This window comes from Triturus cristatus, chromosome 11 (genome assembly GCF_964204655.1).
Source record: "Triturus cristatus chromosome 11, aTriCri1.1, whole genome shotgun sequence".
Lineage (NCBI taxonomy): Eukaryota > Metazoa > Chordata > Amphibia > Caudata > Salamandridae > Triturus > Triturus cristatus.
Window position 1 is genome coordinate 607,092,489 of NC_140594.1, and position 72,089 is coordinate 607,164,577.

A 72,089-nucleotide genomic window follows, 5' to 3' on the forward strand; every position below is an offset into this window, starting at 1 on the left:
CTGACAAAACAGAGATACTCATCTTCAGGAGCAACACATTCCCGTGGGATGACTTCGTGGTGTCCAGCAGAACTTGGGCCCACAGAACAGGAAGGGAACCTCTGCACCATACCAGACAGCAGACTCACCATGAAAAAATGGATCAACGCAGTATCCTCAGCCTGCTTCCTCACTCTCCGCATGCTCCGGAAGGTCTTCAAGTGGCTCCCAGCCAGCAACCAGATGCACTGTCTCCCAGGATCTCGTCACCAGCCGCTTGGACAACGGCAACACTCTCTATGTAGTAATCACCTCACAACTGCTAAAGAGACTACCAGCCATTCTCGAGCTCTGCAGCCGGGCCCACATCACCCCACACCTCAGGAAACTCCACTGGCTCCCCAGCCATAAAAGGTGCCAGTTGAAGATGCTAGCCCATGTCTACAAGGCCCTGCATAATCAGGGACCAACCTACATCAACCACTGTGTCAGCTTCAACCAGCCCTCCAGACAACTGCGCTCTGCCTCCCTCTCCCTCACCCAGATCTCCTGTATCCTCTGAAGCAAGAGCGGTGGCCGTTCAATCTCCTCCCTGGCCGCAAAGACCTGGAACAGCCTCCCCCTCCACAGGACCTCCCCTCCCTCAATGAATTCAGAAAAGGTCTGAAAACCTGGCTGTTCAAGTAACTCCACCTAGCAGCAGAAACACAGTGCCTGGATAACCTTGCGGGCGATAAGCACCGCTCTACAAATCTATTGTGATTGATTAATAGGGTGCAGGGTTGTAGAGCGCAGTGGCGTACATTGCAGTGCAGTAGAGTGCCGTGGCATCAGGGGCAGTGCGGTAGAGTGCAGTGACGCAGAGTGCTGTTATGTACAGTGCATTGGCCTATAGTGCAGTGGTGTAGAATGCAGTGGCGTACAGTGCATTGGTGTGCAGTGCTATTATGTAGAGTGGTGTGACATACAATGCAGTGGCATAGAGTACAGTTGCATACAGTGCAGTGGATTAGATTGGAGTCCTATGTTGTGCAGTGTCATTTGAGTCAAGTGGCGTGTTATCCGGTGTTGTTTGTCATATTTATTTATTGTCTTTAAATTCCATAGGTACCGCGGTACTATCTCAATAGGCTTGAGGTAGTACTGCAGTACTCCGTAATGTTTTTTGAAATGTTTTTTAAAGTGCTTTAATAGTTTGTATACATTATTAAAGCAATAACAACTAATATTGCCTACCTCAATCCCACAACACATACACAGTGTGACAAAAACAACATGGCTGCTTTTCTGTTTTGAAAAGGCTATCATTAGCCAATGATATTGTGTTTTGTCATCGTCATGTACAGTAGAATAGTGTGAAATTACATTGCTATACCGAGGCCCAATTTACTACTACATTTTTGTCCCTTGTTAGTGCAAATCTGCTGACCTAATTCATGAAATAGCTAAAAGGATCCCTTACACACCATAATCTATATTCCTGCCAAATGACATGGAGATTTGTTCAGCCATTTTGTCGCTACACCTGATACAAAAGTCTATGGAAAATGCCTTGTGGGAAAAATGTGATTTGGGACCCCCTTTTTTCTTTGCGTTCCCTTAAGGAATCACCACAAAACTTTGCATAATCAACCAATGTACAAAAAGAAATAGGGTCTGCAAGGTTTTGTGGAGATTTGTCAAACGGTGGCAAAGTTATTACCAAGCAAAAATACGCTACCATGTAATGCATACACTCTACTATATAATACATATATACACACACACACATTTAGTTTTTCAATTATCTCCTACTTTCAATTACAAAGCTTCAGAAAGGTGCACGTTTTCAAAAACTTTCCATTTGTTCTTCAGTGCAGCTTCCTCCTGCCAAGTGAACCTTTTGCACTGTAGTGCTTAAAAATATCTTTCAGTTCATGACCCATTTTTACAGACGCAAATGAAGCCCAAAGCACATTATTATAATTACAGCTCGCAGTACCTGCTAGTTTGAAATAAAAAATAACTAGCATGTGCTATTTCAAATTCATTACAGTTTATGAGAATCTTGACAATTTGGCAACTGCAGCGAGATGGAGACCGTATCAGTCTCGTAAAAAGTTCATAAAAGGGCCCATTAATCTAAATCTTACATCTGCAGCCAATAGGCGCAATAGCACGAAGTAACTAGCTCGCACAGCTTTAGAAGGAAAATCTTGGCATGATATGCCTTGGGGATTTCTCCCCTTTTTTTGGAGTGAATATTTCACGCTCATTACTCTCAGCGAATTGGCAGCAATGGAAATAGTTCCTTGTTTAAAGTGTTTCTTTTTCAGAAATAATGGCTGTCTGGCTTCACGCACTTTCCAAAAGATTTGGATGCCTGACAAGGGGACTTGGAGAAGGTCAAAGAGGAGGAACCAAAGTTCCAGTTTTGAGGGGTCAAAAGGTCACGCAGTTCCAACATGTCACTACTCGTAGCAGAGCAGAAGTTTAAGAGCACAAAACATGATGTAATTATTTTTGAAGTGTCTCCCTTTTAAACTCTGGCTTGATTTGCAGGGCACTCTGATTGAAAGGACCATTGTTGATGGGATCAGAGTCTGGGCTTAATTTTGTCAGATGCCAGACATAGCCAGAGATTGTGATAGCTTTTAATCGTTCGCAGAGGGTCTAAGCTGCAGGTAACACTTTCGACTCTTGATAGGGTTTTCAGCAATTCATGCTTCCCGGGTCAAAAAAACGAGCACCTTCAGTTTAGGAAACTCCATCTGTTAGTGCACTTCCTGGATTATCCAGCGCTGTTAAAGCCATGTATTGAAGTGTGTGTTATCATTGATTGCCTGGAATGCTACAGGTTGATATGTGTCAGAAAAAATAGCTAGTGATGTAGAGGCTTTTCCCATCATTACGAATATGTTGGAATAGGGTGGAGCATTCAAAACACCTGGTAAATTGCATCACAGTCCTTGTTTTTTAATGGGAAATGGGGAAATAACATTTAGAATTGTTTTTAACATTTTTGCCTTTTTTTTCCAGGTCTTGTCCCCCATTAATTTGAGCGGTTTTGTCCGGCCAGAATTTATCAGGAGAAAACTGCGAGGGTGTGATAATTATCACACAACTCTAATTCGGATTCTTGTGCAAACACAGTGGCTTATTTATGAGAGGCTTGCGCCACCGGAGTGTCACTTTTTTTGATGCTCCGGTGGCGCCACTTTTTTTGATGCTCCGGTGGCATAAGCCTCTCAATCATGTCTATGAGGCCCCTTCCTGCACAAAAACAATCCTGCCTACAATGCAGGCACCCTTGTGCAAGGGTGCCTACATTGAAGCTAGGCAGCAAATTATGTGCCAGCTCAGGGGGAAAGAACAGAAATGCTTCGTATTTCATAAATACGGTGCATTCCTGCCCGTTCCCATTGGTGTAGGGCAGAGCAGCAAGAAGACTTGTGGTGCTGCCCAATGCCAGTTCCTCATATATGAGGTCCTTAGTTTTGAACAGGGATCGCAATGTAACTCTTAACTAGAGGGCGTTGAGGTCTGATTTACAAAGGTAAGTAGGAAATCTACATCAATACATGTATTTCCAAGCGCACATTTAAATTTAAGGTTTTTACTTGGAATGTCATGTGATAACCTGCTATTTTCTCAGTGCTGAGTTGTACACACAGTACAGCTCTGAATCATAGAAAGGCAGCCCGCAGTATAAGTGCATATTTTTTTGGTTTTCTGTCCAAAAGTCTTTCATCTACAGACCTAGGAGGTTTCAGGGTATTCCATTGTCATTCCCACCGAGAAGACCGTCAATGCCCAGCTCACAAAAATCATCGAAGAAAACTCCATCCTCGACCCATCCCAATCTGGATTCCGCAGCAACCACAGAACCGAGACTGCTCTACTCGCTGCCACAGACGACATCTGCACACTCCTCAACCAAGGACACACCACGGCCCTGATCCTACTCGACCTCTCTGCAGCGTTCGACACCGTCTCCCACTGCACACTCACTGCCAGACTCCACAACGCTGGCTTACGGGAAACCGCACTTGACTGGATCTGCTACTTCCTCACCGGCAGAACCCAAAGAGTCAGACTTCCACCCTTCCTCTCCGAACCTTCGTAAATCAATGGTGGAGTCCCCCAAGGATCATTGCTCAGCCCTACACACTTCAACATCTTCATGGCCCCCCTCGGCGCCATCGTCAGACCGCATGGACTCAGCTTATTATCCTACGCCGACGACTCCCAGCTCATACTCTCCCTCACCAAGGACCCCATCAACACCAGGTTCACCTTGCAGGAAGGAATGAAGTACTTTGCATCCTGGATGAGCAGCAGCTGCCTGAAGCTCAACTCGGAGAAGACCGAGGTCCTCGTGCTTGGACCCACCCCCTCTGCATGGGACAACATCTGGTAGCCCACCGCCCTCGGCAGCCCTCCCACCCCCACGGACCACGCCTGAAACCTTAGAATCGTACTCAACTCCTGCCTCTCCATGACCCGCCAGGTCAATGCCGTCGACTCCAGCTGCTTCAACACCCTCTGCATCCTCCAAAAGACCTTCAAATGGATCCCCGCAAATCAAGGAAGGCCGTCACCCACGCACTCATAACCAGCAGACTGGACTACAGGAACGCCCTCTATGCCGGGATCAACAAGTCTCTGCTCCACAAACTCTAGACTATACAGAACACCGCAGTCAGACTCGTCCTCGGCATACCTCGACACAAACACATCACCCAACAGCTGTGGAACCTCCACTGGCTCCCCGTTGAGAAGAGAGTCACTTTCAAGATACTCACCCACGCCTACAAATGCCTCCACAACACCAGCCACCAATATCTCAATGAGAGAATCTCCTTCCACGTACCCAAAAGAAACCTCCGATCCGCCGACCTCGCCGAAACCCCCCGCTTACTTAGAGCCATAACAGGTGGAAGAGCCTTCTTCTACATCGCAGCCAAGCCCTGGAATGAGCTCTCCATCGACATCAAACGCGCCCCCACCCTGAACATCTTCAGGAAGGCACTCAAGACCTGGCTTTTTGACTGAATGGCGCTGCACCCCCTCCCCCCCCCCCCCAGCGCCTTGGGACCCTCATGGGTGAGTAGCGCGCTTATAATTCCCCTGAATGATTAATTGACCCTGAAAGGAGATTTAATTATGTCCTTTGCTGCAGCAGGTTCACAACCATTTCCATGGAGGGAGGGTTTGCACAAGGTCACAGGTAAAATCTCGCATGGCAAACCATAATTGTATATACTTGTGACATACATTTAGGGCGTTGTAAATGCATTTATGGCTGCTAGGTGACTTTTTTTGCATGGAGCCATTTTCAAGAGTGACTGCATGATTACTACAGAAAAGTGTTTTGTGAATCATGTCCTTTTTAGGTCTCACCTAGTCAGTGCAAGTGCTGTCCCTTCAAGACCTTTTGTTTTCTATCAGTGGGCTTAGACACTGCACATTGCTACCTTTGCTTGGCTTCATTGTCACTCTCATCTGCTTGCTTCTTACTGGACAGCTGCCATAGGCTTCCTTTCACTTCATATATTTACCCATCCCCTGGAGCATGGATTTATTACTAGTGTCCTTCCACCACTCATTTTTGTAGGTGCTACTTATTTCTTTAAGTTTAAGCACTCTACTAGATTGTGTCTTTTTCCACAGGGTTCCTCATGAACTTCTCCCCTCTCCTTTGTCCATCTTCTTGCCCCTACCTCAGGGCCAGCTCGAGGGCGGTGTGGAATATGAAGCCACACACAGCGCTGGCCTCGGGGGGTGCGGTGTTTAAAAATAACTTGTTGGTTTAGTGCAGCAGAAGTCTCTGTGTGTCTTGCAGTTTTCAGGCAACAATAAAAATGTCAATATAAGTCTGGTGATTAATGTGCTGTTGGAGAGAGTGGAGTTTTGTCTAGTTGCAATTTTGACTTATCATAAAGTAGCGTAGAGGGTTAATGTGCCTGCTGCAAAGAACGTGTACCATGCAGATCACAGAACTGAGCTTGAGTGAACTGAGAGTAGTGCTATAAAAATGAATAGCATGTGAGAGAGAGCTGTGGAGAGATGGATAGTGAGGGAAATTTGTGAAGAAGTTCATGGGCGGGCACAAAAAAAGACTGTTGCAATGGGCGCTAACAGTCCTAAAGCTGGCCCTGCCCTTCCTGCCCTCCCTCCCTCTCTCCATTTTGGCTAGCAATCCCACTTGCCCTCCATGGATGTCAATTCAACAAAATGCGAGGGGTAGCGGAAGTGACATCGCATGCCTTGTGACCCCAGCCTGATGTCACAGGAAGTGACATCACATGAACTTTGACCTGGTGACATCACAGGAAGTGACATCACCTGCCCTTTGGACCTCCATGAAGTAAAAGCAAGCAACATTGCATGACCTTTGACTTGGTGCTATCACAGGAAGTGATGCATCTAAATTTTGGTTACTTCCATCACACACAGAGACTGGAAAATCTCTACGGTTACTAAAGAAGTATCCTAATAATGTCCATGTTCATACACACATGTTCATACATCCCCACAGACCACACTCTCACTGACACACATGGCAGTCCTGTTATAGTGACATAGTCAAAGTATTTTGTTCAAACTCTAATATCTGACTCTATGAACATTAGGCATAAAGTCAATGAAGCTGGGTGTTGAGATGTCCAGTAACATTGCGCAAGTGGTATGGCCTTCAGTAACTCACTATGATTTTTACTGCTCAGAAGTAGCTCTCACTACAGAAAAGGTTGGAGACCATTGATGTAGGCAGTCACAGTATAACCCCACTAGTGGGTGAGATGGCAGAGTGTCTTTCAAATGCAAGCATCTCAATGCGAATTGGCTAACCATAACACAGCTGTGATATGGACTGCCTTGATAAAGTGCGGCAGGTGCTGCCCCACAAGTGCCACCAGTGGGGATAATCCTGATGCTGTTCTCTTATCAGGTTTTCACCCCTTGAAGGGTTATGTGAGGGTCATGAAAATCCACAACACTTCATGTGAAACCCACATCCTATACCCAGGTTTTAGTGACCACAGAACAAAATGGAGTATTTTCACTTGTGTACACTACTAAACTAGAGTAAAAGATAATCACACAAATCAATAAAACATAAGCAACAATTTAGGAGGTAACTAAGTAAACCAACTAAAGCGCAACCGCATTCCACTCATACTTACTTTTAGAAATATCAAAAGACGTGCAAATTAAGTTTACCTTAGTTTCCTAAATTAAAATGGAATTAAGCCAGTCATAAGAGCACATTTCAAATTTTGCAACATGCTTATAAAGTCATCAGATTTTATGTCCATGCACTGATTGGTCCCATTGCTAAGAAACAGGGAACAAGCTTAATGCACATTTGAGTAGAAATATATTTATTTCCTGACTGGTATTCATTGCTAGATTGTGTTCAAGGGTGATTGCTACAATGTTTTGTTTTTGCATCCTTATCTGTGTGTGTGTATCTAAACTAATTGCACACAGCATGCACAAACATGTACGAGGGAAAGCGACATGGAGAAACCCATTTCAAAGCACATTTCTCTATAGAGATGTGGTTACAGTGTGTGTATGTGGGGTATACATGAGACCTTCTGAAACCTAGCACAATATATTACGTCGTTAAATGTTGTAACAAATCTGACCTTTACCTAATTCAAAATAGACTACAATATCACATTATTAATAAACACTTCATAGAGAAGGCAAATAAACATCACATTATGCTGTCTTTTGATCAGTGTGTCACAAATATGAGTTTCACATGAATATACACTGACACGTGACCTGTACTTATCATACAGAGCACTATTTTGACTTAGAATTATTTCAGCCATGTTCAATATTTAATTTTAATGTCTGTTGAAAGTGTCCTAATATGATCAGGGAGGATACAAGACAAGGACAGCTTCACTTCACAGCTATTAAAATATACCTTGCTTGATTACGCGAAGGCAGAGGAACACAGTGCTGCTATTGGGACCTGCGTGAGCTTACTTAGGCGACTAAGAAGACTCTCTTCCATCCTCTCCTTCTCATCAATGAGAACTGTTGTGTCTGCCCTGATCCTGGCCAGGCTTGACTACGGTAACGCACTGTATATCGGCCTACCAACTTCACTATTGCACAGACTACAGGTGATCATGAACGATGCAGCCAGATTGATCTTTAAACTACCCAGACACAATCGAGCTTCGCCCCTACTTCAACAACTACACTGGCTACCCATTAAGCAGAGGGTCAAATTCAAAGGCCTCTGCATTACACACAAAGCCCTGTTTGGGCAAGCCCCCAAATATATCAAGGAACGCCTGACAACCTACACCCCCTGTCGTACTCTTAGGTCTTCCATGGAGGGCCTTCTAAAATGTCCCCGCTTCCATTACTCCACGAAAGGGGGCCGAGCCTTTTCCACTCTCATGCCTCAAATCTGGAACAAACTGCCAAGTGAATTGCGCTCTGAAAGCGGTCTCCTAGCCTTCAGGAGAAAACTAAAAACTCTCTTATTCACGGAAGCCTGGGCCTAAATGCTTACTCGTGATACTCTCGCCCCCTGGTATTCCGTAGTTCTGCTCGCAGCGCTTAGAGACCTGATGGTATTAAGCGCTTTACAAATTCAAATTAACATTAACATTAACATTAACATTGGGAGCTAGACAGAGCAGAATTAGATCAGACATGGAGAAAAAGTTTAATATTCGCGACTAAAACAAAAATTAGCATTAGAAAGTTGTTATGAGGAAAGCTGCATGGCTTGGAGTGGAAGAAAATAATTAAGACAGGAGAGTAGGGAACTGAGGTTTGGTGTTCATAAGGGCGGCACTCACAAAAGGAACCTACTCACCAGCCAGCCACTCCAGTGTAAGTACAGAATTACACAGCTGCTGTGTAGTGACCCACTGGAAAGGGTACTCTGAGGGCTAAAGTGTGGGAGTGAGGAGATTTGTGTACACCATGGGGGACATATTATTGTACAGACCCATGTTCGAACCATAGTCGGGCAAGACAGGGACCTGGCTGTGATTGTGGAGCAGCATAATACATGTGGGATGCTGGCCTCACAAGAGGAAGGCGAAAATCCTACATTGAGAGGGAGTTCACAAACAAACATCACATTTTATTTCCGCTCAGGGCGCACAGTCCCTGTGAAATTGATTAGGGCCCGGCCAGCCCTGTTGGAGTCAGACTGACAGTTTTCAGGGCAGGAGCCGGCACGGAGCAGACAGCAGAGGCGAATGAGCCACTTAAGACCATGCACTGGCGACTGTCCTCAGAGACAATCAAAATGATGCACTTGCCACTAACTAGGAACTTATGGGGTATGGAATTAAAAGAAGGTAAAGTATATCTACTTGTTGCTTGCTTCTTTAGAGCAGCAGAGGTTTCCCGCGGGCCTGTGGCTCACACAATAACAACAGCCACCGGGCCGGCACCAAGAGGGAAGTCGGTGAGAGTAGTGACGATGACTCAATCAATGAGTCTACTGTCAGTCTCACTTTCTCACATGACCCACCCTGCCCAAGGACTGAGTGACTCATTCTCTAGTGAGGCACACGCGGACAGTGAATTTACGGCCACTGTCTGCTGTGCCACCATTATTGGCTATTGTGGTCACTCCACACTCAAGTCAGAGACACGAGTGACGACCCCACTCCATCAGTCACCCGGACGTGCCGCATCACTGCGGCCTTATAAAGAGCGCCGCAGGGGCTGGGCAATAAATATTACCAGGGCCGTCATTGGTAGTTCTTTCGGGTGCTACTAGATTGATGACCCTGTGACCCATACACGGTACACACATACCGCACCACCTCAGCTAGGGTGCAGCACGTATAGTAGTTACTACTAGTCTCTGACTCTGACTAAGTATCAGTGGCGTAGTAATGGTTTCATTTGCCTTAATGCCGGCAAAAAATGCGTATTTGTACCTATCACTTGGCAGCCATATTATGCATAATAACGGTGTATTAATAGTGAGCCTCTCAAACTCCTGGGCCCCACCCCCTCTCATACCACTGCAGTTTTGATAGATGGCTTTGCTGCCCCACATAACATGCCACATTTCTTCTCAGGACATACTCTGCTTCCAGAGTAACATGTACCTATTTATTGAGAAGATGTAGCGCTATCACCAAAGCGCTTAGGCTTTACATAAGGAAACCTGAAATTACACACAGCTGAGACAACACATCACATTTTATATATTGGGAAAATGGATAAAAATTGTATGCCCAGCAATGTGTCAGGAAAGTTGTCAGAGAGAAGATTTTTTAAAACAAGGTTAAACAAAGGATGCCAATGTAGGGGCAGGATGAACAGAAGCATCTGCATCTGTGTGGCATGTATGCATCAGTGATATGTAACAGATTTGCACCTAGGGGTACTGCACACTGTCTTTTGTAAGCACTAAGCTTAGAAGCTAGGGTTCTTAATGCCTCACAGTAGCCTGAACTCTTCCTGCCCTTGTGGTGTGCACTGCACGGTGTGGTAACACGTGTAGGCCTGTGTCTAAACAGATAGCAACACAGCAGACCCATGGGCCCAGCAGAATGTCGCGCCTTACTATTACACAAATAGTTGCTTAATAATAACTGTGGTGCATTGCACCTGTCTAGTCCACCAGCATGTCACTGAGAGCCCCAGGACCGCCAGCCATGCAGAAACATGCAATGTATCTAGAAATCAAGGACTGCCTCGGCCGGCCCGGGGTGAGGATCACCATAGCAATGACTCTGTCTCGTTCTTTCCCCCAGGCCCATCTTGCAGGCCACCACTATGCAGAGCTTCAACAGCACACTGCGCTGCTCATGCTGATTTTATGCCACCAAAGCTGGACTGCTTGCTCAAGGCTGACAACAAACAGTCAGGGATCACAAGCAAGGTGACAGGGGTCGCAATGGGTGGCTTAGGGGGGTCACAGTTTTGACCCCTGGTGGTCCCTAATTGACGTTCATGCTACCTTCCCTTTCTCCTTTTCTGCTTAAATACATCCACCCTCCCTCTCTTTGTTGTTGCTTGCTCCCCACGCACAATCCCTTAATCGTTGCTTGCCCCCCATCTGCCCTCCACCACTCGGTTGTTGCTTGACTCCCTACCTGCCATCCCTCCCTCTGTTGTTGCCTGAACCCCTATACCACCCTCCCTGCCTTCATTGTCGCTTGCTCCTCCAACCACCTGTCTTTCTTTCCTCTGTTGTTGCTTGCCCCCACCTGACCTCCCTTCTTCCATAGTTGCTTGCCCCACCCACACTCCATACTTCCATCTGCTGTTGCTTGCCCCCACTCATTGTTTCTTGGGCCCCAGCCTCCCTCCCTCCCTCTCTCCTTCCCTCCGCTGTTGCTTGACCCCCATCATAACAAAAAAAGGGCTGTGATGCAAACACCGCAACTCTCAGCATAGAGCTTTTTTTCCGCAGCCACCCTCTGGGTAGCCTCCCACCCCACCTTCCCTCTCTCCGGCAATAGAAAAAGTGCTATAATGCAGCCAGTGTAGCACTGCTGTACAACTTACCTAAAGCATTGAACATTTTTTTACCTTGCGTAGGTGTGACCTATAGGCTTTGCCAATGCTCGTTTGTTATGGATGAAAAAACACACTGAATTCTGTCTAGGACAAATCTAGAGGAATGTGCTGATTTGCTAAGAGTCCCACAAATATATGAAGCCGTATGTGAAATGACAAAGACTGTACTGTACAAATGGGAAGGTTGGCAACTGTTATGAGAAATGTATTTTTTTTTTTAAATCTGTTTATTATTTGAAATATAGTACATTTCGCTGTCATCTGTGAGCAGCGTACAGAAGAACAAAACGTTTTAAACAACATTACAGTTCCGGACAGATTCACAAGTCACAAAGTGCACATCGGAAACACAGCGAGTGCCCTGCAGCGGACACGTCGCAATTAACTGTTATGAGAAATGTATGTGCAACCTTTTACCGGTCATAATGAAATCAATGTCACAGACACTGTTGACAGTGTTGTGGCTCACATTTTGAAAGTCGATGGGGTAGTACCCTTGTTTTATAATTGCTTAATAACAGGCACATTGCATGATTACTTTGTACCACACCTGAGGTGACAACAAACCTTTGCAAAGTGGACATTGCCCAGGGTGGACTCCACACATTTTGTCACTCGAGGAGGCTGCTTTAGTGGTGTGGGTCGTTGACTTCCAGGAACCACTTCCTGCTCCCCATATGCACCCTCACACTGTCTGCTACTCGAAGGACATCGAAAGGTGAATTCATCAATGGAGGGTTTGCTATTTTACGCATGTTACCCTTCATGAAGCAGAAGGCATGCACACCACCTACCACAGGTGTGGCCCACATCATGAATAATCATGCTCAATGATCGTTTGCACCTGCAACTAATGCGTATCTGGACAAACAAAGGAGCTCATTACAATTCTAATCTGCTCTAATAAAGTGTTGCGGTGCAAGCACACCAAGTTTTATACTTGATATAATGTCAGATATTGGTGCATAACAGCCAGGGCTGCTGAAAATTATTTCCATGATTAGCTAAGCATGGATCAATAATTTCTACTGATTTTGTTTTTTCAGGGACTATCTGTTGTTAAAATACCATATCAACAGATAGGGCTCAAGATAAATTGTTAAGGGCCTGATCTTGCCGCTTCTACCACTGTCCTACCGTGGCGGCAGTCCCAAGTACTCCACCAAGTCAATGGTATTTTGCCTGCCATATTTAGATGCACCCAGGCTGACTCAACGTCTGCGTCATCAGAGTGTTTTGTGCCGCGGTTGCAGCACACCGCTGCCGACGTGGTGGACTCCGATGCTGGTGAATGGTACACTGTTGCCGTTAGGCAGAGGTTTCCTGCCGAACAGGTTTCGATTTCACAGTTGATCGGGCAGTCTCCTAGCGGCAGTTCCCTGATGGAGGAAGTCCATCACAGTATGCGCTCAACAATGCACCATCACTGTGGCCCCTTTGCAAATGTGCAGGACATTTTGCATATCTGTCAACTCAACAAAGTGTGGCGGATGACTCCTTTTGTTTTTTAACTGGTACTCAGTGGCTTAACAAACAAAATGCTTGTATAGACTTTAATGAAGTCACCCATTTTTAAAAACTTAAAAACTCTCCTAAAATGCTCGTACTCTATTCGCCTTAATGGGATTATTGTCTTAAACATCTTTATAAAACACTATTTTATGAGTTAAAAAGTTGACAGGTATGCGGTGGCCCCTGCATGAAAATTGACTTTGAACTATATCTGTGAATTGCTTCACTTCCTTTTCTTGCTATCGAATCACCCTCACCTTACCCTCTATCCTCTGCATACCTCACTTTCTGAGTATAGCCTACTCTATCGCATGCCTATCTGTGTCACTCTACACTACATTTCTGCAAACTGATCATACTACACGCCACCAATCACAAACTCTCCTGTGTAGCCATTTCCTACATTATAACAATTTTTAATCTCTGCTTGCCTAACTTCGCATCCCTCTTTCCATTCACATGAGATCACTCTAATTACCTTACCTGACTCCTTTTAACTTAGTATACCACAAAAAAACTGGAGGAAAAGAATGGAAAAGTTTCCTGAAAACACAAGACTAACCCGAATACCAACAACAGATAATAAGCATTGGAATAATCATTAACCCTGTGTTTCTAGATCAGAGTGCTACTCGCCACAAAGCGTTTCAATGTCAGAATTACAGGTAGTAAGTGCTTCATAAATGCAATTACAATACAATACAACTTTAGAGACATGTTTATATTCACACTGTGAACTGAAGCATGTCTGTGTCTGTCACTCTCACATAGTACATTAATGTGTAATCACTCAAAATCTACAAGGAAGTGCTACAATAAGATATACACACCTTCTAAATCCCATCTTGAAATACAATTTGTCTACAGCAGTGTATGACAACCACTTAACTTGGGCATATGCCTAGACATTAACAGGTGGATAATCTATTGTGAATAGAAGCTCTGGCTTTTCTCACAGATTTTTGCCCAGAGGCTTGTCCCTTAAGACAGGAAACTATGTTGAAACCGGCCCCATCACTTTACACCAGGTGCATCTAACCATTAACTTGTTTAATAAAGACTTGCCGCTTGCACACAAACCTTTACCAGTAAGTAAACTGTGCACTATATACCTTTCACCATACATAGGTACACTTGATGCCACGGAGTATCCTATGTCCATTCTTTGCACCAACATGTGTGCACACAGAAATGTTATGCTGCATATCACTGTAGACTCTGTGCTGCAATTATTTCATGGTTTATGGAGTAATGTGAATAAGAGTATTCAGGATTATGTCATCAGTGATTTCATTTGAGATGTCATCAATGATATCATTTAACATGTTGTGTGATGTAATATGTGAGGTCACAAGCAGTGCATGACAGCGGTGCCAGTTAAAATTAGTTCACTGAACTATAACTGGTGAATTTCTGTGGTTTATTAGGTTTTGTTTTGTGAGCATAGCTGCATTTTAACTGTGTTTCTTGTGAATATCTGTTTTTTTAGTGTATGTTTTAATGTTATTGCTAATCCTAACTATAACATCACTTTAACCTTTGTTTTTTCAGTGAATTCTGTCTGTTAAAAAAATATATATTTTAAACTAATATTTTTTTTGACCTGACCTCCGTTTATGGTAACTTTCTGGCCATGCCCTACACCCAATCCTCCACAAGCAGCTAACCCATGCTTTCCAGTGCTTTCAGTTGTGCGTGGTGGGAGTTGGTGGCAGACGCCTAACCCTCCATGGGCAGCCCACTGTGCACAGACTTCAGCCATGATCACAGGGCCTGAGCTATGGCCAGTACCTGCAACCAACCCACAGCAGTTATTGACTACTGAGCCTAGCCAGAGACCAAGCCCAGCACTAAACCCTCCATGAGTGGCCAACCCCTTTGGTGCACAACTGAAGGCAGTGCACAGTGGGGGATGGTTGCAGGGCAGGGCGCTGCCCCAACCATTTGTGTGTGGGCAACCAAGCAGGGGTTAGCCGCAGGGCCTGGCATCTGCAGTCCACTGTCTGCCAATCCCTGCTGCGCAAAGTGGAGGTTGGATGCAGGATCTGGTTTTTGTCAAGGCCCTGAGCTTAACCCTCTGTGGATGGCCATATTCTGCTGCCCACAGGAAAAGGCCAACTCTCTGTGGCAATGAATCCCACTTTTGGGACCTCCCCCTTTTGTCTTTGCCCCCAATTTCTTTGCAGCTAATGTATTTCCATGATGGTTAGAGGAACACTACCACATTCTATGCAATATTTGCTAATACCAATCCAAGTAAAAACCGTTCTTTCAGTTCCCAAATATCACCTGCCACAAACTCACTCTTGATGCTATTTATACAAAAACATGCAATGTACCAGTGTGCCAGTATCATGCATTCTACAGACTCATCCAATGTGCCCATAAAGACAATCTGTGTTTTCATCTTCTCTTTGATCGGTAAGTCATATAAAAAACCATGCTCCACCTGGCATTTTGGTTCCTCGCCCTCACACTGCCCTTGGTATCAGGCATGTGATTCTGAGGCTGTGTCATTTTCCACATAATTATTTATTTACCACATTTGTCACCGAATCCATCACCTGCAGCATAATTTTCAGTTTTTAACAAAAAAAATGTTCTCACTCGCACAGATCAAAAGTTATTAAACAACCCATGTTGCCTCACAGTAGAAGGCCCTTTGCAAATACTGATTGGACACCTTCCATCTTATTGATGTAGTTAGGTGTAAAATGGTACTAATGAGGTGAAACATTTGCCCAGACAATGTTACCATATGTAAAATGGACAACATAATGAAGCAACACTATCACAAAATGAGCCTCATTATTTCCCACAATTTCTTGCCACATAATTTAGTCACCCCAGCAGCATAATTTGGTCCTCTCCTCTTGCATGATTCCAGTGACTCTGCTTTTTGGTCATTGAAAATGCTCTAAAAGACCAGAAAGTAAATAAGGATCAGTGGCATAAAGGCAGAATAGGGGTATCCTTCCTTTCAGAATAAATCAAGGTGGCATCCATTAATTGTTAAACATGCGCTTCTTTATTTAAAGTAAATAATTCCATGTTCAGGTGAGAATGAGGTGTGCCGTTTAATTTACAGTACAACATTTGAGAGCAGCTGACACGTTTCGCCTCCTATGGCTGATATGCCTATGGCTTTCTCAAGGCTCAGAAAACAACAAATCCATTCACGTCTTAGCACATCTTGGTCCATGGGATAAATCCCTCATGAGCGATTGTGTTGGTGTGGTGTTAAGGCGCCAGGGATTAGTGGCATAGTGAGGGTGCCATGGCCATAATGCGCCAAAAGGACCCTCGTCCACCAATAAGGTAGTAAAAAGCAGCCATAATTGGAGACCAGTGGTCCCCTCGCATAGTCGGCCATGTGCCCCTGCTGCACTTATAAAAGCTAAAGCTATACCCCATAACAGAACTCTAAAAGGCCTGTTTACTTTTGGTAGTTTCCACTCCAACTCCATATCCTAATCCTTCGCAGTAGGTAGAAGGCTGCTAAGGGCCATCTGATGTAACGAGGGGCTGAATAGTCAATATAATCAGTTGCGAAAGAAACTCATTGTTAGGTCAAAGCCTACCAGACAGTCCCGCTGTCAGTTTTGCTAAAGACATCTTGGGGATATTCAGAAAGCTGACCTAGGAATACATTCTGTCCGTTGCTTACCATTGGGTTTGTGGTTTGTAACTCACATTTTCCAGCTTTCTATTTGCTGGCTTAATTTGATTTAGGCTGTGTAGCTTGAATTCGTCCCTCTCATTGCCCAAATCTTGTGTACTGTATCCTTCCACAAACTTGCTTTCTGTAAACACGCCTTTGAATCTTGTTCTTATCTTGTCACATTTGTTGTGCATTCAAAGACAGAGGTCCAATGTTAAGCTCTTTCTTGGTGTTTACTTTCCTTTCTCTGGCTTCAATTGAGAGAATTTCTGTGACAATCCTGCTGAGTAAACTAGTAAGAGGAGAGGATGTAGTATAATTTTTTTCTAGCACACACAAAAAAGAAAAAGAACTGTGCTGACATTTCAGGAGATATCAGAATTAGTACAAATGAAGCACTTTTTTGTAATTCTGAAGTGAGGTGGAAACAAATATTTGAATATGATCAAAACACATCAATACATTAGTTGATGACATTTGCACACATTATCGTTTGTGTGCAGCAAAACTGTATTTCGGTGCATATGTAATTTTCATTTTAATTGAAAATGTTTGTCTTTAATGGCAGTGCCTTACCACATCAGGCATACTCCAATCTACACAACTCCACTCCACTCCACTCTATGCCCTTGCAGTCTGTGCCATGCCACTCCATTCTACAACACTCTACTCCACTCTATGACATGCCACACCACTTTATGCCCCTCCACTCTAAGACATTCTAAAACACGCCAGGCCACCCGACTTCTTGCAACTTCAATCTACTCCACTCATTTCACAACACAATATGCCATTCCACTCTATGCCGCTCCACCCCACACCACTTACCCCATTCCACTTTAACCCACTCCACTCCAATATATCCCATCCACTTCAATGTACCCCAATCTACCGACCCCACTCCACTTCTGTACAATCTGCCCCAATCTCCTCCACTCCAATGTACCCCACTCCACTCTATCCCACTCCAATCTACCCCAAGTTACCCACCCTATCCCAGTCTATCCCATCCTACTCCAATCTACCCCACTTAAATTGAACCCACCCCACCTCACCCCAATCTAACCCACTCGACTCCAATCTACCCCAATCCATTCCACTATGATCCAATCTACCTCACTCCACTACAATCTACCCCACTACACTCTGCCCCAATCTACCCCATTCAACTACAATCAATCACACTGAACTTCTCTCTAATCTACTTCACTCCCTTCCAAACTATCCCACTCCACTCAATCTAACCCAATCAACCCCAGCCCACTCAAATCTACACCACTCTACTCCAATCTACCCTAGTCTACCTCATTTTACTCCAATCCACTTCAATATACCCCACTCAGGGGTGTAACACAGGCCCCCACATCCCCCGCAGTGCAGGGGGGCCCCCAAGCTCCGGGGGCCCCCCTCAGCATTGCACTTCGGCCGGGGAGCTCCTGATAGAGTCCGGAGGGGGCCCCTCCACATATCTTGCAGGGGGCCCCTCAATTATTGTTACGCCACTGACCCCATTCCAATCTACCCCACTCCAATGTACCCCAATTCAACCCACTCCACTTCAATCTACCCGATTCCATTCTAATCTGCCCACTCCACTCCAATCTACCCCAGTCCAATTACCAACTCCATTCCAATGTACCCCACTCCACTCCAAAGTCCACTTCAATCTATCCAACTCCTCTCCAATCTACCTCACTCCACCACAATCTGCCCCACTCCACTCTACCACAATCTAACCCACTCCAATCTACAATTTCTTGCAATATAACAATATTTAATCTCTGCTTGCCTATTTTCAAGCTCACTCCAATCTACGAAAATCGAACCCACTCCACTACAATCGACCAAATTCCAATCCACCCAATCTATCCCACTCCACTCTAACTCTACCCAAATTTACCCCACTCCACTTTATCCAATCTACCCCACTCCGATCTACTCTACTCCACTCAAATCTACCCCACTCCACTCTAACCCACCCCACTCCATCCCAATCCACCCCACTTTAATCTTCCCATATCTACTCCACTCAAAACTACTTCACTCCACACCAATCTACCCAAATCTACCCCACTCCACCTCACTGCAATCTACCCCACCCACTCTATCCCACTCCAATCCCACCCACTCCAATCTACCCCATTCCACTTTAATATAGCCCACTCCAAACTACCAAACTCCAATCATCCTGCTTCAGTCTACCCCACTCCAATCTACCCCACACCACACTACACTACACCACTCCATTCCAATCTACTCTACTTTAATCCACCTAATCTACATCACTCCACTCCACCATAATCTACACCACAACACTCCATTGCAATCTACTCCACTCCACTCTACTCTTTCCCAATCTATCAAAACTCCACTCTAATCTATCCAACTCCACTCCACTGCACTCAATTCCAATCTACCCATTCCAAACTATCCAATCCACACCACTCCACTTTACCCCAATCTACCATTCTTCATTCCACTCTACCCAACCTACTTCACTCCACTTCACTCCAATCTACCACAGTCCACCTAAATTTAGCCCACTCCATAACTATCTATTCAATTCTACCCTAATCCACCCCACTCATCCAAATGTAATCGACCCTACCCCACTCCACCCCAAATTACCCAATTCCAATTTATGCCATCCAATCTGCCCCACTCCAATCTACCGCACTCCAATCTACCCTAATCTACTCCACTCCAATCTACCCCACCTGAACCAAATCTACCCCACTACAATTTACCCCACCCCATCCCAAGCTACCCCACGCCACTCTAACCAAATCCACTCCAATCTGCCTGCTCCACTCCAATGTGACCCAAACCACCCCACTCCTATTTATCTCATTTCAATCTACAGCTCTCCAATCTACCCCACCTCACTCCATTCTACTCAACCATAATCCACCCAATCTATCCCACCCCAATCTTCCCCACTCCACTCCAATCTACTCCTCTCCACTCCTATCTATCCCACTCCAATGTACTCCATTCCACTTTACTCAATTTTTCCCACTGCAATCCAATCTACCCTAATATGTCTGACTCCACTCTCCCTCATTCTGCCCCAATCCAATGTACCCCAATCCCCCACCTCAATCTACTCCTCTTGAATCTACTACACTCTACTCCAAAGTACCCCCCTCTATACCAATTTACCCCACTCTACCTCAATCTACCCCACTCCACCAAACTGCTATCTACCCCACCTCAATATGCCACAGACCACTTCAATCTGCCCCATTCCCCCAATCTACCCCACTGCACTCCACTCTACCCCATCTATGTCAATCCAAACTACCCCAATCTACTCCCACTCCATTCAATGCTACCCTACTTTAATCTACCCAATCTACTACACTCTAATCTACCCCACTCCACTCTATTCTAGTCCAATCTACCCCAATCCAACCCCACACCAGGCATGCCCAATCTACACCAATATATCTTACTCCACTATACCCCGGTCTACCCTTCTCCTATTTACCCCACTCAACTCTAGCCCAATCTACTCCACTCCAATCCACCCTGTTCCACCCCAGTCCACCCCACTCCACCCCACTCCACCCCAATCTACTCCAATTCAATATACCCCACTTCAATCTACCATGTTAATCTACCCAACACTCCCACTCCAATCTACCCCTCACCAATCTACTCCACACCAATCTACTCCACACCAATCTACCCCACTCCACCCCTCCAATTTACCCCACTCTACTCCACTCCAATCTACCCCAATTAGCCCCACTCCATCTATCCCATCCTACCTCTACTCCATTCTATGCCAATCTACCTCACTCCACTCTACCCCAATCTACCCCCTTCCACTCTAACCCAATCTACCCCATCCCAGCCTACCCCACCCAACCCCACCTCACTCCACTCCACATCACTAACTTTGAGTCATGCTGACTAGCATCCAACCTGTTGTGCATAATGGCTAAAACCACACATTGCCAAATCCAAAAGTTCTCGTGGAGCTAGACCTATTGGCTTTGCCAATGCGTGTTCCTTCTTCTACCCCTGGCATTCTGGTGAATTCACTTGCATACTTGCTATCTGCACATTTCTAAGAACGTTTCATCTCCTTTCAATTGTATTAAATAATTCTTAGGATTTAGTTTAAGTATTAGCCTCAGCAGAAGTAACTGATTTAAACAACTTCTCAACATGGACTAGATATCATACTCTCCTAGAACAAATGTTCATTTTCGCTGGTGCTGTAAGGAAAGAATGTGAGTGCGTCTAGAAAAACGAATTAAACTAATTATGAAGGGGGTCGAGCATTATCTATAATTTACTTTCAGCAACATGAGCCTGAGCCGCAGGTCAGCGGTAGAATTTTTTTCCACATTATAGGCCAATTATTTTAATCATAAACTTTGTTTATGTCTTCGGAGAAAAAGTTAATTATTTTTTGGAGTGATAAATTAGTTTTCTTTATATTAAGTCCGTAAGTCATGGCGAGTGATGTTCTAGCTTTTGAAACGTTTTTCAAATTAAAGGTCTGCATTTCATTCACTGTGGAGCCAAGTAGTGAACACTTAAATTGTCTCATTTGTTGACTTTGCATTAAATAAAATTAAATCTCCAGACTAAATGCTCAAGTTTGTCCTATTTCGAACGGTCGTTTTTCTAGCTTCTTTGTCCAGACTTCTTGTTTAAGTAAACATTCAGTACAACGTATCAAGTGTATTTTTTTAGGCCTGTACTTACACTTACACCTTTGCAGTAGGGTGGATCTGTTAATATTTTCTTTATGTGTTAAATTAAGTCGAATAATTGTTTTGGTTCCCATAATAATTCAGCAATGTTGCCTGACTGCAGGCAATACCGGCTATTTACTGCCCTCCCCGAATTATGGGGCTGAGCTAAAAGAAATTCCTTTGAGGAGGACAAGCACAATTTACACCTGTTATTGCTAAGCAGTAGGAGGTGCAATAGGGTTAGTAGCAGCTTTGTGCTGATAATCTGTTGCCCTCTAGCCGCCAAGAGCCATGTATTCATACCCAAGGTTGATACCCCATGTATTGATACCCAAGGTTGATACCCCATGTATTCATACCCAAGGTTGATACCCCATGTATTGATACCCAAGGTTGATACCCCATGTATTCATACCGAAGGTTGATACCCCATGTATTGATACCCAAGGTTGATACCCCATGTATTGATACCCAAGGTTGATACCCCATGTATTCATACCCAATGTTGATACCCCATGTATTGATACCCAAGGTTGATACCCCATGTATTCATACCGAAGGTTGATACCCCATGTATTGATACCCAAGGTTGATACCCCATGTATTCATACCCAAGGTTGATACCCCATGTATTCATTTCCAAGGTTGATACCCCATGTATTGATACCCAAGGTTGATACCCCATGTATTCATACCCAAGGTTGATACCCCATGTATTGATACCCAAGGTTGATCCCCCACTGGGTCACACTCTTTTGATGACCCTGGCCAGATCCCAACCTCATGTCTGAACAAATGTTGACCCCCAGCTAATCCCAATGAAGACCATTGAGTTTGGACAAGCACCCCTTGTCCATCCCGTACTCCAATCAAGGCATCATTCAGCATCTGGACATCATTCTTCTTTTCATCTCTGCCCCACAATGCAATGATGCTAGCATCTATTGTGCCTTTTTATCAGCACAAGAGACTGTCAGACTATCTCTCCAGAATTCCTGGATTGCTAAAATCGAGATGGAAAAGTAGGGTTGGAGATACATTGAGATCCTCACCCTGACGAACACATGGGTCACCACACACGTTACGCGGCACAGAAAAACCTTGGATGTTGGGTCCTGCAGCTTTCACCCTCTCTGGCCCTGACCTCTTTAAAACGGAAATACGTCACTGGGTCTTATTCCACTCAGAGAGGACTAGAGCGTACAAAGAGCTACAGTGCAGGTGTGATAGGTTGCGCACCACCGGGTGATCCCGCATGTTAGTAAACTATGGACTCGTTTTCATAGAGGCTATTTTGATTTGCAACACCCTTTAACTAGAATACCATCTTGGGTACACAACAAAATAGTCCAAAACTATAGATACGCTTAAAAAATTGTCCACACTCCTTACATAGAGTCTATCCTAGCAGCAGCATAGGTGTAAACATAATTGGCCTCGTTGTTGCCAACGTGTTTGCATTTTCTTTGTTTAGTAGCTTCAGGACGTGAGGCCCATTCCCATGGCCTTAGACCCAAAATGGAAAAAGTTAAATATACGACCTTCAGCACAGAGGAGAGATTCACCTGCTTTCACTACTATTGCTACATGTTCGTGCTCTCGCTAGGTTCTCTAACAGCAGCCCCTAAGAGAACCAAAACCCTCTGAGCAGTGCAGCCCGTGCTTACCTCCATTACTACTCTCATAGTGAACCTCCTGGGGTCAGAATCAGTACTTAAATATAAAAAAAAGTGCCTCTGCAGCTTGCCCCACCCATTGCCCCTGCCAGCGCTGCCAATGACAGTACCAACACAACTACTACCATCACACACCTACAAGTGTGACAATTCAGACGATTCCAGGCCTGCATAAGAATGGCTTGGGCGGCAGGCATCAGTCATTTTTAATGCATATTGAATTAATAAGCAACTGTTGTTGTGTCAATCTCTGAATTGGACGAACAGCGCCATGTGCCAGACTGTCAGAAGTGCCGGTGTTGACAATCACGTGGTGGTGTCGGACACCGGAAACCATTATTATCCTGACTTTATCACTTCACATCAACTGTTGTTTTACTACTGCATATTTTTGCCACATCGTGCTTGTCCTCTTAACTATTTATTGAGAAATTGAAATGCTGTTACTGTTTGAATTTTCAATTGAAAATCATATGACTGAAAGAATATTTTGAGGGTCACAGCAGGAAGATGGTATCTGGCACAGCAGGAAGCAGGGGCGGCTGGTGACATTTGAAAGTGGTGGGCCGTAAAAGTTTGGGATAAGTGCTTGGTGGGGAAGTCCCATGAGCAAATGTTTAAAAACGTGGGAGCAAATGGTGCATTCTCAAGCATATTTGAGAAAGCAATGTGTGCATCCTCTCCTGCCACTTTTGTGCAGCCATGCATGCACCTGCTGACCTGAAAGGAGTGAAACTCAAAGCAAAAAGCATGCACCACCCCTTAGCTCAGGGGGTTGAGCGAATGTTGCTGTGATCAGTGAGTTAGATGTTCGAATCACTGCAAGGCTAACTCAGTCTTCACAAAGTCAATTTGACAATAACCATTTTTGCTGCTACATACCTACAGACAAGCTAATTTGTGTCCGGGTTTTTAATATCAGAAACACAATCTGACAAACCATTGACATTGCACTATAGCGGCACAAATGTATTGTTCTAACTATGTATTCAGACTTAAGGGGCTATTGGGTGTAACAAATGCACTTTGTGGACATGCCCGACCTTATGTCACCTGCCACGCAGATAAGTAAAAAAATCTTGCATTTCACACCCATCACAGAACACCATATTAATCTGATAATGATATACAACGATTGCAAGTTTTGTCCATATAAATTACATTCAATGCCAAATATTTAGGCAGCCGATATCCATACGCAATGCAAAATTAACTTTTCTATGTGTGTGCTGTCATATCGTGAGTGCAAGTGAACTGAGAAGAGGGATGCCAGCGCGCTGCCATCTTGTCCCGAGGCACACACAAGGTGAAAGGAAGCAAGCAGTTGTGACTGTAAACGGTTCAGAAGCCAGGGAAGGGGTATGGAGATCCGAGGGGCACAGGGCTTTGCTCTCAGCGGGTTCATCGTACCGACTTTAGTTATATTTCAGCTGTAGAACCACATTATTATTGCAGCAGCAGGTCCTATGAAAGTGCATAATAAAATAAGACCTTTTACAACACAAAGCGGAGAAGCCTTTCATACGAATGCTGCCTTTGCCACCACCTCCCCTACACATGACACGTGTATAGTGTCAACCCCTACGCGTGGTTAGCTCTTCTACTCACCCTCTACATCGGCCCACTCCACTCCTCTTTATATTGCCCCTGCTCCACCCTTCTCTTTCCTTTCTCAGCATTGTCTCGAACGTCTACATATTCTCATTCTGATCTCCCTTTCATTGTATATGTCTGAAATAGCGAATGCAAGAACAAGTAAAAAATGTGAAATATAAATGGAACTAAATCCCTGGAATTACCTTACCGCTTTATATTATTAAGTATTAGACCAGTTACAACTAAGAATCTGACTAGAAGGCCCGATGGGGACCATCTCGGCTTTTGTCTCTCCTTTTTCTACCGGATCTCAGACCTGGAGGGTCCTGGCCCCCTTAAAGACCTGCCCTTGTTGCTTTAGGATTAACATCTACGTCATCAATTCTTCAGATAGGGGTTCTCAGGAGAGTGAAGTGATGAGGCCCGGGTACTCGTGTTTCGAGGGCATGCAGTGTGATTCTGGCTGACAGCCTTCCTGCCCTGCGGACCTCTGCTCCTTTCTCCACTTGGTAGAAAAGTGTTTGCCTTCAACGGAAGTCATTAGAGAACCAAGCCGCGCTTCTGCTTCTATGAAGTACTGTTGTATATAGAATTAGTCCACACTTCCTTTGACGTGAACTCCGACTACAATTCCCAGAATACTTTAGTTATTTATTGTAGGCCCAGATCATTGGATATTGTGATGGGAGTCATCTGCCAATTAAGTGCGATAGAAAACGAGCAAGGAATGCAGTGTCTCTTTCTGCAGCCTCTCCTGCACATTTCCCATTCTTTACCCCTCTTATCCTATAGGCTTGCCTTTGTATACATTCTCTGCCTGTTCCACGGCGTGCATGGCAGGCCCTGCCCTCTGCTCTGACAGTTGAGGCTGCTCCCTCTAGCTTGCACGTCTGTGTGTAGGCCCTAGGGTGCCAAGGGCGGCCCAGTGAGCCAACCGTTTTGCACTTTTCTTCCCGCTCAGTCAGAGCTGGGCATCCCCCACCCCCACCTCCACGGACTGTGGGCACATAATCTCCTCTCTGACAGTTCCTCGTTCTCCATTTCGTCCACCATATCCTCGTCCTCATCCCCCAAGGGCCCATGCATGCTTCGGGCACAGTTGAGAAGTCTCCCCCCAGGGGCTCCGTTGTATTTTCTGTCCGAAGCTTCACAACATTAACCCTTGGTGTGCCAGCCGGCGCTGCACGAGCTGCGTAGACGCTGCACAGGCCCCTCCCCCAGCTTCCATTGCCCAATCAGGAGGCACAAACATTAAGGGAGTGCTTCAGTGTTACCACCCACTTCCCTTCATCCCTGTAGGCCAGCCCTGCCCCTTACCATGGAGTTCAATGGCGCTCTGCTGAAAACGCCTGGGCCACAGCATAAGCGCCCCATTCAAAAGTAAATCATTGCCGCTTCCTCCGGCCACTCCCATCTTGCTTTCATCACCCTCCTGGTGTGTGCCTCGAGGGCGAGCAATAGCCTTCGCCCCCGGCCAGCACATGCACCCCTTCCTTAAAAAAAAAAAGAAACTAGAATTGACATAGCACGAAGCAAGCAGTGACTGAGCGCTTAATTTAAAGCTGCTCCAATTGTGTACACATTTTCTCTGACTCTGTCATTTTCTCCCGGATGCTGGTGCGGCAACGCCCCTTTCACCCATTAATACCAGCCGCCACTGGCAGGAAGATGTTATCTGGCAGAGCAAATGATACGCACAGTGGAACGAAGGAAAACATGTGCATTAAATGTGTTATAAGGCAAACACAAGGAGATGATGGACAGAGCGCTGAAACTTTTCAGACACTCACCCCCAGTGACAGATCTGGGTTGAATCCATCATCGTTCTTTAGCTCACTTCCCCACCCCAGTTCAGACACAGCTATATGCAAAGCAGTCTTGAGCCTGTGCCTCATGGGAACAGTCTAGCCCAAACTGCCAAGCCATATCTTCCCTGGACCAAAAACAAGCATCCTGGGACCGGTTTCGGGCTAACAGTCCTCATCAACCAGGCTAGCTTGAATCCAGTGGCTAAGTGAGCAAGGGACCCACGTCTGGGCATACCCTGCCAACTTAGGGTGAACAAAGCAAACACAAGGAGATGATGGATGGAGCGCTGAAACTTTTCAGACACTCATCCCCAGTCACAGATCTGGGTTGAATCCATCATCGTTCTTTAGCTCACTTCGCCACCCCAGTTCAGACACAGCTATATGCAAATCAGTCTTGACCCTGTGCCTCATGGAAACAGTTCAGCTCGAACTGCCAAGCCATGTCTTCCCTGGACCAAAAACAAGCATCCTGGGACCGGTTTCGGGCTAACAGTCCTCATCAACCAGGCTAGCTTGAATCCAGTGGCTAAGTGAGCAAGGGACCCACGTCTGGGCATACCCTGCCAACTTAGGGTGAACAAAGCAAACACAAGGAGATGATGGATGGAGCGCTGAAACTTTTCAGACACTCATCCCCAGTCACAGATCTGGGTTGAATCCATCATCGTTCTTTAGCTCACTTCGCCACCCCAGTTCAGACACAGCTATATGCAAATCAGTCTTGACCCTGTGCCTCATGGAAACAGTTCAGCTCGAACTGCCAAGCCATGTCTTCCCTGGACCGGAAACAAGCATCCTGGGACCGGTTTCGGGCTAACAGCCCTCATCCGACAGGCTAGCTTGAATCCAGTGGCAAAGTGAGCAAGGGACCCACGTCTGGCCATACCCTGCCAACTTAGGGTGAACAAAGCGAATGCAAGGAGATGATGGACGGAGTGCTGAAACTTTTCAGACACTCACCCCAAGTCACAGATCTGGGTTGAATCCATCATCGTTCTTTAGCTCACTTCGCCACCCCAGTTCACACACAGTTATATGCAAATTAGTCTTGACCCTGTGCCTCATGGGAACAGTCCAGCCAGAATTTCCAAGCCATGTCTTCCGTGGACTGGAAACAAGCATCCTGGGACCGGTTTCGGGCTAACAGCCCTCATCAGTAAAGCTAGCTTGAATCCAGTGGTAAAGTGAGAAAGGGACCCACGTTATCCCTCATTATTACTTTATGTCTCTTCTTCGTCCCAGTCTTTATCTTTGAGAAGTAACCCAACCAATCCATGCAAAGGCACCTAAATGACCAACTTTGCTTTTTCTGGAAAACAATATTTCTCCCACTGGACAGAGGGGTATGAGAGAGTTACACCCCATTAGCTCACCCTGTTTTTAACTCCTAGCTCTCTGGGAAGAGACAGTTGGTGATCCCCCACCCCATCTTTCTCAGCTAAAATTTTGTGGATGATAATTAACAGCGATCTTACCATGAAAACTCAAATTGCATCAGTCACATCAACTTGCTTCCATCAGCTAAGAAAGATAAGGAAGATCAGCAAACTCCTTACTAGGGAAGCACTGATTCAGGCTGTCCTAGCCATGGTGATATCACATTTAGATTATGCGAGCTCCCTATATTTTGGCATCCCTGTGTATCTCACTAAGAGACTACAATTAGTACAGAATTAGGCAGCTAGATTTATTTTCCAGCAACCTCGCTGGGAACATGTCTCCCCTCTCATGAGGCAGTTACATTGGCTCCCCATCCCACAACGCTCAGATTTTAAAGTGGGATGCCTGATCTTTATGTCCTTGTATGGGCCTAGCCCAAAATTCATCTCCAGCCTTACTCACAGCCATGTACCTATCCGCAACCTGCGTTCAGCCCATATGAACCTTCTGGCCACACAGTCTTATAAACTAAAGCGACAAGGTGGCTGTAGGTTTGCAGTGCTGACTCCTGGATTTTAGAATTCTCTTCCTTTTAACATCAGAGCATGTACGGACTCTGTGAAATTCAGAAATCTCCTCAAGACTTAGTTATTCACCCAAGCCTATAGCTAAACCTTAGCACATGATAATCAAATGGGCTCCAGCGTATCTTAGACTTAGCCCCAAGAAACCAATCGGTGTATGTGTGCTTTACAAGACATTTTAACATAACATAAGCAATCCTGCTGAAAGGGTGCATCTTCATCTCAACCACAGTTGTGCAAGGGCAATCTGCTATTCAGATCTCTCCCCTCGGATTAAAGGGAGGCATCTGCCTTCTGTTCTCCAGTCGCTGCCCCTTGGATTTTATGCCCTGTGGTTCCCATTACCGGTCCATCTCATCAACACACAGTTTGGTGAAGACGGGCAAGGCTTTATTGCCTCCAGTGCCCTGACTTCCTGACCAAAATGAAAGTCAACTGCAGCAAACAACAAGGTGATGGATGGAATGCCCTAAATGCAAAGAGTATGCCCAGATGTGCTTCCCATGCTCACCATGCCAGAAGACTCAAGATGCACCATACTGAAAAGGCCCATGTAAGATGAAACCAGTGTAGGGTTGCTTGTGGTAAAATGTAGAAAGGACCTGACCTGGCAGTTCTCATTGGACTGTTCCCCTGTTATGCATATGGTGGGTCTCTGTCTAGAGTGGCATGGTGGGCAAATAACTATGGAATAGAATGTAGCCACAAGCAATTGCCAGTGGCTGAGGTTAATTCAAACATTCCCTCCATCACTTTGTTGTTTGTTGCACAAACGAAACCCAGGCATCTTGAAAGCTGAAAGTTCATCAGAAGGATGTCTGTTTGTCTCTTTAGCTGTGAGCTCAAATATTGATGCTTCTTCACTAGGAAGGTGAGTATTTTTGGATATATTGGGATTCTATTCACCTAATTGTTACTGTAATTTTATATTTAGATCCATCAGTGTCCATCGCCTGAGTTTTGGTGAGAAGTTCCTGGAAACAATCCTCTAAGTGGAGACATTTTACTTCATGGGATGGTACTCCCTCACCTGACTCCTGTAGGTATAAGAAACATCGGCATGACAAGTTTAACTCTCCTTCATCTCAGTCTCTGGTGCTTGATGTTTGTAGCTTTAAAAAAGTTCTGGAAGAAACAGTGGAAGCAGTGTTAAAAATGAGACTGCCAACCCTTTTAGTCCAGCTCCATAAGCCACTCTGCTAGCCCATTCGGTAATAACTCAACTACTACTGCAGTAGATCCGCTTCTATCTGGTAGTGACGCCCTTGAGATGCTTGAGATTGACTCTGGGACACAGGTGACTCCCCTTCCTGTATGGAAGACAGTAACTCTCCTGCTATTGAAGCCAAAGAAAAATATAATGAAGTAGGAGGTCTTGGTGGAAGTTGTGTCTGACCTTCAAACCAAAAATGGGATTCCAGATCCCTCCGTGTCTTCTTCAGATGCTGGCAACCCTAATGTCTTTGATAGCTATCTATGCACAATAGTCCCCCATGTTCATTCCTTTGAGATAATTTTTCTTAGGATCCAGAGGAAGAAGGAGTGGGTTCTCATGGGGATCTCTGTCTGAGCTAGAAAATCTTGGTTCCCTCACCTTTGAGAACTATCTTTTGGTCCAGAATCAGTACCAAGTTATGTTCCACCCCCAATCTTCAGGTGGCCGATTCTGTTCAAATCCTCATTTCTCTGACTACACTTGACAGTCTAGAATCTCAACAGGGATGTCTGTATGAATTAGGAGTTTCTAGAGGGGTGGCACTTTCTAGACAACAATCTCATAGACCTCCCTCTCTTTGATCTTAAAACCATCACTTGTTTTTTTTTCTCATTGTTGCCTCTCTCTTGATGTGAGCACTCTCTTCTGTAATCCTGAAGATTTCTACATGATGGGTCCAAGTAGGATTTAAAATTCTCTCCCAAGCATTGTCAAATGGTTGCCTTTAAATCTTTTAACTATCCATTAGGTTCAATTAGGATATTTTGCTTTTCATTTGTTAAGAAGCTTTGAGATAGTCCCTTTGCCCTCTTGCGACCTTCCTTCTGCTCTGCGGCTTGTACAAAATACCCTTATTGAGCATGTAAAAGAAGTCTTCTGAAAAATGTTATCCACAAAAGTCATTGTTTTAGTTGCTATCACTTCTACTCGTAGAGTAGGAGAACTTGCAGCCCGTGTTCTGTTCCTTTTCTTTGACTTTTTCCATCGGGACAGGTTTTTCGTCCTTCACTGGATTTTTCCCCAAAAATTCTTTCAAATTCTCACCTGCACTAGGAGATTGTGTTACCTTATTTCTGTCTTTCTTCCACTTCAGCCGAAGATTTGATCCTCCATATTATACTAGATGTAGGGAGAGCAATGCAGATTTATATAGCTCATACCTCTTCTTTCTGTTTGTCTGACTCTCTTCTTTCACTTTTGTCTTAGGTTACCACGGTGATAAACGTTTGGTTGCTACTCTTAGCAAATGGTTTTGATCCGGGACCTCCATAGATTACCTTCAGTCTGGAGTGCCTTTCCCTGTTTCCATTCTGGATCATTCCACCAAGGGTTAGGTAGCTTCTTGGACTAAGGCTAGAAGAGTTTCTCTTCTTGATATTTCCCTGCTGACATCTAGGCCTTACCTAAAGCTTTTCTCAAACATTGCAAGCTTCAGATTATTCCTTCTGGTGGTGATTTTAGTTTTGCTGTACTGAGTTCCAATATTATGTAATGTAGCTATATTTTTAAAGTTTATTTTACATGTGCTGCATTACTTCAATGGGTCTGTGCTCATCTTACTGCTTGCTATTTCCTTAAAGATAAGCCTGGGACAATTCTGAGGGATGAACTTGTATGCCCTGCTTCTTTAATGACAATCTTGATGATTCTGACTCCTATAATGCTTTGTCAGAGCCCTGCAAGACAGGAGCAATGGGCATGGTTTCTTTACTTGTTATTTGCAGGATGAACTAATGCAGTGTAAGCTTCTTATTCCTGATCTTCCAGTGGAAGGATGTAAAAAAAAAAAAATTGGGGCTTTTAGGCGCCTGCACTTGGAGGTGAATGGGCTAGGGCAAGGACAACTGCCTGTCTAGGTAATGATGTTTGCTGATAATCAAGCCATTCTGATGTATTCATATTGGAATCAGGTGCAGTATTACTGTGTTTAGCAACAACATCATTAGGAATCCCAGAGCATCTGTTAACTTCCTTTGCTGACTAGATCACGATTTCCCCTCAACTTTTAACGAGGGACCACATATGTAACGGGCTTGCAAAAGAAAGTATTTTAGCTGGAGGCTGTTCCTGAGGTTATGATCGCAGTTAGTGCATTGAAACCCATGCAAAAAGAGATGCAAGAGTTTTCACCCAGCCAAAGACCAATGAGATGGTTGAGAGCAATCATGAACTTTATAATGGTGTCAGTAACATCTGAGGGAGTAAAAAGAAGAACTTGAGAAGATGTTAGTGGCATTCAGGTCGAATCCTCATTGAACCACTGCGAGTGCAATTTAAGGACTGAGCGACAAAAAATGAACACACAGCACATGAAGGCAGCGGAGCAGATGAATTTGTGTGAAAGATGCAAAGATAAGGTAAAGGTGGCAGTAGCAAAAAACAAGAATATATAGAATAAAAGAAGTGTAATGAATAATCCAGATGGAAAGTAGGGGTGGGCCAAATTTTCATTACACTGACATAATGGCACATGATTTTGGAAATTTTGCATTATGTTTGTTACTCGAAATTCCCCAAATTAGGCTATTAAACTACTTTGCAATCAAGGCATATATTTAGTGTGAGCTCACGGGAACAACGCAAACAACCAGAAAGTGAGTGGTTGCTGTTTGTGGTGTGTTATAATAAAGACGACACTGAGGCAGGTAAGTTCAAGCGTCTTTATTCTGTCATCCACTCTCCGTAACTAACAGCCTTCCGAACATTCCATGGTGATTATTATAATAAAGACGACACTGAGGCAGGTAAATTCAAGCGTCTTTATTCTGTCATCCACTCTCCGTAACTAACAGCCTTCCGAACATTCCATGGTGAACTCTGGAGGAACGTTCCAAGAGGGAGGAGGGGGCGGGGGAGAGAGAGGAAGCTACCACTTGCGAAAGAGAGGAGAAGAACAACACAGAGGAAAGTACCAGGGGAAAGAGGAGGGAGATTACAACATGGTGCTTGCGTTTTTGGTCCATTTTTTTAGGTCTCGCCTACCCAGCGCGCATGCGCTGCATAGGAGGACCTTTAGCCGTCGCTCTGGTCATTTTCAAGCACACACTTGTGCTTGTGGCGGCATCCACCTTGCGGGAGCGCGCAGCAGCGCGCCACAAGCACGAGTGCAGTGCTTGAAAATGAGCAGACTGCGGGCGCACGCACGCAGCACTCCCGGGCTCACCTCCTGCTCCCCCACTCTCTCACGAGCATTGTTTTTTTTAACTTTCAGCGCGAGGCGTGCGCTTGTTTTTTAAGCTTTCGACCCGTCATTGATTATTTTGCCATCCGCTTCTGTCACCCCTCCTGCCATGTTTATTTTGATCTGCCTCACACCTTGTTTACTTTAGTGAATGAAAATTGAGCAATTGAGGCTTCAGCATGCTTTCGCCAGACTCCACTAGAAATATCCTAGCAAGGTTGCTGCCATGGTTTCATTTATGTCTGGCACATATTTCATTGCAGCCTCAGTGAACTCTTCACTGGTTGAAAGGCCCTATACGGCCGAGGTTTACTGAGTTGACCCTAGTACTGACTCATTGGATAGCATTTTGAAAAAATCGAGTGTCTAGCAATTAGTTATAGTCCGTAAAATAGTGTTGCAGTGTTCAAAATGGATTGAATATAAATCCTTTAGCACTGCCATTGACCTTTTTTTGCAACCATTGGAATACTTCAAGGAGGTGCCTGCTTGTTCTGCAAAATGCCTGTTCTGTGCCCTGCCATGTGTGCATGTGCTATGTTATCTAGGTGTATCCCTGATTTGGTGTGCAGTGTGTGTTGAGTTGGGTTTCTCTACTGGAAGAGCTGTATGTTGATACGTCTTGCTGAGCAGAGTGCATTGCCTCTCGTGGGGAGTAGTGTATTATTATATACACTTGGAGTGACAGTAGTAAAAAGACAAGATTGTGCCCACCTTCGATGCGGACCTGCAACTCGAAATCCTGCAGCTGCTGTTTTGAATGGGGTCCTCATGGAATAGTGTGCAACAGTGAGCAATTCTGTTTGTTTTTGTGATCAGAATGCTGTGAACCACTGTTTGGCTCCTGTTGGCTGTAGTTCTTTGAGCTTCCTCTGTGGTGTGTACATGTTCTGGACTGATGCTTCATTGTTTTCTCGGGCATTTTTGCTTGGGTTTCTGCCACAGGCCGCATCTGGTGTGGTGACGCATCTCCTTTGTTCTCGGTACATGTTGCTGATTTGCTCTTCCCTTTCGGAACAGCAACCTACCAGGCGCGTCACCTCCCATGCTCGCACACGCGGGGTGCCAGTCTGCCTAGGGTCTGAGCTATGACCCAACTAGGGTGTACCTGGCTTTGGGAGTCTTCTACAGCTGGGGAGGGGTTTGGGGCATACATACCAGGTCCAAAATATAAGGTTCCTTCAGCCTAGCAGTAGGTGGAATCTGAGCATTTTAAAGATGTTGTTGTTTTTGCTTAGGTGTTAGCCTTGATTGATTTTTCACTTCCTTCCTCGTTCATAGGGTGCATTTATTTCGGAGTAAGCGGTGCCCTTCCTTGCTTTAAAAATAAAAACAAATAACGGCTTATGTCTACTGATCGTGTCACCAATTCCCATCCTTGCCCTTCTTGGCATTATTTTACTTGTTCAGCACTGTCTGTGCCTGGTACATGTGACCATATAGCACAGATTTTCTGATTAACACGCTTTTTCGATGCATACTCACAGCATCCTTCTGCTCCTATGGTTAGGCTGGTGCAGTCTAACTGCTTATATATTTTAGTTCTTACAGCTTGTGTGCCTGTCTCTTACATACCCTCACCCATCAAACTGCCCGTCGCAGTTTCCCCATAACGTGATAACTGCACATCGGTTGTCATCATGCATGACATGAAAACACTTGCCACGTAGTCTGGAAAAACAAGCATTTGCAATGCAATAGGTCTCGCATTTATGCGAGTTTAAGCTATTGGGATTGTAAATGACAATGCCTTTTATTTATGTTTTTAAAATGAAAACAAAAATAAAAGGCATTGTTATTTGCAATGTCAATAGCTCAAATTCGCATAAATGCGAGACCTATTGCATTGCAAATGCTTGTTAGTGAAAAATGCATCCCTGTGTTCAAAATTGTCAAGATATTTTGCGTTACAAAAATAGCGCCTAATGCCCGTTTTGCACTTTTCAGTCTGTCCAAGCCATTAAATACAATTCACGGATTAGAAATGTGGTGAAAGTTGACAGGGGGAAAATGTCAGACCCCATCAATGCTTCGCGTGTGAATAGAAAAGAAATGGAAGGCATTGAGCTTACTGTCTGTGAGAAGTAGGGGCATATTATCAAGGCCAGGCGATAAACCTATCGCCGCTTTAGCGTCCATTTTCGGGCGTAAAGCGGCGATAACTTTATCGCCTAATCAGCAAGGCGTGTTTTGCTGACTTAGCCCCCGTTTCCAGCACGCCTAACTTTGCATCGCTAATGAGATGCAAAGTAGGCGTGGCTGTGAAACCCAACCAGGGAAAATATCGCGAAGGCAGCTTCGGGATATTATCAAGGAAGGGTAGCGATTTTTTAAATCGCGTTAAGTATGCCTTAACGCAGGATTTAACGTCTGTTGGGGGTGGATTGTGTGGCTAAGACCACAGGCCCCTATCGGAACATCGCTGGAAAACCAGCGATATTACATGGAAAACATCGCTATTGCTAGGATAATTATCGCCATTGCGCTGAGTGTTGTTAATACAGTGCTAGCATGGCGATAATTATCTGCGATAGCCGGCTTTAAACATTTTAACGCTAAGAGCAGCCAGCGATAATTATCGCTGGCCGTTGATAATATGCCCCTAGGTTCGGTCTGTGAGAGCACTGGGATGAGTCAAGGTGTGGTTTGTTTTAAGGATTTTTCGGTGCTCTTTATTGTTCAATTATTTTCTCTGTGATGGTGGTCTGGTTTTGTAGGGGAGGACATTTGGGGTGTCCTGTTATAGGATTTGTATGAGGAACGTGAAACCGGCGAGTTGTGATTCTGCAAGAGATGCAGCAGGCGACGGTTTGTTGCTGTTCGAGGAGGCTCGAGGTCTTTCTAGCTCCTGCTCACCTCGAGGGACTATACTTCATACATTTTAACGGTGATTGAGCTTATTCTGTCTTCACCACCAATAACAAAAGATGGCACACTTTTGACGCTAATACTCAATTACAGCCAGACCTAAATAAAAAAGAAGCTTATCAGTCTTAGAGAAACCGAGCAAGAAGACTCACTATTAATTTTAGGCAGTCTGAGTTAGTTTAAACTTAAGACACACAACTAAATAAACTCAGTGTTCCTGTACTTTGCAAACTAATGCACGCCGGATTTGGAAGAAAAGGTTCTTGTAAATTCTTTACTGTCATTCAAAACCTGAAATAATACACTGTCTGGTAAGGCAATGCTCTCCAGCTGGAAACTGAAAGGATCTGTGGAACGCCTGGAAACAATTTCTCCTTATGATATTTGTGTTTGCTTTACTATACTACCACTCCTTACAAAATAATTGCATACCCACTTCTAAAACAGAGTGAACATCTGCATGCAATTTTTTGCAAGACGAGTATACACTTTGGTGCCAGCCAGAAGTATATTTCATAGTCAGTGTGTAGGCTTCTGCATATGGAATGAGTTATCTCTGCATAAATGCAATGTAGGGAAATTCTGTCCACCTTGGAGTTTTCACTCCATAAATTGTTCTTGCACTGCTCAGCAGATTTAACTACAGCTTTCAGAAAACCCATTGGCAAGCTTACCAGTTAAGCACGTTTTAGGAGCAGTAGTTGGAACAATAAAAAAGGCCTATTTTGTTTCTGACCAATCGGATCCCAGTGTTTCCCATATCCCTAGAGCCTCAGTTGTATTGTGCACTAGATATTTCACATGACATACCTTTAAACTTAATACACACACTTATTGCTGTCTCTCTTAGTTCTGCTGGGAGGTTTCTCCTTTCATCCTAGCAGCCTACAGTCATTACTGTTCTGTGTGTCAACAGAACATTCCTTACATTGGAAACAAAGAGGGCAAGATGCAGGGTCGGACTGGCCTATTGGGCAATCTGGCAGTGCCAAAAGGGCTGGTCTGAAAGGACTGTGGGTGGGTCGGTTGTTTGGCTGTTTGTGGCCCTGCTTTATTCTCTCGTCAGCTGGTTTTTACTGTTGATTTGTCTTATATTACAACAAATATTGCCATCAGTAAGCAAAAATGCATTCAGTCTCCCATACCGTGCAAAACACCTGTTCAAGTTCAAAACTGCCCCAATTTGTAAATGTGTGCCCCTCTTTGCATAGCTATGTGATTCGCTAATGTGGCCTTCCTGAGTTTACATACAATACGGTTTGTAATAGAATACACATTTTTGGGTCTTTGAGTAAACTTTACCGATCTTCGCATTCCATGCATTCTTCACAGACTCCTATTTCTAAAGACCAGAATTAGACTCACAGTAATTCAAGACAAAGGAGAAACAATTGTTTCCAACCCTCAAAACATTCCGTGCCAGATCCAATTCACCTCTATGTAAGCCCCGCAGTGATCACAAGATCTACAAACCAACGACAACAATGATGCAATTTCATCAGCACTATAAAAGGTCGATCTTCCCTTCTGCCCAGGGATCATATCAGTGACATTTCCGTTGCCGGAGGTGTCTGGAAGAGATCCTGGAAGAGGTGGACAGTTTCCAGCGCATGACAGATAAACACTCTGGAAGCCACTGAGCTCCAAACAAAATAGCTCTCATTCTGAGTGACAGCATTGAGAACATGTGCAGACATTCAGCTCTCAAAACCCCTTCAGAGCTAAAATGTACAAAGTTTTATCAGTCTGGCTTCTGCATCCTGCACTGAAGACTGAAACATCAACCTTTGTGTAGATGACAGCCCTTTTCAATCAGCAGGTGGCCAGGCGCATGCCTACTAGTCTCTCTAATTCATTGCTGTTCAGAAATAGTTTCTCAGGGGCCAAACAAATAATCCTGAGTTGTAACTCGGGGCCTCATTTATGATGGTCTGTGCATGGACTTTGGGGGGGTGAAAGCTTTAAAAACCTGAATTGAGGGGCTATGAGTCATAGAGCACATCTTTAGGGTTTTGTTCCTTTCCACCCTCCTTTAAATTCGCCCTAGTCTCTTTGGGATCTGTCTTATCAGATACTGAGGGTCTGATTTAGATGTTGGCGGATCAGGTCCTGCCGTCGCTTTTTCAACCATCTTCCCGCCCCCCAACTTGGCGGCCCGCCCACTGTATTTAGATGTTGGCTGGTCTATGGATGGAAGACCATCAGAGTCCCGCCACCTCCACCAGAATTTTGCTCCCGCATTGATGGCATGAGAGGCAGAAGCAGCTATCGGAGGGAGTCTTGGCAAGATTCCTGCTGTCTCGATTACGACGGGCCTTTCTGTCAAGGCAACTGTGGCAGGAATACCTCCTACTTTGAGTTGGAAGAATCAAAGAAAATGAGGTAGGGACTTACCTTTTTTACTGTTTACCACTTCTGTTTCCATCTTGAACCCCATCGTACAGGTCCCCTATTTGTTGTTCTGTCTGCACCAGCATGCCAAGTGGCTCAGTTGTCATCAGGATCAAAGGTAAGCTACTTTTACAATTGTATTACCATAAATTGTGTGTTGGCAAAAGACAAAAGATGTCACTGACCTTGTCAGGCGTGATGTAATACGTGAGGTCATAAGCAGTGCATTGCGGGGGGTGTAAGTTCTAGTTAACTCAGGTAACTATAACTTCAGAATTTCACTGGTTTTTTATGACTGAAATCTGAGCCTAAGTATAACGTCTCTGTAGCCTTTGTTTTTTTCACTGAATTACTAAGGTTTTAAAAAAATTCTATTTCCTAACTATAACGTCCCTGTAGCATTTGTTTTTTTCAGTGGATTTCTACTTTTTTTAATGTTATTTCCTAACTATAACCTTTGTTTTTTTTAGTGAATTTCGATGTGTTTTTAATGTTATTTCCTGTAAACGTTGTTTTTTGAGTGAATTTCTAAGGTTTTAAAAAAAATCTTATTTGTAACCCGCACCCTTTTAGAGTGAGTGTGTGAGTGGTTGTATAGGTCAGTGTGTGGGTGTGTGAGTGGCTGTATGGGTCTATGAGTGGGTGTGTGAGTGGTTTTGAAGGTGTGTGATTAGACTTGTGAGTGGCTGTATGGGTTGGTGAGTGGGTATGTGAGTGGTTGTAGAGGTCGGTGTGTGGGTGTGTTGGTGTGTTTGTGGATGTATGGGTTGTTGAGTGGGTGTGTGAGTGACTGTTTGGGTCTGTGAGCGGGTGTGGGAGTGGTTTTGTGAGTGTGTAAGTGGGTGTGAGTGACTATGAGTGTGTGAGTGGCTGGGTAGGTGTGAATGTATATGATAATGGATGAATGGGTGTGTGAGTGGGTGTCAGATTGTCTAAGTGGGTGTGTCAGTAGCTGGGAGTGACTGAGCCAGATTGGAATCTCACCTGTCCTTTTATCCAACAAGAGTCCAAAGTTTTTGCAAAAGGCAAAAGAGGTGCAGAAACAGGCAGGAGAGGTGCAGAAAGAGGGAACAGGGATACAGAAAGAGGCAAAAGAGGTGCAGAAAGAGGGAAGAAGGGTGCAGAAAGAAGCACAAGGGGTACAGAAAGAAGCAAGTGAGGTGCAGAAAGAGGCAAGAGAGGTGCAGAAAGTGGAAGAGATGAGCAGAACGAGGCAAAAGAAGTGCAGAAAAAGAAAGAAATGTGCAAAAATAAGCAACAGAAATGCAGAAAGAGGGAAGAGAGACACAGAAAGAAGCAAGAGTGGTTTGCACACAAGTTGTACCAATTTAATACCCACATTTAGCAATAAGTAACAGGTGACAATTCTTGGTTTGCATAGGGCCTTCCACCACGCTGTAACACTTGTCGCTCCATTTTTGGTAACCTTTTAGCCGTTTGAGCTAGAAACACGTTTTTTTGGTTCAAATATGCAGATTATGCAGCAGATGATGGATTATGTGGTAAATGCGGAAAATGTATAATTGTGCAAAAGTCAGTGCAGCCAAACAGTTGCATAGTTCCAGTGGCCCTGCTCATGCCTCTGACTAGGTCCAGAAGTGATCCTCCGTGGTTCCTTCTTTTTTTGTCTCATTGAGTTTATAGTTTAGCTTCTATGGAAATGAGGAAGACTAAACCCGAGATTACCACTCCACAACACAGACTACCATACCACATATTTACTCTCCATAACACATAATCTCACTCTACATAATTCCTATACACTAAATACCACTTACTTTCTATTCACATAATTCCACTGCACAATATACAGCATAATTCCACTAGACACAATGTACATCCACTCCACTCCAAAAAGCATTAGTAAAAAACTTTTAGATTTACAATGCCAATAGCTGTACCTTTCGCAAATGCGAGACCTCTTACATTCAAAATGCTTCTTTAACTAGTAGTCGCTTTTGCAGAGTGGTGTAGAAAGGGGGCTGGGCCTCCGACCAGTGCTCAGGAATTCTGCTGCATAGGACTTACAGGAGGTACCAGTAAGGCTTCTTGCCCCCAAAGTCCCTCACGAGTAAAGTGGACTTCATCCTCCAACCAGTAGTTGCCAGAAGGTGCGTTTACAGAGTGGTGGAGACATGGGGGCGTGGCCTCTGAAGACTTCTTAGCAATCCTACTGTATGGGACTTACTGGAGGTAACAGGAGGGGTAGTTGGCCCCCAAGGACATGCTTGGGGGCCAACTACCTCTTCTATTACCTCCAGTAAGTCTCACACATCAGGATTGCTAAATTCTCATAGGAGGCCATGCCCCCTTTGCCCACTATTCTGCAAACGCGCTGCCTGGCATGCTCTTCGATGGGGATTGAAGTCCCCTTTGCTGCTGAGGGTCCGTAGGGGCCAACTAGCCTACCTGTTACCACCAGTAAGTCCCATGCAGTAGGATTGCTGAGAGGTGGACAGAGGCCACGCCCCCATTCTCCACCACTCTGCAAATGCACCTCCTGGTGCGCTCTTGGTTGGGGGATGAAGTCCCCTTGCATTCTGAGGGTCCCTGGGGGCCAACTAGCCCTCCTGTTATCTCTAGTAAGCCCCATACAGCTGGATTGCTGAGAGGTGGTCCAAGGCCACGCCCCCTTTTTACACCTCTCTGCAAACGCAGCTCCTGGCGCACTGCTGCTTGGCGGATGAAGTCCACTTTAGTCCTGAAGTCCTTAGGGCACAATGGAACCTCATCGCCCCACCAGCAGTGCACCAAGAGGCGCATTTGTAGAGTGATGTAAAAAAGGGCATGGCCTCAGACCACCTCTCAGCAATCCCACTGTGTGGGGCTTACTGGAGGTACCTGGTGGGCTAGTTGGCCCCTAAGGACCCTTTGTATTCAAGGGGGCTTAATCCCCCAATCCAGAACGCGCCAGGAGGCGCGTTTGCACAGTGGTACAGGGAAGCGGCGGGGTCTCCCGCGAAATGCAGTTTTTTTTTATTTGCTTTTTGGAAGGGGGCTGTGTGGCCCCCTTCCCTTTATTATTTTTGGGGCCTGGGTACCTCATCCCCCAGGGCCTGAGCATTATTTTGCTTTTTCTTTTTAAATGGGCAGGGGACTGCGGGCCCCCCTCCCATGGCTGATTTTGATCCCGGGGACCCCATCCCCCAGGGCTTTGCCTCGTTCGTAAAAAAAAAAAAAATTAAGGAGGGGGTCACGTGGCCCCCTTCCCTGGGTCACTATTGGCCCCGGGCACCCCATGCCCCAGGGACTGGCCACACATTGGGGACCGTGGGGGAAGCCACAATGCCCCCGCAGTCCCAGCTGGCTCCCCCAGAAGGCGGGGAGCTGGCATTGCTTTTGTACAAGGCGAGCTGCTAACATGCAGCTCCCCTCGTCCAAAAGCATTCTGCTTTGCTTCATGGAAGCAAGAGCAGGTTTTCTGCTCTCGCTTCCATGAAGCGAAGCAGAGTTTGCAATGGCAGGGCGGGAGCACTGCTTCCACCCTGCCATTGCATACTTTAATGTCCCGCAGCAGGCACCCCGGGACATTGCTGGAGCCGGCCCTGGGGTGTGGCGGTCCCCAGGGCCATAGTGGGCTCCAGGAGGGGGGCTGCGCTGCCCCCTCCCTTGGTGAAAACAGCCCCGGGGAAGTGGTGATCCCCGTGGCCAGGGGCCCGCAACAGACCCCTGCATTATCTTAATTAGTGCCCCAGGGAGGTGGTGGTCCCTGGGGCAGTGTAGGGGGCCAGGAGCCCCCCCACACATATTTATTTAATTATTGTAGCCCTGGGGAGGTGGTGGTCCCCGGGGCTTGGGGGGCCTGCAAGGCCCCCCACACATAATAGCAATGCCCCGGGGAGGTGGTGGTCCCCGGGGCAGCGTGGGGGGGCAGGAGCCCTTCCATGCCTTTACTTTTTTTTTAAAAAGTCCTGGGAAGTGCTGGTCCCCAGGGCTTGTGGGGGCCCACGCACTATATTTTTTGATTGCCCCACGGACCTGGCCCACCCGGGGGCTGATTAAAACGAATCGGCAGGATTCGCGCACCCAGAGTGATTTCTGACGATTTTTTTTCTAATGCTTTTTTTTGGCCTGGGAGTCGCTGTGGGACCCCCTGAGCAGGCCTACGGGGTCAGGGTGTTTCTACCCTGCCCCCTTTTCTGATTTCTTATCTTTTTAGGTCTCGCCTGACCCAGCGCATGCACTGGGCTGGCGAGACTTTTAGTGTGTTGGTTTTCAAAGTGCTGCCACAGGCTTTTGGTGGCCTAGTGCTAGCGTTCACGCGAGCGTGCACGCATGCAGCCGCCATCTGTCTTTGATCGTGATCACTTTCACTTTTTTTTAAATATCGCAAAACTGAGCCAGAAGTACCGGGGAGTTTTACATGAGCACCCGTTACATTATATAGGTCACGTTCACTTGATAATACGGATCTGCGAGTTAAGCACGTGCAGCTTGTCTTGCCGAAGGGTTTAACGGACGGAATCTCGGCAGGGTTTGTACTTCATCATTCCAAGGCCAATAACATTAGTACCATCACGTTGTGAAACAAAAGCAGCTGTATTAAGAGCCAATCGTCATTTTAGTTTACGCTCTACATCATTTTATTTTTTATCAAAACCACTTTTGATTATTGTGTTGACGTTGCTTATTCCTGAACGAATCGTAGGCCGTATATAAGAGGTTGGTAAGTGACGGAGGGACTAGGGCCCTTACATTTTCACCCACGGCTACATTACATATTACAAATACAGGTAGACCATAAGCGGATGTTTCCCATTTCCATCATCTGGCACAAGCAATTGTGTAGCGGTGTGGAACTACAATGCAGATCAAAACCGGAAAGTTTACATTTAGCCACTTCTAGCATTCACACCACAGCTGTGCTGTTAAGTGTTGACAGCTGAACAGGACAGGTACACGTGTAGATGGGGACAGAGAGAAGCAGGGGGTGACGCACTCTGTGTGAAAGGTAAAGCCCTGGTGGCTCCCAGTAGCGGGTTGCGCCAAAGACGCTGCAACGTCGTTACACCGGAGACGTGCAGACTGGGCCACCCTTTGTGATGAGACAACTTACCAGCAGTCCTACAATTCGCATGACTAACTGCTCGCTTCCTACAGCAAGCAGCAAGACTCTTCAGAGCACCTCAGTAAAGGAATTAACAATCTCTTTGCACTTTGATCAAAGGGGTGCAACCAATGAAAAAACTGGCGAACTGCACCAGCCAATCCGCTGTTAATATTTCACCCAGCCAATTGAAGTAAAGCGCACATTCTCAGATGCTGAGAAAATGTGTCTGCATGCCTGATTGATGGTGAGTTTGGGTGTAAGACCCGTGTTCAGTGTCTCTAATTGTGTTTTTGAAAATTATTGAACAAAATACATTACAGAGCTACAGATTTCATTATGAAGTAAAACAGCGCTCGCTTGCAGTCATCTGTACTTGTCTGCACGTGCGTCGGCAATGCACTGAGAAAGAGCATGGCAATTTCTGAAGAGTTTAGGAAATGGAAACAACAATGCTTAAATAAAACTGACTTCAGTAAGAAGGGTAGCGTGGATTCAGACATTGCAGACTTAGTGCAATACTTGAATGCCCACGATCACTTCTTTACCACCAGCTCTTGCTCGGGCAGATAATACTCATTGATACGCAGGTAAGCAGGGGCAAGCCCTACCATGGAGTTGTGCCTTTTACCTTTTGCCGTCTAGAGGTTAGCCGATTAGCTAGTCTGGTGTAAAACCACGCATCCTCCCACCCTCATTCTCCCTACGGCTCATTCATCCACCCTATCGTTCATTCTCTCAACCTACCACTCATTCTCCCTACCTTTAATTCTCCCACCCTACCACTCATTCTCCCTACCACTCATTCTCCCACCCTACAGCTCATTCTCACACTCTATCGCTCATTCTCCCTACCCCTCATTCTACCAATTACTGCTCAATTTTCCACCCTACTGCTCATTCTAACACCCTGTTGCTCATTCTCCCTACCGCTCATTCTCCAGCCTGACTGCTCATTCACCCACCCTACCGCGCATTCTCCCGCCCTATCGCTCATTCTCCCACCCTACTTCTCATTCCTTCGCCCTACTGCTCATTCTCCCACCCTACAGTTCATTCTCACACCCCATCGCTCATTCTCCCTACCCCTTATTCTCCCAACCTACTGCTCATTCTCCCACCCTACTGCTCATTATAACACTCTATCGCTCATTCTCCCTACCGCTCATTCTCCAACCTGACTGCTCATTCACCCACCCTACCGTGCATTCTCCCACCCAATCGCTCATTCTCCCTACCGCTCATTCTCCCACCCTACCACTCATTCACCCACACTACCGCTCATTCTCCCACCGTAGCGCGCATTCTCCCACCCTACCGCTCATTCTTCAACCTGACTGCTCATTAACCCTGCCTACCGCTCATTCTCCCTCCCTATCGCTCATTCTCCCTACCGCTCATTCTCCCACCCTACCGCGCATTCACCCACACTGCCGCTCATTCTCCCACCCTAGCATTTAAAAAAAATTATTTTGGGCACATTGATATTAAGTGATTTTACTGAAGCACGTAACATTGAACCGACGCTGAGATTAGAACCTGGGTGTCCTGACTTCTAAGGTCAGTAACTCTGACAAAAAGACTCCGCTTTCATTATCGTATGGCTTGTTCCCCTTAGCGCTATCAGCATTCTTAAGGCGGTGTAAAGTGCTATACAAACAAGCATTTAAAATGCAATAGGTCTCGCCTTTCATTAAGTTAAAGCCATTTGCTTTGCTATAAAATACCATTAGCAAAGCAAATGGCTTTAACTTAATCAAAGGCGAGACCTATTGCATTTTCAATGCTTGTTTTTTACTGTGTTCTTGTTACTTGGTTACTGAGTCGCAAGATGGATGCCAACACATTCTGGTTTGGAGTGTTGGCAGCCAATCAGAATGACGCTCGTGCTTGGGAGGGTTCGCAAATCCACCTCTGCCCTCAGATATCGATATTTTTTATAATTTGAATTTCTCCGGAACTACTGAACGGATTTACACAATTTTAAAAAAAGAATGCTTTCTGGACCAAGACCTACCTATCTTTATGCCAAATTTGGTGTCATCCCGTTCAGCAGTTCGGGCTGTAGCTTTGTCTAAAGTTCCAATGGAAATGAAAATGGAGAAAACGCATTTAGGGACCCCCCTTTTTTCTCGGCCCCAGCTTGATATGTCTCCTTAATTAATGAGACACCGGGAAGGACCACACTATCTTTCCTGTTCTGCATCGCGACCGGGACGGAATTATCACTGGTACTGCGATATCCATGATTTTGCCATAATACAGCCCTGAAGAGTCACAATTGTACCACGTTGTGACGAAACACGTGTCGGCTGGTCTTTTGTTTCTATATTGATCTGGATTGATATATAAATCCCCATTAAGATACTCCTGATGTCGACCTTCATAATTTCTGCAAGAAAAGTTCTTTAAATGTTGTTTTTTACACTAAAACCTTCACCCTCACACGTGTGTACAGGACTTGTTTCTATATTCACTGTGTATGTCTTGACTTACACACTCGCAGGGATTGTTTTGTCTGGGTTTGTTCCCCCTGACCTGTCAGCACCGTGCTTATTCATCCACATCCTTAACTCCTTGCGTACTAGCTTGAGTGCCATTTCTTCCTGCCCCTAATCAAATCCTTCCACCGATACTGCAACATTATAGTTAGGTTCAGATTTTGCACACACAAAACCATGGAAAACTGTTAAGAGTTATTTCAAGTAACTACAACTCATGCCCTAATGAAATTATAACTCTCACTCTCACCATGCACAGTCTTCTCATCAATAATTTCACTGCAAATGTTACAGTGATATTGTCAGTGATGTCACAGAAGATGTCATGAGTGATGTACTATCTTTGGCAGTTAGCAGTGCATGTTCAGGGCGCGGGTTATAGTTACCCTAGGGCATGAGTTATAGTTATTTGTGGGAACTCTAACTATAACAGCTGAATTTCTATGGTTTTGTGCATGTAAAATCGGAACCTAACTATAACGTCCCTGTGACCTTTGTTTCTTTAGGGAATTTACAAGAATTTTTAGTTTTATTCCTAAATATAACGTCACTGTAACCTTTATTTGTTTTCAGTGAATTTCTATGTTAAGTAAAATTCCGATCGCAATGCACAGTGGGGGGAGTTGGATGCAGGGCCTGACATTTTGCTGCCCCCACACAAGCTTGCTGCTCCTTCCTCCTTGACATCCATTGTCCAAGCCCATCCCCCTGATCCCTCATTACAGTCCTATGTGGCCATTGTTCTGCCACTGCCCTTCTCACCTGCCATGAACAGTTAGCTTGCTGCCCCGTCTACCTCCCCACTCCTCCTGCCCTCCTTTGCCCAATTCTATGTCCCATCAGTGCCCTCCTGCTTAGCCTCTGTACTTAGATTGCTGCCCCTACCCTCCCTTCCCTATCCTCCAATGTCTGTGTGCTTGCCCCTGCTTCCTCTTTTTTGCTCACCATGTTTCATGGACCTGTCACTGCCCCTCCTATCTACTCTGAGTGCTCTTTTGAGTTGCCACTGCCCCTGCCACCTGCCTAGCATGGTCAGATGACTGCCACCTGTCCCTGCCACCTCTGCTCTGCCTGTCCAAGAGCCATCCCCAATAACCTCCCTCCTCTCCTCCATGATTCATTTTGCTACCACTCCCTTCTGCCCTCCATGCTCTGTTGTGCTGCAACCTCTCCTCCTGCCAACCCGGTGTGGTCTGTTGTGAAGTCCCTTCCCCTGCCCTCTCGTGCCATTACAGTCTCACTGTTGCACTCTATGGTGTGTTGTGCTGGCAGTGCCTATCCTGCTTGCCCTCCATGGTCAACAGCACTGCCCCCTTCTCTCCTTGTCATTAGGTATTTTACCGGAGGTCCCTTTTGTTGATAATGTCTACCTGTAAGTTATGGCATTTTACCATTCCCATGAGATACAGTGCATGTTAATTTTAACGAAGGAGTTATTTAGCCATCTTTAGCGTTTTAAAGTGGAGGGCAGTGACATTGACATATTTCTTCTAATCTATACCTATGTACCATGTGTTTTGATACAATGAATAAATGGAGTGTTTTAATGGTCGCCCGCCAAGTTTGAAAAAGGCTGATCTCGCAGCCGAAGAGCCTTACTTGGCAAGCTGTTTTAATTTGAATTAATAAATGCTAGAAGATTTCTTGGAGTGTCAGCCCTGCTGTCTAATTCGGAGTAGGAATGGAATTAATGTTTTAACGAGAAGGCTGACACCGGTTACCGAAGCTACCCTCATTCCGGTGCACTGCATTTTTGTCAGCAAACAATGGATGTTTATGTTAAAACATGACGCGGAGCCCCCATGCCGAGAGGTAACCTTAAGCCAGAGTGTCAGATGATGCCAGAGTCTTGAGATGTGCAGTTGAAGCCAATGCTTTCAATGGCAAATGAGAGAGGGGTGGCAGCATTTGAAGCTGCTGGAGCGGATTCTGAGACAGTTGAGATGAGTTCTTAATTAACAGTTTGTTAGTTGATTGCACTGAAGGAAGGTGTTGTTGTCTAAAGAAAGCATGGAAATTCACCTCTTCAATGGGGTCAGTGCAGGAAAACTTCAAATGACAAATGCCTTGTGGGAATCTGAACTCGTGGAGTCAATCAATTGACTGAGTAAGATTTGCCACACAACAGCTTGGCTAAACCGTTGCATCCCAAGACTGCCATCCCAAAGGTCCTCGGTTCGAAACTGGCTAAACACAAGCACAAATAGAGAGCAACGGACCTTTAGAGGCTAACAATTCAATTTTTATTTTTGTGTGCACACTGTACCTTTCCTTCTTAGTGCTATTATTGATATAGTGCACCTTGATAATATGAAATGGTAATTTTTTAGGTGTAGTTTTACATACTGTTGGGAGATGTGTCTCCCACTCGCCATTCATGTAAAATGCTTTAAAATATGTTACACTCCGGTTACATTTGTTTGTATATTGGCATATCTAGCAGGAATGGGATCTGGGTAGCTGCAACAGTGTGGACTCATCAGTTGGGATCTGACACTTGTCATTAGGTATTTTACCGGTAATGTCTACCTGTAACTTTGGCATTTTACCATTCCCGTGAGATACAGTGCATGTTAATTTTAACGAAGGAGTTATTTAGCCATCTTTAGTGTTTTAAAGTGATGGGCAGTGACATTGACATATCACTTCTATGCTTATGTACCACTTGTTTTGATACAATGAATAAATGGAGTATTTTAATGGCACCGCCAAGCTTGAAAACGGCTGATCTCGCAGCCAAAACGCGTTACTTGGCAAGCTGTTTTAATTTGAATCAATAAATGCTAGAAGATTCCATGATGTATCGGCCCTGCTGTCTTATTCGGAGTAGGAATGGGATGAATATATATATATATATATTCATATATATATATTACCTTCTGGCGGTCGCCAGTAGGTAGTTATAGTTAGGACCACGTTTCCATAGGAAATCCTCAACATTCTATTTTGAATAACTTTGGCGCCGGTCGACGAATCCTCGCGAATTTTTCAAAATAGGTGGGGCGCTACGCTCCGCTCCTACCCTGAAAGTCTCGGGGGGATTCGTCAAGTGGGGGCTGAGATAAAAGGGGGGTCCCAAAACGCGTTTTTCCCATGCATTTTTCCATAGGACCTTTAGACACAGCTACAGCCCGAACGGCCGAACAGAATTACTTGAAATTTGGCAGAGAGGTAGTCCTCAGGTCAAGGAAGTGCCTTTTGTAGGTTTGGTGTAAATCTGTTCAATAGATTCTGAGAAAATAGCCTTTAAATCAATATATATATCTGAGCCAGCTTACGGTGCGCTTACGGTGCGCTTACCGTACGCGTACGGTGGCGTGCGCAAGCGCGATTTTGATTGGCTCTTAGATCTTAGTAAACATTCGAATCGGTCGAAACCAGGAAGCGGCGGCCGCCATTTTCTCTCTCGCTTCCTGAGTTGGGCAGCAAAAACGAACCCCAAAAATGTATAAAGAGACAGTTTCATGAGATCCTAACCACCCAGCATTGATACAGAGGTCCCCAAACAACCCCCAAGCCCCAAGCCCCAAAAAAAAAATTTTTTTTTTTCGGAAAATCGCCGATTACGCTTACCATACGCGTACGGTAAAAATTTAAAAAAAAAAAAATGTATCCACATTCTCCCTACCCCGTGTGCAAATGGTGCCCGAAGGTCACCATTTATGCATGGCATATCACTACTATGAATTTAACAAAGAATACATTTCACAAAGATGCGCATAATATTTCCCCCATGTGCGCACGGTGCGCGAAGCGCATCGTGCGTACATGGCCCATCCCGCTTAACGTGGGCACGCGGTGCGCGCAGCGCACCGCGTGACCACCGTGCGTGCACGGCACTAACTGCGTAAAGTGGGCGCACGGTGCGCGAAGCGCACCGCGTGCTCACTGTGCGCGCACGGTGCGCGAAGCGCACCGTGCGCGCACGGAACGAACTGCGTTAACTGGGCGCGCACGCCACGAATGGCGTAAAGTAACTTAGCATTTAAAAAACCGTACAAATTCACTGAAAAAACCATAGGTTTCACACACGTTATAGTTAGGAATTAGCATTTAAAAAACCTTGCAAATTCACTGAAAAAACCATAGGTTTCACACATGTTATAGTTAGCTGTACATTTCACTCGTAAAAAAACAATGAAATTCCCGCGTTATAGTTAGTGCAGGCAACTATAACTCACGCGACCGCAATCTTCTGCTGATGACATATGTGTCTTTATGAAAAAAAAATATTTGTAATATATGTATAGCTAAAATTTAATGGAAGAAGACATGGGCAAATAAGTGTCGAAATACAGTATTAGCATCAGCAGAGGATTGCGGTCGCGTGAGTTATAGTTGCCTGCACTAACTATAACGCGGGAATTTCATTGGTTTTTTACGAGTGAAATGTACAGCTAACTATAACATGTGTGAAACCTATGGTTTTTTCAGTGAATATATATATATATATATATATATATATATATATATATATATATATATATATATATATATATATATATCATCCAAAGACAAATTCTTTTCTCAGGTAAAACCGGCATTTAAATCCAGATAGTTTCTGTGCCCTACACGTTTCGGAGCCCCTGCTCCTTGGTCACGGGCTGTGAATGCAGCTTGGTAGAAATAATGAGAGAAACACAAGTCAGCATGTTAATTTCATTTATTGCCCTCTGATGGGCCTCTCCAGTGAGTTAAAGGTCAAAGCATCTTGGGACTTGTAGTATTCTCTCCTAAAATGTTATCCTACTTGGGTTCTGCACCAGTAGCAATTTATTAGTAGTGTTTCCTTAACCCTTCATTGGGTCTCCAGATAAAAAATAACCAGTTTGTATGGTCACCACAAAGCTGTTCTTCTGTTTCAGAGATTCAGGCAGGTCTGAACCATGGCAGCCCACACTGAATTTCCGTGGTGGTGCAGTCTTCCAGGCCAGGACCAGTGGGAAAACAACATCTAAAGTTTGCCCACATGCGAGGATGCACTCAAGAACAGGCGAATTCAAGAGAAATTATTTTCTCAGGTAAAACCTACTGGCGGTTGCAAGTAGGCAGTTATTGTTAAGACCTAGCTTCCATTTGAGCTTCTATATGAGAGGCGTTTTTGGACTTGCTTATAACTTTAGGGCCGTTTGACAGCTCTTCATGAACTTTTGCCATAAAACTGCCCCACTTTGTCTAGTTGTACATGGAACGTTTCTGGGCGATCCGTTAAGCAGGGGCTGAGAAAAAGGGGGGGTCAGAAAAAGTGCATTTCCCCTGTTCATTTCCTTAGACATTTTAGACACGACTACAGCCCGAACCGCTGAATGGAAGTACAACAGATTTGGCAGAAAGCTATGACCCACAATCCACACTATAATCATTTTGAAGGCAAGGAGGAGTAGCACACAGGAGAAGGCTGTGAATGAAAGCCAGTTGAAATGGAGTGCAGAATCTAATTTAAATAAGAGCATATTTTATTGGATTGCGTAAAAATACAGGTAGGTAAATTTAGGAAGTGATTTTTAGAAGAAAGTAAGTAGATCTCTGATTGGCTCTGTAAAAGTAAAAATATGTTATGCTATTTTGGATATGCTTATATTGTAGTATACTTAGTACTAAAGATAAACCACAGAAATTAACTCAAAAAATTACAAGGACATAATACTTTGAAAATATAATTTTTAAAAACCTTAGAAATTCACTGAAAAAACAAAGGTTACAGGGACATTATAGTTAGGTGCAGATTTCACTAAGTTCGACCAGAACTCCGCTCCACCAGTGGATTGTGCAGATATTTTCCTACTCCGCGTACCGCGTAGAACGCGGAGTATAGGGTAAAATTCCTATTCTGCAGCGGAGTTGGCCATCTCCCGCCTATTAAGAATGGGGGGGGGGCAATACAGGTAAGTGTTTATTTTTTCAGTTTTAATAAACTATTATTCATTTTTAATAGGCGGGGTGGAGGCGGGTGGCGGAGCGGAGTTCCACGGAGTTTGTTCCCAACTCCGAGGACCTCCACAAAGTCCCGCTCCGACAGCTCCACCCGGGATTAGATTTCACTCATAGAAAACCATTGAAATTCATCGGTTAAAGTTACCTGAGCTAACAATAACTTATGCCCCCGCATCGCACTGCTTATGACCTCACATATTACACCGCTCATGACATGGTCAGTGACATCACTGATGATGTTTCAAATGGCATCCAGGGTCTATGGGGGCATTGGGTCTCCCCTCGCAGTCCCCAACTTTGCACACTGAGGGCCCTGGGTGGGCTCCAGGGCACACAGCATCAAGAGGCTGAACCCCAGGGGATGGGGTCCCCAGTGCCAAAATCGGCTTGGGAAGGGGGGCTGTTGCCCACTCTTCACGCTGGTCCTGTCCTGGTGAGAGCAGCGTCCATGGTTCTCCCTTTAAATTACCATGCATATGCAAATGTACAAATCACCTGGAAGGTCTGCCCATTTGGCCCCAATCCGTTCACCTTGGTAGTATGCAAAGGTCTTCCCGCCTTTCGCCAAGATGATGGACAGGTTAACAAAACACCCCCAGCACATTAACCACCGATTGTGGTAACACGTTCTTGATGCTGAAGAATATGAGGACACTTCCACCAAACAAAGAATTAATTACTTCATATAGTTAAGAGAAAGGACCCTTGTTTAGTGGAGATTTATCTCTTTGCAGTCTTGTTGTCTTCTCTATAGAAGGATTTATGTTATCACAGATTTCTGGATGAAGACACACGAGGAACAATGACATTGTTGAAACTTACACAAGGTCACTGGAGATATTTCCTCCTGGTCCATTATGCAGCTGTGGTGTAGAATACTCACTAGACATTTACCCAACAAAGTAGAACTTACTAATTTACCAGTAGAAAGTACTCCAGTTGGGTAAATATTTTGTGCAAAACATGGTCAGTGACATCACTGATGATATTTCAAATAGCATCACTGGTAACATCACTGATGAGATCATCCAAATAATCACTCACACCCTCACTCTTACTCCATATAAACTCTCATACACCCACTCACACACCCAAATAACCACACACATACCCGATCTCAGACTAATACAAGCACTCACACACCCACTTACTCATTCTTAAAGGCACTCAAAAAAAAACATTCACTCACTCATATAGCCACTCACACAACCACTCATTCACCCATACAATTACTTACACACTGACTTATACACCCATAGAACCACTTACACAGCTGTACACTCAGCTATACAGCTAATCTAAACTCACTTATTCTCTTATACAGCCACTGACAGGGCTACTCACATACACCTACACCCACTCCTAAACCCACTCACTCAGAAATATAGCCACTCAAATGCCCAGTCATACAGACATACAGCCACGCAGACTCTAAGTGTCATGAAGAACGGTCTGGTGTCTAAAACTTCCCACAGCATTCGTGACTCTAGAGTCAACGTTATGCTAATTCCAAGAAAAACCCACCCCTTTCCCGTGCACCTGCACTCCATGGTTTGTGTGTTTTAATGTAAACAATTTACGTGTATTTGTTTTATGTGATTTATATGACTATGTGTTTAGAAAGACACCTTGGCCACAAGATTTGTGCAAATTTGAGATCGAGACTTGGTTTTGTTGTAAAAACAATGTTCCGTTTCAAAGCACGATGGGGAGAGCTCTCAGCATACCGCGTTAACTGAAATATGCAGTGTGGCTTTGCTTAAAAGACTCTCCCTGCATCGCGCACCAAAGAAAGCTTTCATGCACCGTGCACCGCACGCAGGATGTGACGGTGCATTGCTCAGCAAACAAAGCTTCCCTGCACCGCGCACCGCCCGCGGGATGTGACGGTGCGTATCAACATCAGGGTGCGGCTGGCAATAAAAGCCATGGTTCTAGAAGGCGCTTTGCCTTCTGCTCTTTTCTCCAGTAGGATTGGGGTTCAGGACCTCCAGAAACACTTACCTGCAGCACCGGATGCCGCCCGCTGAATCTTCAGACCTTGACCTTCGGATTCCTCTTCCATCCGAATCTACAAGAGACAAAGAGAGAAGGAGATAAGTACTATAATTTTCTGGCGCCCTTCGTAAGAAAGGTTTACAAAAGGAAATAATTTTTGGAACTTCAAAATAATAAAGGACTTCTTTCAGTAGCTCTGAAAAAAGAAAAGACATGAAAATATTCTGGACAATTTGCTAAAACAAAACGAATGTGATTAAACTTATTTTTTGGGGACAATGTGCAAATTAGGTTAAATTGTGAAAAATATGCTAAATAACAGGAATGTTATTCATGCTTCTAAGGTTTGGAGAATAGAAATGAAAAAAGCATAGTAGAGTTGTTTAGGATGTTTTTTTTTGTTTTTGCTATTTTTCTTTTTTTTTAAAGTAGATCTGGCGAAAATACAGAGAAATACAAGTCAATTCAAAAGAAGTAAGTCTATAGGTTATCTACTGGAGTAGAAAGATATTAAGAGCAGGAACAAAAGAGTAATTATCTGTTTATCTTTTCAGACCCACAATCTAAATGACGGAAACCCAAGACTATCACTGTTAGAAATGGGGGTCTCTAGTTGGCAATGGCTGGCCACTGTCCAAGTAGGGACCCTTCTTCCTAAGTCAGAGTAAGCAGGCTACACCCTTTGATAACCCCTGCTCAACCCTGTGGTAACGTAGCACGAGCTGTTAGGCTTATCTCAGAGGCAGTGTGTAAAGCATTTATGACCATAAACAGCAACACAGTGAAGAACACTACAAAGGGACACCACACAAGTAGTTATACAAAATAAGTATCTTTATATATAGACTTAACACAAGACCAATAACAGTAAAAAGCCACTGTACTAGAAAATAGGGTTACTCTTAAAATGCTGCAAAAATAGTTCAAAGTGTGCAAAGAGGAGTACAGTTCAAGGCAGTGGTCTCGGCGACCCTTTTACTCACAAACTACCTGGATTCTGTAGCAAAGTAACCAAAATGTCGCTAAGGAGTTGTAGCGATGATTTTCCCCACGCGTTACCAGCGATGCGTTGAATCCGTGCCGCAAGGGAGGATGATGCGCTGATCTGTGTGCAGGACAAAGCGACAAACTTCTACACGATAAGCCGGCGATGCGATGAAATCCTTGCCGCGAAGGGAGGGTGATGTGCCGAGCCTGTTGCGTTTGCGATCTTGTTGCGATGAAAAGAAATGGCGCCCACGAGGGAGCGACGATCCTAATGCGATGCGATGAAAATGGTGAACGCTCGGCGTCCGCGCTGCTATGTCGTGAAGAGATGAACTCGGTGCGATGATCTTTGGTTAGCGAGCACTTGGAGGCCTGCAAACATGCGATGCGATAATCTTCGGGTTAGCGAGCATTTGACAGCCCGCAAACTTGTGATGCGATGATCTCCAGTAGCGAGCACTCAGCGGCAGCAGCGCAATGATTTTCCTTGCGCTCTTCAGTTGCGGCGGCTCGCTAACAGGCGTTAGCGACGATTTTCAGCACTCTCTTCTCCACAGTAGAACTAGAGGCCCTGGAACTCACAGGAGCCTCACCTGCAGATAGAAATCCTCACTGGGAGGAAACAGGAGGCTGGTGGTGGAGTCTGATGTGCCTGAGACTCCAGCAGGAGGCTAGCTCTCTTCTAGCCCTTGGGTGATTGCTGTGGCAAAATAAAATAAAAGTTCCTTCAAAGTCCTTTTCCTCTTCTTCCAAGTCCAGTAGTAACCACTGCAGGCCAGTCCAAGAAACAGCACACAAGCACAAGGACAGTCCTCTCCTGCAGATTCCTTCAGTTACTCGGACAGAGGTTCTTCTTGTTGTCGAGGAGCAATACAAATTGTAGGGGTTTCAGCACAGATATTTTTACCCCAAAAGTCTTTGTTCTAAAGAGTCACAAGTCACTGAACCCAGCCAGAACCAGTTCTGCTCAGTCCTGGAGCACTTTGTTTACCAGGCTACATCCCTCCTTTCAGAGTGCAGGGCAGAGACATCAGACACACCACAGGAGGTGGAGCCAGCATTGTGGGGGGAAGGCACAGCCCTATTCAGGTCCCAGGTGCAACTCCTCCCACCCCTCTAGATGCAGATCTCTCTATTCACTACTGGGAAAGCCTCTCCCTGTCTCCTGGAATTCCCCAGCCCTGTCACTCCAGAACCAATACACATAACAGCAGAGCACAGTGGAAGGCTTAGGTAAGAAAATACCTACTTTCTAAAAGTGGTATTTTCAAACACAGAATATAAAAATAAACTTCACTAAAAGATGTATTTTAATATTCTGAGCTCAGGCATACTTAATTCATTATTCTACCATGTTCTTTGGGTCAGTTAGGACTGTAGAATGTAATAGTCAAACTGCCCATTCTGGCCTCTGGAGAACAGGTAGCCTTACAGCAGTGAAAAACGAAATTGCTTGTAATTCACTACCAGGACATGCTACACACATCAGGGCATGTCCTACCTTACACATACAATGCACCCTACCATAGGGGTGACTCACATGATGCCAAGGGAAGGTTCAGGGGCTGGGAAGTGGGTGCACTTCACAGCCAAGATGGCAGTTCTGGACTGCACACAGACTCTGCAGTGGCAGGTCTGAGACACACTTTACAAGCCACTTCGGTGGGTGGCGAAAACCAGCGCTGCAGGCCCACCAGCAGCATTTGGTCTACCAGCCCTGGGCACACACCGGCCACGCTACTAGGGACTAACAGGTAAACCAAATTAGCCAATCATGGACATACCAATTCACATATCATATTTACACAGGGAGAGCATATGCACTTTAGCACTGATCAGCAGTGGTAAAGTGCCCAGAGTCATAAAGCCAACAAAAACAGGTTAGAACAAATCCAGGAGGAAGGCAAAAAGCTTAGGGATGATCCTGCAAAAAGGGCCATTTCCAACAATCACCTGGCTACCGACTTCATTCCCAATCAACACAAAGAAATACTGGATGTAGATTTAACAACTGCTGATAGTAGGTAGGCAAGGACTAGGTTTCTTTCAACACCCCTTTAAATTCATACTGTAAGTTGAAAATTAAAGAAATCTTAAGAGAAGTGATAGATTTTCACTTGTTGATTCGCAGGTCGACAGCAAGAGTCCTTCCACGTCCAGTACCCGGCCCTCCTCCCTAATTTCCTATTTATATCTAATAGTAACAAAAAATCTTTGGCTGTAAGTTAGGAATTTGGGAAGTTGGTCCCTTGCGTCCCTGCGAAATTCTTCTACGTCGTCACAAGCAAGTTCAGGTAAGGGACAACGTAAGATCCTGACAGAAGGCAAAGCCCAAGAAGATTATTTCGCCTGGACGCAATGGCTCAACCTTCACAAATACCTTTACAGGACATAGCTGCAATGTTAAATGATATAAAGTTAGAAAATGCAGCTTTACGTAGAGATATATCATCTCTACAGGATGCAATGCACAAACCAGTTTTAAAACCTGCAACATTTCAGCCGACTTTTTCTAATTCCGCCTCCTCATCTTCTTCTGTAGCCCCTACACAAATCCAGGTAATAACCCCAGTGCCAGTTCCTTTAGCGCAACCAGAGAGGTTTTATGGTGACGGCAATAAGTTCACCATTTTTATGAATCAGTGCCATTTGCATTTCTTGGACAAGACTACAGCTTTTCCTGATGACTCCTCCAAAGTGGCGTTTATTTTATCTTATTTAGGTGGGGATGCTGCACTCTTCTCAGTCCCTTTGGCAGAGAGAGACGATCGCATTTTGTACAGTTTCAAAAAGTTTGAACGTGCTATGAAAAAGATTTTTGCTAAGCATGTTTTTGTGCAATCAGCTGATAATGAGTTGCTAAATCTGAAACAAGGGTCTTCAGACTTACTTCATTATATTTCAGTTTGTAATCAGCTGGTGTTAGAAGCAGATTGGCCCTATGACAAAAGAATTTCACTCTTTTATAGAGGTTTAAAGGATGAATTAAACGACATGGTAACACAGATTTTCGAACCCCCGGATGACATAAACAAATTTATAGATTTAGTAGTTAAATTAAATCATAGGTTGACAGAAAGACGAGGAGAGAAAGGTAAATCAGATCACAGAGTAATCCTGTTTAGAGACAAGCCTTTTACTCAAAAAGAAACAGCTGCCAATCAGAGTCTGTAGAACCTATGCAGATCGGCACAATCCGTGGACCTCTGTCTAAGGAGGAAAAAGAAAAAAGGCATAAATTAAATCAGTGCCTTTATTGTGGCAAAACAGGCCATTTTGTCAAAGAATGTCCCACACGCCCAAATAAAAGCAAGCCAAAGACCTCAGAGTTAGCCATAACCCAAGCGGAAAACTAGACCACTCAATAAAAGATGAGGTCAGTTTGTCGAGTGCTTATTCTAGTTTGGCCTCCACCGTGCCTCCCCTTGGTTGTCGACATTCATGTATAAAAGTTCAACTAAAGGCCTTGACTGAATCCACGCATTCCTGGGAAATCGATGCACTAATTGATTCCGGAGCTACTGGAAATTTTATTGATACCCAATTTCTGAATAATCTCGGCTTAAAAACTGAAAGCAAAAGTCATCCAAAGATTGTACGGGCTGTAGATGGTAAAGAACTCACGTCAGGGCCCATTCGACTGCAGACGGAACTTTTAGAAATGTATAGTCCCTCTATTCACAAGGAAGAAATATCCTTTGACATTATTGATGCACCACATTTTAGACTGATCTTAGGGATTCCATGGTTGACTAAACACAACCCAGGCATTGACTGGGTTAATAAGACAATTACGTTCTCCTCTTCTCATTGTTCTGCCCATTGTTTTCAGGAACATGTAACAGAAAACATAGTACAAGGATTTGACTTTTCAAACAAATTACAGAGTATTTTATTATTGGAAGGAGTGCCAATAGACTATTCGATTTAACAGATGTTTTTGATTAAAAAAAAGCAAATACTCTGCCCCCTCTTAGAGATTTCGATTGTAAGATAGATTTAGCTCCCCGTGCAACGTTACCATGCAGCAGAATATATGCACTTACAGAAAAAGAAAACGAACATCTAAGAGACTATTTGGATGAGTATTTAGCAAATGGATTCATCCGACATTCGAAATCCCCCGTTTCATCTTCTCTTTTTTTTCTACCGAAGAAAGGTGGAGAGTTACGCGCGTGCATTGATTATAGAGCACTAAACAACGTTACAATTAAAAACAGGTATCCATTACCACTTATTCCAACTCTCTTAGATCACGTAAAACAGGCTACCATTTATACAAAATTGGATTTGCGCGGAGCTTACCATCTTGTGAGAGTCCGAGAGGGCGATGAGTGGAAAACTGCATTTCGCACAAAATTTGGCCTTTTCGAATACCAAGTAATGCCGTTCGGCCTCTGTAATGCTCCTGCTGCTTTCCAATTTTTTATAAATGAAGTATTGCATGAGTTTATTGATGTCTGTTGTGTAGTTTATATTGACGACATACTGATTTACTCAAATTCAAAAGAAGAACATGTAAAACAAATTTGTGCTATCCTTCAAAAACTGCTTTCAAATTCTCTTTATGTGAAATTGGAAAAGAGTATATTTCATGTCTCAAAAGTAGATTTCTTAGGATATGTGATCAGTCCTTCTGGAATAGAAATGGATCCCAAGAAGATAGAAGCTGTAAGCACATGACCGAGTCCAACTACAATAAAACAAGTACAACGTTTTTTGGGCTTTGCGAATTTCTATCGTCGATTTATTCAGAACTTTTCCCAAACAATCACTCCCATTACTAAACGTTTGTTTGCTTCATCTGGTGCCATATCCTTGAGGTCGCTTGTCCTGCCGTGCGGGGAACGGCTTTTGCCAGTGGAATCCTGCCTAGAGTACCCCTTGCGCTTCGTATTGCCGTGAGGGAAACGGCTGCTAAAGACTTCATTTCCCAGCACTCCCTGCCCCGGGCGCCGGCCAATTACGTCATCAGGCAGCGCCGGGGAGGGATTAAAGCACGCAAGGAGACCCGCAGCGCGGGACGTTTGTTTGCTTCATCTGGTGCCATATCCTTGAGGTCGCTTGTCCTGCCGTGAGGGGAACGGCTTTTGTCAGTGGAATCCTGCCTAGAGTACCCCTTGCGCTTCGTATTGCCGTGAGGGAAACGGCTGCTAAAGACTTCATTTCCCAGCACTCCCTGCCCCGGGCACCGGCCAATTACGTCATCAGGCAGCGCCGGGGAGGGATTAAAGCACGCAAGGAGACCCGCAGCGCGGGACGTTTGTTTGCTTCATCTGGTGCCATATTCTTGAGGTCGCTTGTCCTGCCGTGAGGGGAACGGCTTTTGTCAGTGGAATCCTGCCTAGAGTACCCCTTGCGCTTCGTATTGCCGTGAGGGAAACGGCTGCTAAAGACTTCATTTCCCAGCACTCCCTGCCCCGGGCGCCGGCCAATTACGTCATCAGGCAGCGCCGGGGAGGGATTAAAGCACGCAAGGAGACCCGCAGCGCGGGACGCGCGCGGGCCGCTCCCGGGCAAAGCCCGGGCCAAGGGCGGGCCCGTCCTTGCCTGTCACTGACAGGAACAGTCTGGGCTGGGCCACCCCCCTAAAACTGACTGACCGCTGGTGCTCGTAAGGTACTGCTCACTTGTCGTGGTTGCTGGCCTGTTGGGGAATTTCCAACTTGGGTTAATCTGTGTAATATTGGATCCTCTGGACTTCCCCTTTTTCTGTTGCTACCACTGGACACCGTGCTGCTTGTTCTATACCTTTGTATTCTGGTTATAATATCCGGAGACATCCAAAGTCTACGTATTTGGTTTTTGGTGCTCCTTACTGATTCGTAAGAAAAAAAGGGAGGAAATGGCAACTAAGCTGGGCAAGGTAGGAAAGGGAGGGAAGGTGGTCCTTACAGGCTCCGTCATGGGTACATTGGACCAATTCATTGTACGTGCTTCTTCTATCTTAGCTCATGAAATTAACCGCACTGAAAAAAGACTGTCAATGGATATTGTGGCCAATAGGAGGTCCTCAATGGGTCTCTTAGCTGGGGCAGTGTCTCCTATAGTGTCAACCACTCCTACTATTATCCCTGGCCTAGACGTCCAGCCGGTTGAGTGCATAGTCATTGAACAGGGTGCTCACACTGCTTTAGTTCATTCCGCACCTAGTGTATCCCATAGGGGGTCGGATTCTATATCCACACCTGTATTACCTTCTGAGGGCTATTTAGATTCTTTAGATGGTAGCACCTCGCCCGTTCCTTTGGGGAACAACGCTAGGACTAGCTATAGACGTAGGGTAAAACTAGCGCACCCACTGCCAGTAGCCAAGAGGAAACGGGGGAGTAAGGCCCAGAAGGGCAGGAAGGCAAAAATCCAGAAGCCAAATGTCTTAGTTGGATCTCCTGGAGGTATAATGGTGCCTGTAGAAAATAGTGCTGGGACCTCATCCCCAACGCTGACTTTGACAGACCGGGTAACGCTCCCAGGAATAGATATCCGGTCTGATTTGCCACAGTCAGTATGGGATAAAATTGAACTGCTAATTAACAGCATCTGTAATCCTATTTACAAAAGATTGACTTTGATTGAAAAAAGACTAGGAATGTTAGAAGATGTAGAAGGTAAATCTACTAACACTACCGACAATGTGAGGACTACGGACAGTGCCAGTAGTGGACAGTGTATGGAGGGGCCTACCACAAATATATCAAGGCCAAATTCAGTAGTACAGTTCCCACAGAGAAGGGCATCTGTAAGTATCCCTACCATGCCAGTGTGTGCTCCTACTCCCCAGATCTCCATGCATGCCAAAACTAGAGTACAGGATCCATGTACGGAGGGTGTAGTGCTGGATGGCTTAAACCCAACACCACCTGTCTATGACAGGGGTAGTAGGGTGCCCTATGATACATCTTTAGGCAGCCTTCCATGTCTGGACCTCCCTCCCGCATCTACCCCCTATGTGTGCATTCTGACGGGGGGGCCCCCATTGAAATCGGGACAACGGGAGAATTACATTGATCTAAAAAATAAGTGTACTCATTGGCTAAACATGAATCGAACACTACCACATGGAGCCTCGGCAAGAATCCTCTTTACAAGAAGGGTGGGCTGGGTTGGGCCAAGACAGAAAACGATTGAGGGTGATTGTATCGTTATAAATTTTGGGGATACCAGCACAGGGGAATACATCTGCGGCTGGCATCACCAAGGTATGGCTTCCAGGATAAAGCCTCTTCCCCTAACATATTTTTACCCTGCCCCCCCTTTAGGCCCCTGGAAAACTAGGGTATATAGGAGCGGATTGGCAGGGCGACCTGGGGGGGAGTTTGGAGTCCCAATAGGAAACAGATTTGAGCCCTTGTCCGGACTAGAGGAGTGTGATTGGCAACAAAATATGACAGAGTACCATAATTTGGTATGTACACCCAAATATGCTATTCCTCCTGTCCTAGGCTTTAAGATATCAGTTACGGCCCCTAGAAATCCAACTGTACCTAATTATCCTCCCGATAGGATTATTGTATCCAACCTTTTATCTGTCAATAGCCGGATGCATCAAGGGGAAAACGGGGAAACGGATTCAGCATTGCAGATGGAGGCCATAATGCCCCCGGCCCTTCCATCTACTCACCCTGGTTGTCCTATGTCGAATGATCCATGTATTTCCAGTCCAACAGCCTTAAAGCTGCTATCTTGGAACATAGCAGGACTGGGTTCCAAACTGGCACTTACTGATTGGTCAGATTTTATTGAGACCCATGATCTGTGTTTTTTTCAGGAATCTTGGGCAATAGAGCCCCTGTTTCGTGTGGGGTATCTCTCATTCCAGGTCCCTGCAGCTAGACAAGTGAAGGGCCGACCAATGGGGGGTTTGGTTATATGGGTACGTCAGACACTTAGGTGTTATATTTCCCATATATTTATAACACAGAAAAATCCTGAGGTCTAATGGTAAAGAGAAAAGGTGGTATGTAGGGTGAGGAGGAGACGCCTAATGTACGTGGTGGAAGGGAAAAACTCCGAAACCATGGTCATACATTCACCGTGGGTAACTAACCCCATCACATGGGATTTCCATCCCAAAGAGAATCTCAAAATCTCAAGGGGCAGCAGGGCCCTCAGCGAGAAATGAGAGCTTTGTGCTGTAGGTATTATGCACCGAGAAAGGGAATGAATCCACAAATGAACGTGAAGTGAGTGGGGGTTGCAGTGCTGGTGAAATAGTAGTGTAAAAAGAGTGTATTAAAACTAGTGACGGGACGGCCAGGAGACCTCTGTTGAACAATGCCGTACCGTTGCTAGATTAAAAGGAGTGGAGGCAACACTAATCCGGTTTGATCAGTGAAGCAACATATGAGATAGTGGTCGACATGTTTCAGCCGTGGCGCCTAACTAGGCTCGGCTTTCATCAGGACCTGGAAGCTACTGCAAGAAAGAAACAACGTGACAAAGGATATAGAGGGCACCCTCAACTTGCTTGTAGGGTGCACGTCTCCTCAAAGATACATACAACACCTAGACAAAAAAAAAAATACATACAACACCTAGACAAAAAAAGGGGGGAGACAGTGTAAGAATGTGGAACATATTTGCTCAGTCGTGACAAGTGTGAGAGTTTAAACTTAAAGCAAAATCCACTCACCCGTACAAACTGGGTGGGAAATAGACCTCCACCTGGCAACCGCTCAGGAAGGAACACCGCTCTGAAAAAAGAATGTAAGACTGCTGAAGGGATGGTGGCTTACATGTCATGAGCGAGTGTAAAATGAGTGAGTAGGTCATCTAAAAACGAGGGGGACTGCCAGGAGCAGTGTCTGCACAGAAAGATCATCGTGAATTAATCAAAGCAAGTGAAAATGGAAACGTGACCAATTCTGAGTAAAAGGTCAGAGCAATATGGGATTGCACAGGTCTGTCCAATGGTAAACCAAAGTCAAGAAAAACACTTAGGAAACAACGCTCGAGGGTGGGCGCCTTCATAGTAATGTAATCAAGTGAAACAGGGGAGGTGGAGCCCATCGAGCGAAGATCCTACCTGTCCGTCGGGGAACTAGGCTGGAATGAGCCTGCAGCCGGAGGTCCCGTGTGGTTGGACGGAGGCGAATGAAATAAGAAACTGTCGGCGGCAAATGGGCCAATCACGGGACAGGTAATACATGCGCGCAAGAACAGGAGCCAATGCGGGGCGCTGAATCACCCGTCTGGCAGTAACCTAGGGGATAGGAATGCAACTGACAGGTCGGAGATGACGCTGTCAGAAGTTCAAAGGAAAGCGCGCCTTAATTAATTAGGGAGATGACGTGGTGGCGCGATAGCGCAAAGAATGCGGAAACACCCGTCTTGTAGTAAGGCTGGCTGTCAGAGCGCGTGTTGCTCCGTGTTGCACGAAACGCTGAGGAGGGTGCGGGCAGATGTAAGAACTCGCCTCCATCAGCGTGGGAGGTGCAAGCTGCACAGGGTTCGCCAGGAAATAAATGGCGAGATGCAGGGAATAATACATCGGCCAAGGGTGTGTGTGCCGGTGTAAACAGCGGGTGATCATGACGATGGATAGGTATAAAGGCTAGGTCAAAGGTACCCATGAGAGCATTGTGAGGCATGGGTCAATAAGAGCGAGCCAAGTGTGTTATAAAGATAGCCAAGGAATATCGTCGTTAAGACCCAGAACGTGTGTCTTCAATTTGTACACCCACCTCTGCTCACGTTTGAATAGGAAAGAGGAGCTATCTGTGAGATGTGGTGGTATGTAAGGTTTATCAATGACAGTCCAGTGTAGGTCATTGGGAGCATGATTGACCTCTAGGAAGTGGTTGGTGAGTTTGGTGGAGGAACGGCCACACCGTATCGTGCTCTTGTGTTCCAAAATGCGAGTTTTGATGCGGCGGGTGGTCATTCCAATGTATCTCAGCCCGCAGGGGCAGGTGATCAAATAGATCAATTGAGAGCTGTTGCAATTAGTGTGGCTTCTAAGAGTCCACGGTCGGCCAGTGCCAATGTCAATTTCCTTGGTTACGGAGGTAAGGCTGCATGCCGCGCAAGAACCACATGTGTAATGGCCCACAACTGGAGCGAGACCCCATAGAGTTGGTTGGGTGCATCTCTGGTTGGTGCGTGGGCGGGTGTTTACCAGCTGATCTCTGATATTGCTGCTGCGTTTAAACGCAAAGAGGGGTTTCGGCAGCTCTACCTCACCTATGTTGAGAATCTTCCAATTGGTTAAAATGATTTTCTTGAATTGGTTGGAAAATTGACAATAGGTGTGTACACACGTGAGTCTATTTTCGGATGCCTTGGGGATCTTGGGTGCCAAAAGAGCCTCCCGATTGTTATTAGCGGCTCGTTTGGAAGCTCTGCGGATCAGATGTTTGGGATAGTCTCTGGCCTGCAATTGTCTAGAAAGATTGTTGGCATGTTCCTTGTACTTGTCAGTAGAGGAACAGTTCCGTTTGAGGCGCAGGAACTGGCCAAATGGCAGGTTATCACGCAGAGCTCGTGGGTGAAAGCTATCATATTTTAAAAGGGCATTCACCGCCATGGGTTTTTTGTATAGCTCAGTGCCCAAAAGGCCACCCGACGGGGTTATGAGAATGTCGAGGAATGGTAGATGAGTCTGGGAGTACTCGCAGGTGAAATTCAGAAAGGGATCGCAGTTGTTGAGCCAGTCCTTGAAAGCCAAAAGAGAGGACAGAGATCCCTGCCACAGTGCAAACACGTCATCTATATACCTCTTCCATATTTTGATGTGATCTCTATATGGATTGTTGGTGCTGAGCACATGTTGTTCTTCAAAAACATGAACGTACAGATTTGCCAGGCTGGGAGCAAAAATGCTCCCCATTGAAGTGCCTGACACTTGCAAGAACAACTGTTCCTCAAATTGAAAAAAGTTCTCTTTCATGGCAAGCCTGGCACATGACATGATAAATGAGACAGGAGTAATGGAGTCAGGTGGATCTGCAAGCAGGAGAGATTCGATGACAGCTAAAGTTTCATCCTGCGGGATGCATGTGTACAATGACTCCACATCAAATGAAACTAGAAATTCAGTTGTACAATCAAAGGACAAATCCTCAAGTAGGATAAGAATATCCTTGGTGTCCTTGAGGTAAGTAGGCATTTTGGCCACAAAAGGACAGAGGAAATGGTCAGCAAATGCCGACAGAGGTTCCAATAGGGACCCTAGACCTGAAATTATGGGGCGGCCAGGTGGAGGATTCACATTCTTGTGTACCTTGGGTAGGATATAGAAATAAGGTATAGTGGAAGTGGAGTTGACCAAATATTGTGCATCATTAGAAGTAATCCAACCGTTGGTACTGGCTTCATTCACTAAGATCCGAATGGTCTGAAGTAAACGTGTGGTAGGATCTTCGGCAAGGGGTTGATAGAAATTGGTGTTGCCCAACTGTCTCAAGCATTCAGAGCGATAAGCAGTGGTGTCCATCAAGACAGTGGCGCCGCCCTTGTCAGCTGGCTTAATCATTATGGAGTCATCAGAGGTGAGGGAGCGCAAAGCCAGACGCTCTGATTTGGTAAGGTTCTGGTATTGGCGGTTTGCTGAGACACTGAAGGAAGATATCTGTGAGGTCACTGCTTTTTCGAACGTGAGAACCTGAGGAGGGACTTGGCTGGGCAAGGGATTAAAAGTGGATTTAACACGTAAGCCCGTGTTCAAGTCCTGGTCGCTTGGAGAGGTGCTGGGTTCTGCACGAAAGAAAAAATTCAAGCGAATTTTTCTAAAGAATTGGGCGAGTTCGTGATTGATGGAGAACATGTCTCCTTTGAAGGAAGGAACAAATCCTAGTCCTTTATTCAGGAGGGAGTTCTCGTCATGTGTGAGAATTCTGCTGGATAAGTTAATGACTAGGTTGTGCTCGTGCTCGGGACGGCTGGAGTGTTCCTCGAGCTCGATGATGGAGTCCCTTGTTGTTGGTCTAGCCACTGGACTTGGTTCCGTCTCCTTCCCCTTGACCTTCCTCGGCCAAACCCTAAAAAAGGCTGGTTAGAATACATCTGTGGAGGCGGGGGATAGGGACAGGGTTGTCCGAAGGGAGGAGGTTGTCCAAATGGTGGAAACGGGGGGTAGTTATAAGCAGCAGGCGGCCACCATTGAGAAGGATACATGGGGTTGGGTGTACCCCTCTGGTATCTCCTGTTGACTCCACCTCTCCTTTTATTCCCTCTCAGTGAGGACTCATCGCCTGAAGCAGTGTCTGACCCACTGGACCAGTCATCACTGCCCGATGTGGAGTAGTTGGACCCATACCTACGGCCCTGTCGATTGAGTTGAGGAGGCACGTAGTCAGCACTCGTGTATGGGTACACTTTCTCTAGTGAAAAACGTGCCAGATCTTTTTTGAATTTAGTAATCTTGGTCATTAGTACCGAATCCTTAAATTCTTTATTGTGTTTACTGGATTCCTCTTGTTGTTTCTTGAATGAGTGGATTTTGCTTTAAGTTTAAACTCTCACACTTGTCACGACTGAGCAAATATGTTCCACATTCTTACACTGTCTCCCCCCTTTTTTTGTCTAGGTGTTGTATGTATTTTTTTTTTTTGTCTAGGTGTTGTATGTATCTTTGAGGAGACGTGCACCCTACAAGCAAGTTGAGGGTGCCCTCTATATCCTTTGTCACGTTGTTTCTTTCTTGCAGTAGCTTCCAGGTCCTGATGAAAGCCGAGCCTAGTTAGGCGCCACGGCTGAAACATGTCGACCACTATCTCATATGTTGCTTCACTGATCAAACCGGATTAGTGTTGCCTCCACTCCTTTTCATCTAGCAACGGTACGGCATTGTTCAACAGAGGTCTCCTGGCCGTCCCGTCACTAGTTTTAATACACTCTTTTTACACTACTATTTCACCAGCACTGCAACCCCCACTCACTTCACGTTCATTTGTGGATTCATTCCCTTTCTCGGTGCATAATACCTACAGCACAAAGCTCTCATTTCTCGCTGAGGGCCCTGCTGCCCCTTGAGATTTTGAGATTCTCTTTGGGATGGAAATCCCATGTGATGGGGTTAGTTACCCACGGTGAATGTATGACCATGGTTTCGTAGTTTTTCCCTTCCACCACGTACATTAGGCGTCTCCTCCTCACCCTACATACCACCTTTTCTCTTTACCATTAGACCTCAGGATTTTTCTGTGTTATAAGTACTTTGGTGGGGGAATTAATCCTGCGCGGTCTCTAAACTTGCTCCCTCTGACCCTCCGGTGTCCAACCGTCTTGTATTATATTTCCCATATACCCATAAATAGCAAGGACATTCTAGGGATAAAAATTACCCCAGAACAAAGTCTCAGCCTATATATTTTCAGTGTTTATGCTAGAGGATTGGCCGGTGGGCGACGTTCTCAGGTTGTAACCGACCTGGATAGGCTGTTGGACGATATACCCAGGGAATCTAGCCCGATGGTCGTGGGGGATTTCAATACAACTTTTGAACCCCTGGGACTAAAGGACCAAGATCTATCGGTGGAAGAGGATACATTATGGGGTATACCCACACTTGAGGTGGAACCAATCAAAAAATGGACAGAGGCGGCAATACAGTTGAAAGGGTTGTGCATTGGGCAACGTCTGAGGGCCGCAAACGGGCGTACACTTTCTGACAAGAATGGGGCTAACACCTTTAACAATGGTCGTAGGGCGAGCCGCATTGATTATGTCTTGGTAGGCCTACCTCTGTGGCATTGTGTGAGGGACATGGTCGTCGTCTCCAGAGTGGAAAGTGACCATGACCCACTCATTGTCACAGCGGCTGGCTTGTTGGGGGAAGCTAAGCTGGTTACTCCAGTGATAAATGCCAGTGACCTGGCTCTGTCTAATGATACACGATATCTGAAATGGACCAACATTTCAAATTACCAGGCAACACTTACTGCGATGAAAAATGAGGTGGATAAGGTACTAGAAGCTTGAATTTGAATTTGAATTTGAAAGTATTTATAAAGCGCACGTATACCAGCGGTTTCTTGGCGCTGTGGCTGACGGAAACTGAGGTTAGAAACAGGGAGGGAAGGGGAAGCGTTTATACAAAGGATTTTGTGAATAAGTGGGTTTTAAGGCATTTGCGGAACTGTGAATAGAGGGTGATGGAACGAAGTTCGAGGGGAAGGGAATTCCAGAGGGTAGGGGCAAGGATAGCAAATTTAGATCCTCCCCACTTCTTTCTCCGAAAGCGTGGGATGGTGAGGAGGAACTGGGAGGAGGAACGTAGAGACCTGGTGGGGATATATGAGGCAATTTCAGAAGAAATGAAAGCAGGTGCCAAGCCCGATCGGGCCAAAAAGGTAATGGATGCGAGCTTGAATTGAATTCTAGCTCGCACAGGGAGCCAATGTAGTGAATGCAAAAGTGGGGTGGAGTGGTGAGATTTAGGGAGATTGAAGACCAGGCGAGCCGCCTGGTTTTGTATTTGTTGTAGGCGGCGCAGACTGTATGCGGGGATACCGGCATACAGGGCGTTCCCATAGTCCAGGCGGGACATCACCATGGCCAAGCTTGGGGTCTAGGTGAAAGAAACCAGGTTCCCATGACCCATGTAACTGAGATGCATACAGTATTATTTGAACAATTAAGACTGTTCTTCCAGAAGCCTGTGAAAAACCGCCAGGGTAAGAAAACGAAAACTAATGGATGGTTTACTGATAACTGTCGCAAGCTGCGGAGAAACCTGGGGCTAGCTATAGGGGAAGGAGGTATAGAAAAAGTAAGACTGGCACGGGACTCTTTTAAAAAAGCTGTTAAAGCTGCAAAAAAACTCTGGGACCAGGCAAGATGGATGGAGCTTAAAGAAGCATGCATGCTACGAAATCCCAAAGTATTCTGGGACACGTATAAATGGGACAGGGGAGGGATTCCGGATCCCCCACAGAATAACGTTGCCCACCATCTCTGGGTGGAATACTTTAAACCCCAGCACGCCTCTGTGGTGGACGAGAGAACTATGGGTCCTATTGATATAACCTTCTTTTCTGGGGAGGTGTTTTCGCTAAAGGAAGTGGATAGGGCTCTGGATACCATTACCCCGAACCGTGCTCCTGGAATGGATAACATCCCTGGAGATGTGTTCCTAAACTATAAATCCTCGTGGCGCCTGTACATAAGACATCTAGCTAACGCTATTGCTTGTGGGGCACCAATTCCGGCCTCTTGGAAAGGGGCCGAGATAATACTGGTTTTTAAAAAGGGGGATAAATCCGCGGCTGCCAATTATAGACCAATAAGTCTTATAGACTCCATGCAAAAAGTCATGGGTAGATTGATCTTACAAAAGCTTCAGGCATGGATAGACGACGAACACATTCTTACCCCATTGCAAGCAGGCTTTCGTCCTCTTACGAGAACTATTGACCAGGTCTTCCGTTTTATCAATATTTATTGGAAAACGGTTGTACTTGGGAAAGGTGCTCTGTATGTGGTATTTGTTGATCTGAAAGCAGCCTTCGATCTGGTACCACGACGTAAACTGTGGGCTGTTTTGGGTGAAATGGGGATGCCAGCTGATTTGCTGTCCTTGATCGTCCGCCTACATGAGGGTAACCATGCGCGGGTTCGGTGGGGAATAAGGGGTGAGGTCACTGATTCATTTCCCGTCGAAAGGGGAGTGCGCCAGGGTTGTGTGCTTGCGTCTACTCTGTTTTCACTCTTCATGAATGGGGTGGTTGATTTCCTCCAGGAGACCCCCACCGATGCCCCTATTTTGGCGAAACAACATATACCCGTCCTCATGTTCGCGGACGATACATTGGTAGTTTCTAAGACCCCTAGTGGCTTACAAAAGGCCCTTGGAAGGTTTGAGGATTTTTGCACAACCCGGGGTCTTATAGTTAATACAGAAAAGACCAAATTTATGACATTCAATGAGCATAAATCCTTTCGGGGTAAGGTATTTATGAACAACGTACCCCTTGAAAAAGTAGATGCCTTCACCTACTTGGGGGTCACGCTCCAGTCAGACATGAGCTGGTCCAAGCAAATCAATACAGCTACTTTAAAGCATAAACAACAGGCTGGGATCCTCGCAGTTAATTTTAAAACCTCGTTCTCCAAACCAATTCGTCCGTTTAAGGAGATTTATAGCCTGAAAGTCCTAAGCTCTACTTTGTATGGTGCAGAATTATGGGGTTTCCAGAACCTACGTACTATAACAGCTGCTGAAAACTCTTGCTTACGTAGGGTTGTCGGCGCCCCAAAAAGCACCCCTATGTGCCCATTATTGTTTGACCTAGGGAGGAAATCAATAAGGGATTTGGCTAAACTTCGTCCTCTCTTATATTGGCGAAGATTGTGGTGCACGGGGGAACTCTCACACTATGCTAGAGGGCTAAAAGATGTAATGGATTCAGATTGTTTCCATAGGATTAAATGGCTAGGGGAGATAAGGTTACTATTGGTGAACATAGGTCTGATTGATCTTTGGGACGACCCCTCAAATGCTTCTTTTCCGTCAAAGAAATTATTAAAGGAGAAATACTGGGATATGACAATGGCATCAATACGAGCAAAGGGTGCTACAAAGCATCTGACAGGCCGATTCCTAGAACTAAAGATAAACCCTGCGCTAGAATATTACTGGGATTTTATTGCAAAACCTTCAGACAGGAAGTTATACTTCCAAATGAGGATTGGTACCCTACCAGTTAGATCTTTTACTGGTAACTGGGCCGGGATTATTACGAAAAACTGCCCAAAATGTTTAGATAAAGATGAAACGGTCAGCCATTTGTTGTTTTTCTGCCCATTGTATAAAAAACCTCGGGCTACGTGGGTCATTCCTATTTGTAAACTTTTGGGTTTTAGAAAGCATGATGAGGCCCTAAGAATTCTTACAACGGATTTATTACAGCCAATAGCAATTGCCATGGCTAAGTTTCTAGGCTGGGCCTGGTCCATTAGATCCAGGGTGTTGCTTGAGGGTACCTGATAATAATGACCTCAGTTATGAAGTTTAGGTCAACCATGATATGAACTGCGTGGGACAATTGTGTCTATATATATTTTTAATGTTTTTGCAATTTAACTACTCGGCAGTATGCATTGTTTATTTCATTTTTAAAATGTTTTTTAGATTCAGATTATTTATCATCTTAATATGTATGCTGTAATGTATTGTGCTTCGCTTTTATGACGTAACTGTCGAATAAAGCTATTTTGCTAACTTCTTCGAAAAGGAGTAAAATTTGACTGGACAGAATCCGTTGAAAAGGCTTTTCAAGGATTAAAAACTAAATTCACCACAGCTCCCATTTTAAGTCATCCTGACCCGTCTCAACCGTTCATTGTAGAAGCGGATGCTTCTAAATTTGCGTTGGGTGGAATATTATCTAGGCCTGGGCCAAAATTCCGTTCCATTCGCGGAAATTGCGATAATTTGGCGTTTTCGCGTTCCGCGGAAAGCGCTAAATGTCAAAAATTCCATAGCTTAGCGATAATTTGTTTCTTGCTTGCGCTGTAAAAAAATACATTCTCATGTGCGCGCGATCGCCTTACCTGAATCCCCGCGTTCGCTGACAAGCATTCCCGACCCGGTCGCGTTCTCCA